This window comes from Bos indicus x Bos taurus, chromosome 19 (assembly GCF_003369695.1).
Source record: "Bos indicus x Bos taurus breed Angus x Brahman F1 hybrid chromosome 19, Bos_hybrid_MaternalHap_v2.0, whole genome shotgun sequence".
In the NCBI taxonomy this organism is placed as follows: Eukaryota; Metazoa; Chordata; class Mammalia; order Artiodactyla; family Bovidae; genus Bos; species Bos indicus x Bos taurus.
Window position 1 is genome coordinate 8,781,544 of NC_040094.1, and position 56,456 is coordinate 8,837,999.

The window sequence follows — 56,456 nt, forward strand, 5'->3', positions numbered from 1 at the left end:
GTCTTTATTTCTACCATATAACTCTTTTAATGTCAGTAGAATCTGTGGCGGAGAAGGCAATGGCACCCCACTCCAGTACTCCTGCCTGGAAAATCCCATGGACGGACAAGCCTGGAAGGCTGCAATCCATGGGGTCGCTGAGGATCGGACACGACTGAGTGCCTTCACTTTCACTTTTCACTTTCATGCATTGGAGAAGGAAATGGCAACCCACTCCAGTGTCCTGATATAAGTAATCTGTGTTTTCTTTCTTTTTTCTTGGTTACTCCATCTACTAGGTTATTAATTTATTAATTTTTTCAAAGAACCAGCTTTTGGCTTTAATTTTCTCTACTTGCTGTTTTTTTCATTGATTTCTTCTCATAGCTATTATTTCCTTCTATTTACTTTTGGTTTAGTTTGCTCTTCTTTTTCAAGTTTATGAAGTTGGAACATCAGATCATTATTGTTTAACTTTCTTTTCTAATATAAATGTTTATAAATCTCCCTCTATGCATTGTTTTAGTTCTATTCCACAAGTTTTGATATGTGTATTTTCATTGTTACTTCATTCAAAATATTTTCTAATTTCCTTTGTAATTTCTCCTTTGTTATTGTAATTTCTTTGTAATTACTTATAAGGATATGGCTTCATTTCCGAATATCTAGTGCTTTCCTGGATATCCTGTCATTAATTTCTAATTTAATCCCATTTTAGTCCGCTCTATTAAGATGTTTGTCTTTTGAAATATGTTGAGACTGACACGATGTTAATTTCGTCTATGTGATGATGAACTTGTCTATTTCTTACTTTGTATTTTCCCCTCCCCCCGTGTATTCTGAAACTTTGTTATTAGGTACTGTTATGCATTGAGTTGTGTCCTTACAAAATATATGTTGAAGTCCTAACCCTTGGTGTCTATACATATGACCTTATTTGGAAATAGGGTTTTGCAGCTGTAATCAATTAAGATGGGGTCATTAGGGTGGCCCTAATTTGGCATGATGTAGGAAAATGCCATGTGAAGACAAACTCAGATGACACTGAGGACAGAGACAACTGCTGTAGCCGAAAGCCAAGGGACACCAAAGATCGCTGGAAAATCATCATAAGCTGGGAGGAGGCAAGGAGGGAGCCTCTCTTACAGATGCCGGAGGAAGCATGGTCCTCTGATTCCTTGATTTCAGACGTTCAGCGTCCAGAACTGTGAGTGACTACATTTTTGTCCTAAGTCTCCTAGTTTGTGGTACGTTGTAATGGCAACCCTAGGAAATTAATACGAGTACATACACATTAAGGTTTTTATATGTTTCGTGGTATTTAACCCCTTGAAAGTCCACATTTATGTCTCATAATAATCTTTCTCTTAAAATCTACTTTATTGGGACTTCTCTGCTGGGGATGTGGGTTCAATTCCTGGTCGGGAAATTTAGATCCCACATACGGTAGAGCAACGAAGCCCAGGCACCACAACTCCAGTCCACACACCACCGCTGGAGCGTGTGTGCACCACAACAGAAGATCTGCGTGATGCAACCAAGATCTCACATGCCACAACTAAGACCCAGTGCAACCAAATAAATAAATAGATGATACATCATTTAAAAAACAAAAAAAAAATCCACTTTGTCCAATGTCAGCATAGGCAAATAGTTTTCTTATCTTCCTACCTGCGTGGTACAGATTTCTAACCTGTTAATTTCTGTTTCTCTCTGTCTTTATATTCAAAGTATGTCCTGTAGATTGAACATAGTTGGGTCTTCTTTTTACATCGAGTCTGACAATCTCAGCCTTTTAATTAGAGTGTTTAGTCCATTTGAATTTAACGTGTTTATTGACTGAAATGTACCAAAATGTTACTTGTATTTGGTTGTGTCTTTGGGTTTTCTCTGTTTTTCCTCTTTTCTAGTCTTCTTTTGGACTAATCAAAGATGCTGTACATTTCTTTTTCGTTTCTCTTTTGGCCTTTTGCTTATACTTTTTTTTTTTACTTTTTATTTTATATTCAAGTATAACTGGTTGACAGTGTTGTGTTACTTTCAGTGTACACCAAAGTGATTCACTTATACATGTATCTATCATTTTTCAAGTTATTTTCCCATTTAGGTTGTTGCATACCATTGACCAGACATAACATAGCACATTCCCTGTGCTATATACTGTAGGTCCTTCTTGGTTATCCATTTTAAATATAACAGTGTGTACATGTCAATCCCAGACTCCCTACCTATCCCTTCTTTTTATTATATTTCTCATGGTTATTCTAAGGATTTTAATATGCAGCCTTAATTTATCACAGTCTGTTTATAGTGAATATATTAAAATGAATAAATATATAAAATGTGACAGTCTTAGTACATTAAACTTTTATTTACCACTTCTTATGCTCTTGTTGTCGTGTAAGAGCCTGACGTGACTTATCGACCGAGTACACATGCACTTTACATATACATACCTAATACCTGCACAGTACTGTGAAAGTCATTAAACAAGGAAGTCATTAGACTAGGGTGACTCCCATGCTTTGGCAGCCAACGTAAGGAAGCCGCAACCTAAGCCAGAGTCAATTTCTGTAAATACCTCAAGGTTAAGAAATCAACACTTGAAAGCAACCAATCACAAACTCCACTAACTAGACTTTCCCGAATAATGCAACTGCCCAAACTAAAACCAGTTAAGCGACCCCCTTGCTTTGCTCCTGTGTCTGCCCTGTGGGAGCCTTTCCCTTCGTCCCTGCTGGTAGAGCGAGTGCCCTCTGACCACTTTCAGTTTGGCACTGCCTGATTTAAATTGTTTTCTCCAACGAACTCTTCACAAGTTTAATGTTCCTCAGTTAATCTTTTAACAGTATTATATTATTACATTTACTTTAAGCAATCACCTCTCAAAGGAAAATACAGTTATACGTAAAAGATAGATCTATTCTCCACAAATTCACTATTGCCATACTCTTCCTCCTTCCGATGGCAAGTTTACTTCTGCATATCCTGTAGTGCAGAACTGCTGGCAATTCTTTCATCTTTTATTGATCTGAAAGTGTCTTTTTTTCATCTTCATTTTTAATGGGTCGTTTCACAGAATATGTAATTGTTGGTTGACTTTCCTTTCAACGCTTTAAAGATGTCATCCTGTTCTCTTCGGCCTCTGTTGTTTCTGATGAGACATCAACGTTCATTTGTACTGGGGCTCCCATCCTGTTCTTGTTCAGTTGCTGACTTATGTCTGACTCTTTGTGACCCAATGGACTGCAGCACACCAGGCTTCCCTGTCCTTCACTATCTCCCGGAGTTTGCTTAGGCTCATGTCCATTGAGTCAGTGATGCCATCCAACCAACTCATTCTCTGTCACCCCCTTCTCCTCCCGCCTTAAGGTCTTTTCCAATGAGTCTGCTCTTTGCATCAGGTGGCCAAAGTATTGGAGTTTCAGCTTCAGCATCAGTCCTTCCAATGAACATCCATGACCGATCTCCTTTAGGATGGACTGGTTGGATCTCCTTGCAGTCCAAGGGACTCTCAAGAGTCTTCTCCAACACCACAGTTCACAAGCATCAATTCTTCGGCACTCAGCTTTCTTTATAGTCCAACTCTCACATCCATACATGACTACTGGAAAAACCATGGCTTTGACTAGACAGGCTTTTGTCATCAAAATGAAGTCTCTGCTTTTCAATATGCTCTCTAGGTTTGACATAGCTTTTCTTCCAAGGAGCAAGCGTCTTTCAATTTCATGGCTGCAGTCACTGTCCCCAGTGGTTTTGGAGCCCAAGAAAATTAAACTTGTCACTGTTTTCATTTTCTCCTCATCTGTTTGCCATGAAGTGATGAGACTGGATGCCATGATCTTATTTTTTTGAGTGTTGAATTTTAAGCCAACTTTTTCACTCTCCTCTTTCACTTTCATCAAGAGGCTTTTTAGTTCCTCTTCACTTTCTGCCATAAGGGTGGAGTCATCTGCATATCTGAGGTTATTGATATTTCTCCCAGCAATCTTGATTCCAGCTTGTGCTTCTTCCAGCCCAGCGTTTCTCATGATGTACTCTGCATAGAAGTTAAATAAGGAGGATGACAATATACAGCCTTGATGTACTCCTTTCCCAATTTGGAACCAGTCTGTTGTTCCATGTCCAGTTCTAACTGTTGCTTTTTGACCTGCATACAGGTTGCTCAGGAGGCAGATAAGGTGGTCTGGTATTCCAACCTCTTTAAGAATTTTCCACAGTTTGTTGAATGTTTTTACTTCCTCTGGTGAGTTTTGAGATTATCTCTTTGTGATTTTCAGCGTTTTAACTATGATGTGCCTAAGTGTCTTTTTTTAAAAATATCTTGCTTGGGGTTTGCTATTTATAGCTTCTGGTGAATGATGTCAGATTCGTCATCTCTGAAGTAGAGAATTTAGCTTTGGGACCAGAGACACAGCTTCAGGCACTCAGAACTTCGGAAAAAGTTTTATTACAGTGAAAAAGAGAGAAAGCTTCTGCCATAGAATTCAGAAGGGGCAGAGAGTGCCCCACTCACTAGTCTTATCAAGACCTTATATACTTTTTTCAGTTGGTTACTAACAAAAGAAAGGTCTTGCCAGACCTACTCCCACAACATACATTTTAAGATAATAGGATTAGTTAGAAGGTTCTTGTTAAGAAGGAGAAATATGTCCTTGAGCAAGATAAAATTGTTGTTTTATAATCATTAGTACAGAATTTAAGGAAAAACATGCCCTTGCACAAGATGAATTGTTTTGTTGTATAATCATTAGCTCTGGGCTTAAAGAAAGTTAGTCTTAGAAGAAATAGATTGTTGCAACTAATAACTCAGAGCTTAAAAAAAAAAGTCTTATGTAACTAAGACAAGGAATGTAGAAAAAAAGTTTATCCCTTTTCTCCTCGAGGGCCCAAGATCACTTTCTCCTCCTCCAGGGCCCTGGGCTCCTTATCAACCTATGTAAGCATTGACTCTCTCATTAGGCTTCTTGGATTTGTAACTTGTTTTTTTTTTTCCAAATTTGGGCAATTTTTTCAGTTTCTGTTTCTTCCAGTTTTTGGCCTCATTTCCTCTCTCCAGTTAAATACATGTTAGCTTGCTTGATATTGTCCCATAGGTTACTGAGGCTTTGTTACTCTTTGTAAGTCTCATTTTTTCCTCTTCTTTACCTAGTATTGTTTCTATTGACCTGATTTCAGGGTTTACTGATCCTTTCCTCTGAAGTCTTTGACTTGCTGTCCCAGGTGGTGTGGGTGGTAACAAATTTGCTTGCCAGTGCAGGAGACACATGGGATGTGGGTTCAATCCCCTGCAGTAGGAAATGGCACCCCACTCCAGTACTCTTGCCTGGAAAACTCCATGGACAGAGGAGCCTGGTGGGCTACAGTCAATGGGGCTGCAAAGAGTCAGACACCACTGCGTGACTAAGAGGAGGTGGGTGGGAGCCAGAGGTGGACATTTCTTATGTCTTTTTCAATAACAGATTCTTTCAGAACATTTCGTTTCTGATGTTTTTGATGCTGTTTTCTACGGGGGCCGTAAGCTTAGTCCTAGTCCACCACTTCGGTAATCCAGCACCACCCTGTCTCCTGTTTTTTTCCCACTCTATCTTCTAATCCTAAAAATGGATTAGGATCAAGAGAATAAGGAGACAAGCCACAGGATGTGAGAAAATACATGTACCTGATGAAAGACTATTTTTCAAAGTATACAAAGAACTCATAAAACTCAACAATAAGAAAACAAACAACCCAAATTAAAAAATGGACCAAAGACCTGAACAAGAACTTTATCAAAGAAGACATATAGATGGCAAATAAGTATATGAAAAGATGCTCCACGTGATCTGTCATCAAGGAAATGCAAATTAAAGCAACGAGATACTGGTTTACATCGATCAGAAAGGCCAAAATCTAAAACTTTGACAACACCCTCCAGGAACTCTCAGTCATTGTTGATGGGAATACAAAAATGGAACAGCTATTTTAGAAATCAGTTTGACAGTTTCTTACAGAAGTGACGTACTCAATACACAATTCAGCAATCATGCTCATTGGTATTTACCCAAAGGGGTTGAAAATCGGTGTCCACACAAAAACCTGGACGCAGATATTTATGGCAACTTTATTCATAATTGCCACAACTTGGAAACGGTCAAGACGTCCTTCAGTAGGTAAACGGGTAAATAAATGTTGGTGCATCCAGACTATGGAATAGTATTCAGTACAAAAAAGAAATGAGCTGTCAGTCAAGGCATGGAGGAAATGTAAACATACATTATTAAATGCAAGAAGTTAATCTGAAAATGCTAAATACTGTATGATTCCAACTGTATGACATTCTGAAAGTGAAAGTCACTCAGTCATATCTGACTCTTTGAGACCCTATGGACTACACAGTCCATGGAATTCTCTAGGCCAGAATACTGGAATTGTTAGCCATTCCCTTCTCCATGGGATCTTCCCAAGCCAGGGACCAAACTCAGGTCTCCCACATTGCAGGCGGATTCTTTACCAGCCGAGCCACCAGAGAAGTCCAAGAATACTGGAATGGGTAGCCTATCCATTCTTCAACAGATCTTCCTGCCCCAGGAATCGAACCAGGGTCTCCTGCATTGCAGGCAGATTCTTTACCAGCTGAGCTACCAAGGACATTCTGGATATGTCCCTGGTATGACATTCTGGATCAGGCAAACTATATGGAGACAGTAACAAGATGAGTGGTTTCCAGAAGATTTTTAAGGCAGTGAAATGGAAACCGTTCACCTCATATTGGGACTTAAACCCATGTGCCGGGACTCAAACCCAGCCAAAACCCAGCTTGGGACTCTTACGCATGTGGCTGGGACTTGAACCTGGCCAAAAGCCATAGTTTTCCAGTTGAGATCATACACCTGGTTTGAAGACCTAATGAAACTCAGGTTCTTCTTCCGTTTTGCTTGTGCAGGGTACCCAGTGCCGCGTGGAGCATTCTCTAGTTGCGCTGAGCAGGCTACTCTTTGATGCCGTGTGCAGGCTTCTGTGGCAGTGGACTTTCTTGGTGGTGGAGCACAGGCTCTGGGCTTCAGCAGTGGCCGCTCACAGTAGTGGCGGTCTGTGAGCTGGGCTTCAGTAGCTGTGGCTCCTGAGCGTGAGTTGCTCTGTGGCATGTAGAATCATCCCAGACCGGGGACTGGACTCATGTCCTCTGCATTGGCAGGCAGATTCCCGTCCACTGTACCACACAGGTAGTCCAAAGCTCAGGTTCTTGATGTCTCATCACAGAAAGAATCTAGTGAGAGACAAAGTGATCGGCAAGAAGTGGATGTATTTAGCAAGGAACACGCTCCAAACAATGTGGGCCATGTCAGAAGATCAGAGTGGCCTCGAAATGTGGTGTGGTTAGTTCTTATGGGTTGGGTAATTTCATAGGCTAATGAGTGGAAAAATTATTCCAACTATTTTGGGGAAAGGGCAGAGATTACCCGGAGAGGGCAATGGCACCCCACTCCAGTACTCTTGCCTGGAAAATCCCATGGATGGAGGAGCCTAGTAGGCTGCGGTCCATGGGGTCACTAAGAGTCGGACACGACTAAGCGACTTCACTTTCACTTTCATGCATTGGAGAAGGAAATGGCAACCCACTCCAGCGTTCTTGCCTGGAGAATCCCAGGGACGGGGGAGCCTGGTGGGCTGCCATCTATGGGGTCGCACAGAGTCAGACACGACTGAAGTGACTTAGCCTTAGCAGCAACAGAGATTACCAGGAATTGGGGCCCCACGTGCTTTTTTGATCTTTCACAGTCGGCCTTGGAGCTGTCACAGTACCTGTGGGTGTGTCCCGTAGCTCGCTGCTGTGTTACAGTGAGCATATACTGAAGATCCAGGGCTAGTCAAGTGGGCTTGTCTGCCATCTTGGACCCATTTGATTCTAATCAGTTTATGTTGTGTCCTAAGGCTATCTCATTCTTTCAAATGTTATGTCCTACCCTCTTCTCTCCTATTTCAAAACTAGTCTGTGATACCATTAATGGTCTATTTTGATAAATTGATTAGGAGTCAAAATGGTGCTGGATTAAGCAAATGCTAGAGGAGTACGTCAAGGCTGTATATTGTCACCCTCCTTATTTAACTTATATGCAGAGTACATCACGCGAAATGCTGGGTTAGATGAAGAACAAGCTGGAATCAAGATTGCTGGGAGAAATATCAATAACCTCAGATATGCAGATGACACCACCCTTATTGCAGAAAGTGAAGAAGAACTAAAGAGCCTCTTGATGAAAGTGAAAGAGGAGACTGAAAATGCTGGCTTAAAACTCAACATTCAAAATACTAAGATCATGGCATCTGGTCCCATCACTTCATGGCAAATAGATGGGGAAACAATGGAAACAGTGACAGATTTTATTTTCCTGGGCTCTAAAATCACTGCAGATGATGACTACAGACATAAAATTAAAAGACACTTGCTTCTTGGAAGAAAAGTGATGACCAGCCTAGACAGCTTATGAAAAAGCAGAGACATTACTTTGCCAACAAAGGTCCATGTAGTCAAAGCTACGGTTTTTCCAGTAGTCATGTATGGATGTGAGAGTTGGACCATAAAGAAAGCTGAGTGCCAAAGAATTGATGCTTTTGAACTATGGTGTTGGAAAAGACTCTTGAGAGTCCCTTGGACTGCAAGGAGATCAAATCAGTCAATCCTAAAGGAAATCATACCTGAATATTCATTGGAAGGACTGATGTTGAAACTGAAACTCCAGTACTTTGACCACCTGATGCAAAGAACTGACTCCTTGGAAAAGACCCTGATGCTGGGAAAGATTGAAGGCAGGAGAGAAGGGGACAACAGAGGATGAGATGGTTGGATGGCATCACAGAGTCGATGGACATGAGTTTGAGCAATGCTGGGAATTGGTGATAGACAGGGGAGCCTGGCATGTTGCAGGCCATGGGGTCGCAAAGAGTCGGACACGACTGAGTGACTGAACTGAACTGAACTGAGAGGGAAAGCCAACTAAAGGAATTGTAACAGGCTTAGGGGAACTTTCAGTAGAGTGTGCGGTTTGCATTGATTATCTAAAACTAGACAGCTTGTATATTCCTAGCACATAAGCGCATTCTCTTAATTGGACTCTCAGAGGAAGTAATGGTTCTAAGAATTCAAAACCTCAAATAATTGCTTAACAACAAACAAACACGATGGCCATTTTGGAGGCCAGGGGTTTATCATCCTCAGTAGTCTGCCTGAGACTACTTTTATAAATTAGTTGTATTTCACGAGCTGCAATGAGAGAACCCACCTTAATGCGAAGCCTGTGCACCGCATCTAGAGTAGCCCCCACCTTCCGCAGCTAGGGCAATCCTGCGTACAGCAACTCAGCCAGAAATAAATTAATTTTAAAAAAGAAAGAAAATGTAATCTAGGGCTGATCTTTTTGGTTTTAAGAAAATTGATTTAACCAGGACTTATGCCTGAGTGGAGGCTGGTTCACAGCTACAGAAAGGTGAGCTGGAGATCCTGAGCAGAGCGGAGTTTTCCTGAAAAACAGTTTCAGATAAAGGGGAAATCGAGTGCCTGGTGTTCTGTGTCCTAGTGCTGTGAGTCTTTAACCCTAGCTGTGCACCAGAATGACCTTGGAGCTTTGAACAACACAGAAGTCCAGTCTCCCAGGGGATTCTAATGTATCCCCAAAGATGGGGACCACTGCCCAGAGCATGAGGACGTTTCAGGTAGAAAAACCAAAGCAGTTTCTACCGATCACTGGCCACAGCCACAGTTATTAGTTAGCCGCACATACTGGACCTGACTGTGAATGATGGAAAATCCTGGTGAACATGGAGGAAAAATGCACTCACAGGCAGTGAAACCTGCTGCACCAGATTGTGGGAACTTAGCCAATGAGTCTTGGAGGACCCCTGCCCACAGGAATACCTGAGCCCTTGCATCCAGGGCGCCGTGGGCATTTGCCGTGACTTGGATTTATGGAGGCTGATTAGCCATCCTAGCTCACACAGGCTAGCCAGGTCACAGGGCTCTTGTTGCTAACACTGGAGAGGTCCCAGGCAAACGGTTGAGTTGGTCACCCCAGTGGTTTGGCCTCTTCTCTGTAGGATCCAAGAGGGAAGGGGTTGACTTGGCCAATGGAGTCAGGCCTGAGGCCGAGAGGGGGACATTTACTGGTGGCTTCCTCTCTAGCTGGGCTGTAAGAGGCAGCGTCCTCTCCTCCTACCTCTGTTCCAGTCTCCCTGAGACATTCCTGTATATGTTCTGGATTCCAGCCCGGGCCGTCAGAGCCTGGGAGCCTCTGGGGCCTGGAAGAAAATGGAATTTCCCCCAAACTCTAAAGATCTGCTCTGTTAACCTCTGTAGGACCATGACTTTCCTCCAGAGTCAGGACGTGGGGCTTTGAGACTCACTGCCTTTTGCCTGGAGCCTTTGTTCTTGAAAGTCAGGTGGATCGCCTCTGGGGGAGAAATGAGACAGGCTGGGACCTGGCAACCCTTTGCTGCAGTGCTTGTACCTGGGAAAAATCCCCTTCTTGAGCAACAGAATGCAAAGAAACTTTAAGAATAACAGAAAACAAAGAAACTCTGTAAGGGTTTCCCTGGTAACTCAGATGGTGAATAATCTGCCTGCAATGCAGGAGACCAGGGTTCGATCCCTGGGTTGGAAAGATCCCCTGGAGAAGGGAACGGCAACCCACTCTGGTGTTCTTTCCAGGAGAATTCCACAGCCTACAGTCCACAGAGTCACAAAGATTCGGACGTGACTGAGTGACTAACGCTTTCACTTTCATAAGGGACTAAAAATAACGGTGTGCGTGTGCAGTTGGAGGAAATTATGGACTACAAAACACAAAAAGGCCAAAGACGCAACTCCACTTCTGAAGAGCTGGGAGCAGAAGCACGGTGCCCGGAGTAAAAGCAGGGTACTGCTCTTGCCCTCTGCACACAACATGACCAGTCACCCCTTCAGCCTGGACACATCCCTGCCCTCACCCCATGCACGGAACCAGCTCACCCCTGCTTGGGGAGTGAGCAAGGGAACCTGTGACTTGTTCTCACTCTCTCCTGCTGCAGCAGGAGCCCCCGTGAAGCCTTGCCTGAAAAGAAATCAGTTGTATTTCTATGCATTTTACTTCCAAGGGTATTCATTGTGTCCTTGGAAACCATCTTAACATCTAGTTAGCCATTCATTGTGGACTTAGAAATAAAACGTCTATAGAGGACTGCTTAATTAAGTAAATTAATACATCCAAGTGATGTGATAGTTTACAGATCTTCATAAAGATGTAAAATATTTAAGGACATGGGAGAATAAGATTAATACTTTCAAAATAACATTTTTTGTTTGTTTTTGAGATGATTGTGTTTTATTATCGCTTTAATTCCTTTAGGAAAACAGTTTACTAAAATGTTTTATTAAAATTATAAAACATTTGGTGAAAACATATTTTTAACCTTGTTTCCCCATCTTTTTTTTTTTTTTTTTTTTCTGTTGAGGAACATCAAAGACACACCATTATTTTGTTTCTGTTATATTTTCTTATATTCTTTTTTGTGTTCTATCCATTGTTCTAGAAGTTTTTAGCCATTATATAGCTACATCATTTGGGAATATTGGTTAAACAGCTATTTGTACATAGTGATTTTATATTTCTAGATACTAATGTTTCCCTTTTTTGCAATACAGTTGATTTACAATGTGTTAATTTCTACTGTAAGCAGTGACTCAGTTATACATATATACATATATATACATATATATATGTATGTGTATATATATATATATATATATATATATATACACAGACAGAGGATGAGATGGCTGGATGGTATCACTGACTCGATGGACGTGAGTCTGAGTGAACTCCGGGAGTTGGTGATGGACAGGGAGGCCTGGCGTGCTGCGATTCATGGAGTCGAAAAGAGTCGGACACGACTGAGCGACTGATCTGATCTGATCTGATATATAGAGAGTCCCTTGGACTGCAAGAAGATCCAACCAGTCCATCCTAAAGGAGATCAGTCCTGAGTGTTCATTGGAGGGACTGATGTTGAAGCTGAAACTCCAGTACTTTGGCCACCTGATGAGAAGAGCTGACTCATTTGAAAAGACCCTGATGCTGGGAAAGATTGAAGGCAGGAGGAGAAGGGGATGAGAAAGAATGAGATGGCTGGATGGCATCACCGACTCAATGGACATGAGTTTGGGTAAACTCTGGGAGTTGGTGATGGACAAGGAGGCCGGGCATGCTGCGGTTCATGGGGTCACAAAGAGTCGGACATGACTGAGTGACTAAACTGAACTGAATATACACACACACACACACATACATATACATTCCTTTTTAATATTCTTTTCCATTGTGGTTTATCAGTTATTGAATATAGTTCCCTGTGCTATATATAACAACAGTAGGACCTTGTTGTTCATCCTTCCTATACGTAATAGCTTACACCATGATAACATTTTTAAGACAAAGCAGCTTGCAAAAAGTATATACAGTTTGATGCTGCTGCTGCTGCTAAGACACTTCAGTCGTGTCCGACTCTGTGTGACCCCATAGACGGCAGCCCACCAGGCTCCCCCGTCCCTGGGATTCTCCAGGCAAGAACACAGGAGTGGGTTGCCATTTCCTTCTCCAATGCATGAAAGTAAAAAGTGAAAGTGAAGTCGCTCAGTCGTGTCCGACTCTTCGAGAACCCATGGACTGCAGCCTACCAGGCTCCTCTGTCCATGGGATTTTCCAGGCAAGAGTACTGGAGTGGGGTGCCATTGCCTTCTCCGCAATTTGATGCTAGTTTTATTTAAGTGTATTTGTGTGTAGAAAGAGGTTACACATCAAAATGTTGAGTTATTTGTGGGTAAGTGTATTATGGGCATTTTTTTCCTTATCATTTATGTGTTTCTATATTATTACAAACAACACATATATTGTTTTTAAGTAGAAAAAGGTATAGTTTTAAAAATGAGTTGAGTCATATGAACAAAATGGAGTTAATGTTAAAAATAGGATAGATTGTTCATGATATTAAGCAAAATTTTATTATATGAAAGTGGAATCATAATAATCTTCTCGTAATGTGCCCGCCACCCTGTAAAAAGTAACTAGTAAGTGGACATTTTCTATAGTTGACCCTTCTTCTATAGGAAGTGGCCAGCATGCCTCTTAAATACCAGAAGCTTTGTATCCATTTTTTTAGGGAATCCTTATAGCTTTGAGTCTGTGTTCTCCCTATTTCTTCAGATGACAAAGGGAGGCTTGGAGCAGTTAAGTGACGTGTCCACGTTCCTCTGACTTTTCTAATTACTTTTATTTCTTTATTTGGCTGTGCCGGGACTTAGTTGCGGCATGCAGGATCTTCGATCTTCCTTGCAGTGAGCCAGATCTTTTTAGTTGTGGCACACGAACCCTTGGTCGCAGCGGGTGGGATCTGGTTTCTGGGCCTGGGCTCGAAGCTGGGCCCCGTGCCTTGGGAGTGCAGAGTCTTAGCCACTGGACCAACGGGGAAGTCCCAAGTTCCTATGACTTTTACATGAGACATCTGCTAAAACAAACAAAACTCCTACATTATAAGATTCTGAAATACACACTTAAGTGGCTTAAGATCCTTGTCAGTATAGCATGGTGGTTAAAGACACCAACACTGGCTCTGGAGCTCAGCATAGCTGATTTCAAGTCCCAGCTCGGCCGCTTATTCTGTGACTTCTGGGCAAATTACTTGGCTTTCTGGTGCCCTCGCATGTCTGCTATAAAAGGGAGGCAACACGATTTAGGGTTTCTGTGAGGATTAAATGAATAAAGCACTTAAAACAATAAGAACGCAATAACTGACACATGTCAGCTGGAGTGCAATGTCACGTCCATCCTCTTCCACGCTAGGAGCCAGATCACTGCTCGGCTGCAGTACTGTGACTGGAAAGAAGGAGCTCCTGTCTGCAGGGAGCCCTCAATAGTTTAAATCGCCATGGCCTCTGAGGGTGTGCATGCATGTGTGTGTGTGTGCATGTTTGTGTGTGTGTGTGTGTGTGTTCAGTTGCTTGGTCATGTCTGACTCTTTGTGACCCCATGGACTATAGTCTGCCAGGCTCCTCTGTCCATGGAATTTTCCAGGCAAGAATACTGGGGTGGGTTGCCATTTTCTTCCCCAGGGGATCTTCCCAACCCAGAGATCAAAACAGAGTCTCCTGTATCTAGCCACCTGATGGCTGGAGCGTTAATAGATCCCTTAGTTAAATGAGTCAAAGGAAATTCTCGAAAGTTGGAGTTTTTCTTCTGAGGTCCTTGGATCCCCACCGTTAACAAGTAACACAGTAACATCAGGGACATTACCTTATAGTTGTACCTCATTTGAAAACAGAGATGGTATCTCCACTTTATCCACCAAACTTGTCTGTCGCCAGAAATTAAATCTGGAATTAAAAATAGTAGATTAGCTATATTTTTATTACTGTCATTACTGTAATTACTTCAGTGGCATTCTCAAGACTGCTGCCCAAAGGAGATTCTAAGAGAGTTGGCTACAGCAGCTTTAATGCAGTAAATGTTTGGAAATCCAGGGCTTTTGTAAGACAACATTTGTTTAAAAAAAAATGGGACGGGGGGATGATGTTACCTATATTTCTTCTATTTCTGTATTATTGTTAAAAAATTTAATATGACCAGGTATGACACAATAAGACATTTGAATTTATACTGAAGGGGAAAAAAAAATATTGCACTGATCATTATCATAAAGAAGTTAAAAAAAAAAAAGCACCAAAACCCTTATTCATGTTGCACACAGAGCAGCTCATTCTAATTATCTGTTAATAGGCCCAAAACACATTGTTGTATTCAATTATGCTTGGCTTTTTTTACTTACTGATTTTATAAGAGCATATTCTTAACCGAAAGGGATTCCACTCCAAACCTTTTCAGTTCAGTTCAGTTCAGTCGCTCAGTTGTGCCTGACTCTTTGCGACCCCATGAACCTCAGCACGCCAGGCCTCCCTGTCCATCACCAACTGCCAGAATCTACCCAAATCCATGTCCATTGAGTCAGTGATGCCATCCAACCATCTCATCCTCTGTCATCCCCTTCTCCTCTCACCCTCAATCTTTCTCAGCATCGGGGTCTTTTCAAAAGAGTCAGCTCTTTGCATCAGGTGGCCAAAGTAATAGAGTTTCAGCTTCAATACCAGTCCTTCCAATGAACACCTAGGACTGATCTCCTTTAGGATGGACTGGTTGGATCTCCTTGCAGCCCAAGGGACTCTCAAGAGTCTTCTCCAACACCACAGTTCAAAAGCATCAATTCTTCAGCGCTCAGCTTTCTTTATAGTCCAACTCTCACATCCATACATGACTACTGGAAAAACCATAGCTTTGACTAGACGGACCTTTGTTGGCAAAGTAGTGTCTTATCAAGCATTTACTATGTGCCAGGGCCTGTGCTAAATACTTTACGTGCATTATTATCCCATTCAATCCTCACCATACTCCTTCTTTTTTTTTTTTTCCAAGGTGGTAAGAAAAACTTTATTCAAGGTAAGAGTACTACAGTGGGGTCTTATAATCGGGGAGAGAGATTGAGCTTAAGTCTGACCCCAGCAGGGACACAGCTGGGATTTACAGCTAAGAACAGGGTGGGTCCACGGGGTTGCAAAGAGACACTGGGAGACTGAAAAGCAATGAACAGCAACAGGGTGGGTGTCAGTGGGTGGAAACTTACTCAGAGGACCATAAGGGTGAGGGTGGGTTCTGGCTCAACTGAGAGTGATAAGATACTGAGGCCTCACCATACTCCTACTGGTGGTTACTGTGATGAGGAAATTGAGGTTCAGCAAAGTTAGATAACTTGTCTTATGGGGAAATGACAACAAAGAGAAGAAGACAGAGCTGTACCTGGTTCATCAGACTCTAGTGCCCGTGTTCTAACCACAAGTATCTCTGTTATTTCACCACCTCTGAACCTGCTGTTTTAGGGTAAAATGGAGTTTGGGCTTTGTCATTCCAAAGGTGGCTTCTAGCTTTAACATTTTATGACCCTACAATGATCAAAGATTGGGTGCTTAGATTCTAGTAAAGACTCACAGTTCAGACCAGAGCTTTATTTCTCCCTTGAGTCCACTGGGACATGAAGGAGATGATGTTCTCCTGGCTGATCCATTCCCAGCTTGGTGCCTAGACTGTTTAAAGAGCTGGGTGTTAGCTACAACCCCACTCTGATTCAGGCAGTGAATCTTTAGAATGAACATTTTAAAGAAGGATACATAAATATAACTTGAAAAGTGAAATGAATCTATCAACCATGAAGAATGTTGTTCAGTCATGTCCAACTCTCTGCGACCCCATGAACTGCAGCATGCCAGGCTTCCCTGTCCATCAACATCTCCCAAAGCTTCCTCAAACTCATGTCCATTGAGTTGCTTTTCCTCTATTTCTTTGCATTGATCACTGAGGAAACCTTTCTTAGCTCTCCTTGCTATTCTATGGAACTCTGCATTCAAATGGGTGTATCTTTCCTTTTCTCCTTTGCCTTTAGCTTCTTTTCTTTTCTCAGCTATTTGTAAGGCCTCCTCAGACAACCATTTTGCCTTTTTGCATTTTTTTTTTTCCTGGGGATGGTCTTGATCACTGCCTCCTGTACAATGTCATGAATCTCCGTCCATAGTTCTTCAGGCACTCTGTCAGATCTAATCCCTTGAATATATTTGTCAATCCACTGTATAATTGTAAGGGATTTGATTTAGGTCATATCTGAATAGTGGTTTTCCCTACTTCAATTTAAGTCTAAATTTTGCAATAATGAGTTCATTATCCGAGCCACAGTCAGCTCCCGGTCTTGTTTTTGCTGAGTGTATAGGGCTTCTCCATCTTGGGCTGCAAAGAATATAATCAATCTGATTTCAGCATTGACCATCTGGTGGTGTCCATATGTAGAGTGTTCTCTTGTATTGTTGGAAGAGGGTGTTTGTTATGACCAGTGCGTTCTCTTGGCAAAACTCTGTTAGCCTTTGCCCTGCTTCATTTTGTACTCCAAGGTCAAATTTGGCTGTTACTCCAGCTATCTCTTGACTTCCTACTTTTGCATTCCAGTCCCCTCCAATGAAAAAGACATCGCTTTTGGGTGTTAGTTCTAGAAGGTCTTGTAAGTCTGCATAGAACCGTTCAACTTCAGCTGCTTCAGCATTACTAGTTGGGGCATAGACTTGGATTAAATGATATTGAATGGCTTGTCTTGGAAACAGAGAGAGATTGCACCCAAGTATTACATTTTGGACTCTTTTGTTGACTATGAGGGCTACTCCGTTTCTTCTAAGGGATTCTTGCCCACAATAGTAGATATAATGGTCATCTGAATTAAATTCACCTATTCCAGTCCATTTTAGTTCACTGATTCCTAATGTGTCAATGTTCACTCTTGCCATCTCCTGTTTGACCACTTCTAATTTACCTTGATTGATGGACCTAACAAACAATAGAGTGGGAAAGACTAGAGATCTCTTCAAGAAAATTAGAGATACCAAAGGAACATTCCATGCAAAGATGGGTACAATAAAGGACAGAAATGGTACGGACCTAACAGAAGCATAACATATTAAGAAGAGATGGCAAAAATACACAGAAGAACTATACAAAAAAATATCTTCATGACCCAGATAACCATGATGGTGTGGTCACTCACCTAGAGCCAGACATCCTGGAAGGTGAAGTCAAGTGGGCCCTCAGAAGCATCACTATGAACAAAGCTAGTGGAGGTGATGGAATTCCAAATGCACAGAACTATTGAGCTATTTCAAATCCTAAAAGATGATGCTGTTAAAGTGCTGCACTCAATATGCCAGTAAATTTGGAAAACTCAGCAGTGGCCACAGGACTGGAAAAGGTCCATTTTCATTCCAATCCCAAAGAAAGGCAATGCCAAAGAATGCTCCAAGTACTGCACAATTGCGCTCATCTCACTTGCTAGCAAAGTAATGCTCAAAATTCTCCAAACTAGGCTTCAACAATACATGAATCATGAATTTCCAGATGTTCAAGCTGGATTCGGAAAAGGCGGAGGAATCAGAGGTCAAATTGCCAACATCCATTGGATCATAGAAAAAGCAAGAAAATATCAGAGAAACATCTACTTCTGCTTTATTGATTATGCCAAAGCCTTTGACTATGTGGATCACAAGAAACTGGAAAATTCTTCCAGAGATGGGAATACCAGACTGCCTTACCTGCCTCCTGAGAAATCTGTATGCAGCTCAAGAAACAACATTTAGAACTGGACACAGAACAAAGGACCGATTCCAAATTGGGAAAGGAGTATGTCAAGTCTGTATGTTGTCACTCTGCTTATTTAACTTATATACAGAGTACATCATGTGAAATGCCAGGCTGGATGAAGCACAAGCTGGAATCAAGATTGCCGGGAGAAATATCAATAACCTCAGATATGCAGATGACACCACCCTTATGGCAGAAAGCGAAGAGGAACTAAAGAGCCTCTTGATGAAAGTGAAAGAGGAGAGTGAAAAAGCTGGTTTAAAAATCAACATCCAAAAAACAAAGATCATGGCATCCGGTCCCATCACTTCATGGCAAATAGATGGGGAAACAATGGAAACAGTGACAGACTTTATTTCAGGGGGCTCCAAAATCACTGCAGATGGTGACTGCAGCTATAAAATTAAAAGACGCTTACTCCTTGGACAAAAAGCTATGACCAACCTAGGCAGCATATTAAAAAGCAGAGATGTTATTTTGCCAACAAAGGTCCGTCTAGTCAAGGCTATGGTTTTTCCAGTAGTCAGGTATGGATGTGAGAGTTGTACTGTGAAGAAAGCTGAGTGCCAAAGAATTGATGCTTTTGAACTGTGGTGTTGGATAAGACTCTTGAGAGTCCCTTGGACTACAAGGAGATCCAACCAGTCCATCCTAAAGGAAATGAGTCCTGAATATTCATTGGAAGGACTGATGCTGAAGCTGAAACTCCAATACTTTGGCCACCTGATGCAAAGAACTGACTCATTGGAAAAGACCCTGATGCTGGGAAAGATTGAAGGTGGGAGGAGAAGGGGATGACAGAGATGAGATGGTTGGATGGCATCACCCACTCAATGGACACGAGTTAGAGCAAGCTCCGGGAAATGGTGAAGGCCAGGGAAGCCTGGCGTGCTTCAGTCCATGGGGTCGCAAAGAGTCGGACACGACTGAGCGACTGAACCGACTGAGTCAGTGGCCCCATCCAACCATCTCATCCTCTGTCATCCCCTTCTTCTCCCACCTTCAATCTTTCCCAGCATCAGGGTCTTTTCTAATGAGTCAGTTCTTCCCATCAGGCAGCCAAAGTATTGGAGCCTCACCTTCAGCATCAGTCCTTCTAATGGAATTTCAGGGCTGATTTCCTTTAGGATTGACTGGTTGGATCTCCTTGCAGTCCAAGGGACTCTCAAGAGTCTTCTCCAACACCACAGTTGAAAAATATCCAATGCTAATACTCATTAGTGACTTTTCTTTCTGAAGGTTGAGTTGGAGTTTTTTATGTATTTATTTTTAGGGGACCTGCATGGAGGATCTTAGTTTCCCCAACCAGAGATTGAATCCATGACCTCTGCTGTGGAAGCATGAAGTCTTAACCACTGGACCCTCAAAGAAGTTGGAATTTATTATTATTATTGGCCACTCTATGTGCCTTGTGGGATTTAAGTTCTCTGACCACGGATCAACCTAAGCCACGGGTCCTGGACACTCAGGGAACCGAGCCCTAAACACTGGACCACCAGGGATTTTCCCAGAGTTTATTTGATCAATCCGTTTCTGTAGACTCATACTAAAGTCTTAAGGATAGACCAATACTTTCTGAATGTCACATTTTACAAGCATTATTTTGACCTTTCACTATCAATCTAAAGGTGGGTTGGTCTCATTCTACAAATGAAGGCACTCACCCTTTGTCACCTAGCTCAGACTTCAAAGCCCATTTTCTTTCCTCTATAACTTTGCTTAGCAGTTCTTCAAGTGCAGCCTGTGAACTCCCTGCAGGTAGGTCCTTTAGACACTTTCAGGGGTTCTGTGAGGTCAAAACTCCTAAGACATCACTTGTCCTTTCACATGTTGATGTTTGCTATGATGGTGCAAAAGCAACCAACTGCTGCCCTTGAGCACCAACCTAGCTAGTGGGGTCCTCAGTTTCCTGCTCACAGTGGGGGGCAGGGGGAGGGGAGGGAGACAGTTGCACTTAAGAATGGCCTTGATGCAGCAGAGACAATTGTTATTAAATCGTGACCCTTAAAGGCTTCATACCATAGTATAGCGGGGTTGTCCCAAGGAAAACCACGTGTGCAACTGGTTGCACTGTGAGCTGGACTACCCCATTTTTCATGGAACACCATTATTACTTGAAATAACTACTGACAGAAAACCAGTGGTCATGCAGACATGGGTATTGCCAGACATTGTCTTGACAATGAATGAAGTGACCTTCTCCTTCAAGAAGAATAATTGTATGTATGTGTGTGTGTGTGTTAATTGCCAATGAAAAAATTTGAGCTTTCAAGCAAAAATTACAATTTTGGAAAACTTCCCAGTACTAAAAGACCTTTCTGGTGAGATCAGATATTTGGCAGTATTAATAAATGTAATTTTAAAATTCTGCATAATTAAATGTGTCAAGATTTGAAAGATGGTGGATTTCCAGCAACCCTCCCAGCAAGGTCTGATCACAAACCCCAGGGGTGGGGGTGTTGGGGGCTCTATCTCAGCCCCAGGGGTTGTGGCCGCCCTTCGTAACTGCTATTACCATATTTTTAAGAGTTCTATTTCCTAATAGCCAGTCCCTCATGACTCCAGCTCTTGCTATAGTTAGTAATTCTCTGGTTGAATTACCGTGTGTTCTCTGTCTCCTGATTGGATTGAGACTAGTACAGTTGGCCTTGCAAGCAAAAGCTGAGAACAGTCACCAGGGAAGAAAACCAAACCTTAACAGTCACTGCTGAGAAGCGAAGGGAGCAAGGAGAGGGGCACGATCCACCGTCCTCCTAATCTTTGTCAACAGCAAGAGCCCCCAAAGGGAGGGGGTGCAGTTTGAAGAAGAAAGTTTGGAATCGCTGCTTTTAGATATAAATAAGAATTGAAAATTAAACCAAATAGTACCCACATCTCCAGCAAGCTATTTTTTTCACCTGTGAAGAGTGTGATGTCGTCCCTTCAAAACAGTTAAACGAGTAGGAAGTGAATGACCCAACCAATTGAGGTTTGAAAGTAACTAAATAAGAAGTCATCAGGTGATGAATTGACCATCGCAGTGTCCATGATGAGGACAGCAGAGAGGAGATCAATCTTATCAGTGACGGGGGTGGAACTGGAGAGCTTGAAGCTTTCACAAGTAGAGGGGAAAGATCCAGCGTGAAATGGGGCCAAGTCGGGGTCTTTTTATACAGAGCTGGACACCTGAGGGCTCAGGCAGTTTAGAACTTAACAGCGGGGACTTCCCTTGTGGTCCAGTGGGTGAGAATCTGCCTCCCAAGGCAGGGAACATGGGTTCAATCCCTGGTCGGGGAACTAAGATCCCACACGCTGCAACTAAAGAGGCCTGTGCACCACAACTAGAGAAGCTCCCACACACAGCACAACCAGAGAAGGTCCCTCACAGCACAACCAGAGAAAGCCCGCACGCGCCACACGTAGAGAAGCTCCCACACACAACCAGAGAAAGCCCGCACACACACCTAGAGAGGCTCCCACACACAGCCAGAGAAGGCCCGCACACACACCGAGAGAGGCTCCCACACACAGCCAGAGAAGGCCACACACAAGACCCAGCAGGGCAGCACAGCCAGAAAAAAAAAAAGTTTCCATGTTTTTATTATTTACAGTAGCCAAGAAGTGGAACAACCTGTGTCCATCCATGAATGAATGGATAAAAGAAATGTGGTAGTACATAGAATGGAGTATTCTTCAGCCTTGAAAAAAGATGGGAATTCTGCCTTATGTGACAACACAGATGTACCAAAGGGCATTCGTTATACTAAGTGAAGTAAACCAGTCACAGAGGGACAAATACTGCATGACTCCACTTACACACTGCATCTAGAATAATCACACAGAAGCAAACGGTGGTTCCCAGAGACGGGTGGTATGGGAAACAGGGAGGTGTTGCTCAACGGGTGTGAAGTTTGTTATGTGAGATGAATGCATTCTAGAGATCTGTTGTACAACAAAGTTAACAATATTATATTGTGCACTTAAAAATCATGTTAAGAGGATAGGCCTTATGCTGTTCTCACTACAAGAACAAAACCAAAAAAAGGGGTATAGGAAACTTTTGGCAGTGATATTTTTTAACATTTATTTTTAATTGGAGGATTAATTGCTTTACAATGTTGTGTTGGTTTCTGCCATACGACGACATGAATCAGTGGTGATAGAAACACTTATTACCTTGATTATAGTGATGGTTTCAGAACTGTGTGCATGTCTAAACTCATCAAATTGAACACATTAAAGATGTGCAGTTTTGGTATATAAGTTATATCTCAATAAAGCTGTTTTCTTTTAAAATTTTTTAATCCAAACCAAAAATATATATTAAAATTTGATTTTTTAAAAAGAGAACTTAATGAACTTAATAGTGAGTGGACAGCCTGAAGATGGACGAAACTGGGTCGTGGGGCCAGAAAGGCAATTAGCCAGATTCATATGAGCTCCCAAGGACAAAGGCAGCAGGGGGGCGAGCACTCAGGCCAAGACGGAGCCGCTTCAGGGACGGCCGTCATCCTGCTCTGAAACGACACTAGGCTCTCCCTCTTCTGTTGGGTGGTCTTTGGCAACTTATTCGATACTGAGTTGAGAAGAGTTAGCAGAGTCCCTATTTTGAGCCCAGACAATAATCCTAGAATAATACTGACTGGCATCAAGAACTGTGCTTCTGGGACTCCCCCGGTAGAGCAGTGGTAGAGAGTCTACTTTGCAATGCAGAGGATGTGGGTTCGATCCCTGGTCAGGGAACTAAGATCCCGCGTGCTGTGGAGCAACTGAGCCCCAACGCCACAAGTACTGAGCCTGTGTACTCCGGAGCCCACGTGCTGCAACTAGAGTCCAAATACTGCGAGGAAGACCCCTCATGATGCAACTAAGCCAAATAAATAAATACTAAAAACAAAACTGTTTCTGGACCACGAGTCAAGGCGCAGTGAGGCGGATTCGGTCCTAAGCATGGACTTTTTGCCTACATTCTCACCTCTCCTCTTCCCTCTCACTCCCGGGATAATTCTGTACATGATGATCCAGGGCACACATGGGTATATGTAAATTGTTTCTTTCATAAAGCAAACTGAAATTTATTTTTCTATCCTATTTCATTTTTCAAAATGCAGGTAATGACCCCCTACATTGATACCAAGACTGGAGGCCTGCTATTCACTTTGACCACCACCACCACAGAGGAAAAGGTGACTCATGAACTGATTATAATCCAAAGAAAAGATATCCTGAGGTCTTTTTTATTTTTAAACTGAGGTCTAGTTGACACATAACATTAGTTTCATGAGTATAACATATTCAATACTTACATACATTGCAAAATGACCACCACAAAAAGTCTAGTCACCACAGTAACATTTTTTTCTTGTGATGAGAACCTGTAAGATCTACTCTCTGAACAACTTTCAAATGCAGTATGCAATACAGTATTATTATCGATACCATACTGTATATTGTACCCCAGCACTTATAACTCCAAGTTTATACTTCTGACCTTCTTTACCATTTTGCCTACCTTCAGCCCATGCCACTGACAACCACCCATCTGTTCTTTATATCTTTGTTTTGAAATTCGATAGGTGAGATCATGTAGTATTTGTCTTTGTCTGATTTAATTCATTTAGCATTATGCCCTCAAGATCCATCCATATTATCACAAATGGCAAGACTTCATTCTTTCTTATGGCTGAATAATGTATGTATACACACACACCACTTCATCCATTCTTCATCCATCCGTGGGTATCACTGACTCTGTGTCTTGACTATTGTAGATAATGCTGCAATGAATATGGGGATACAGCAATCTTCTTAAGTCAGTGTTTTTGTTTTCTTCGGATAAATACCCAGAAGTGAAACTCCTGGATCATATGATAGTTTTATTGTTAATTAAAAAAAAAAATCAGGGGGCGCCTCCATACTGTTCTGCATAGTGAATCTACATTCCCACCAATGGCGCACAGGGGTTTCCTTTTCCCCACGCCCTCTCCAACAGTGATTATCTCTTGTGTTTTTGGCGGGAGCCACCCCAACAGGTGCGAGGTGGCGTCTCGCTGTGGTTTTGACTTCCCTGATGACCAGTGGTGCTGAGCACTGTTTTCACGCACCCGTTGGCCTTTACCATTTGTCTTGTTTTCTAAACCCTGGAAAGAAAGCATGTTTACACCAGGACCCCAGAACCAGGATTCCATCATTCACGTTAATCTCACTCTTTCTGGAGTCATACTTCTCGTTTAAAAATCAGTAAATACCAACTTTGATGCACATCAATGTCATGCAACTTAAAAGTAGACAACATTTCCTTTGATCCAGTTGCTCCCAGATCTAGTGAACTCCACAGAACTAGACCTTGCGACATCAGAGTCTCTAGTCAAGGCAAACCTTGTTACAGAAAATTTTAATCTTCTGCATTATTATAAAACAAGGTAACAATCTGCAAAACCCAAACAAGATGACTCAGCAGGAAAGTTGAGTTCAATATGATTTTATTTAAAAATCTGCAAAGCCAAAGGAGGGATCTGATGTTTTGTTAAAACAATTTTCACAGTATATATTTCAGCCTTTTTTAGCTTTGTGTTGAATAATAACAGAAAAGGAAGTTTCTGTTCAAGACCCTCACTCCAGCACAGCACACTTAGCCAGGCGCCCGGGATCGAGTGGCTGGGCGGGTCACCCTGGCCTGAGCTCACAGTGAATCCACCCCCTCGAGTAGGGCCCCAGTTCTTCCCCAGGCACACAGACTTATTTTCACTGCTCTCCACAGGCCCTGAGAATCCTTCATCTTAAAGGTGAGAAAAGTGTGAAAGGATTCCTTAACTCATTGCCTGTAACAAACCCAGCTACTGGTTAACTCCTGACAATCACAAGTATAAAACACTTGAAATGTATAAGATGTTCCACGTTGAATGGAACAACTTAAATTTTAAAAAATTAAGTCAAGTAACATGCTTTCATGTTTTAAAACGTTACTTAATAAAACTTACTGAGACAAGATATACAGCACTTTCTGTATTTGGTATTACAAACTCCTACTGACGATAAGCTACTTGATGGTTGAAAAAAATAAAAAGGAGAAGAAACCGTACGTATTGTTTTTATAAATGATGCCTGAAGGAATGTCTTGTTGTAAATTTTGTTACTAAGATTAAGCCTGGAAAAAAAAAGATCTACAAAAGCAACACCCATGTTCTTTTAAATGATGAGGTAGATTTTTTCCTATGCAGCAAATGGAAGATAACCGAAAATGCATACAACTCACAAATCTTCTTTTAAAAAAAAAACAGTTCAGGTTATAGTCACTTTCACAAATAAGACATTTATAAACCACGAGGTGGAGAGGTCATACTCAGGGAAGCTCCACACTTTATGTGTTACTCGGAGATTCAATAATCAGTCTTGGATCAATTAACTCTCTCCAAAGAACGGTTATCTGAGGAAAAACAGAAAATATTCAGTTTAGAGACGTCATTTTGAGGTCATATGAATTTTAGTCAGTTAAAAACTTCAATTTCCATTTGCAAAGAATGCTTGAGGACTGGAAGTAATTTGAGTCCCAGTAAATTCAGTTCAACTAAGGTAGAAGGCCTTGTTTACCTAGAACACAGCTAAATTTTATATTAAACATATTTCCTCTTTCTTTGATTTAGAGCATGGGCTGGGGCCGGGTGGTACCAGCTGGTTACCAAGGAGTCAGAAGGATTTGCCCAACCAGTCTCTATGGACAGGCAGTCTGCAGACTTCTTGGGAGGCAGATACGGCCCAGAGGGTTATCACTAGGCTGCTGATGCCCTTTCATTCAGCTCTATGGTTCTTTTCCTGTGCTGCCTAAAAACAGAGGAGTTATTTCACATTTTACCAAGAGAAAGCAAAGCTAATGAAGGCCATCTGGATGAATAATGAGAGCCATCTAGTGTCCAAAAACGTAATTACAGGCCCTACTTCAGGCCTCCAAGAGGAAAGCCTCCAACATTTAATTTTCCAGTGTAGTTTCCAAGAATACATTTCAACAAAAAAGTGGGGCTGCATATATTGCAAATAAAGAAGTACGGGATACGGGGCCAAATCTGCAGGGCCTACCACAGACCCTAAAAATGTGCTTTTGGAGTAAATCCCTGAGTGTCATCTATCCTAAAGACAAAGCAAAACATACAGTCTGGTTAGGGTTTCCACAAGTTTATATTTCAGATAAAACGTGACTTTGCAATACTAAAACTTCAGAATAATATCATAACATTTCAAATATAAACACCTTAAGAAGCGGTTTCTTAAATATAAATTCTATTCACTTCAATGCTACCATACTCTAATGAGGCAGCCATTCCAGCATCTCTGGAAGTCTGGCTGCCAACAAAGCTCTAAACCATATACTTCCTAAAATGGCAATTTAAGGACTTAAACAAAATCAGAAGACAGATTCATCATTGCATGTCATTCTTCAAAATTATCTGCACTGTTCTAAGTCAGAATCATGGTAACTCTTGGGAGGTAGTAGTGACTGTAAGGAGACGTGGTGGAGACGTCTGGAGACCCCCCTCCAAGGCTGGGACCCTCTCTGATTTTATGCAGGCAATGCAGGAAGCTGCAGTGTCACCTTCCAGCCCACCAGCAGCCAGTCAAGTGAAAGGATAGCCCAGCAATCCCGAAAAGAGAAGCACGCCTACCCTCTTCTCCTGCGTCACCGCGTACTCCACTACCTCAGCTCCATTTTCGTTGTGATAAACCAAATCAAATTTCCCAGGTTCTTTCATGGCTGAAACCAGACGGTAGGAAGGAGAGACAATAAGTCATTTCCCAGTAGTGAAAAAGTTCCTCTACAGGGAGTTCATATCATTAGAAAAACCACCACAAACGAAGTGTCCCTTGACGTGGAGGCTGGTGCACACAGGAAAGCATGGAGTGCTCAGTGACAGGAGATGCTGTGAAGCCTGTGTCAGCAGACGGGCTTCTCAGGCACTCGTCAGTGACCATCCTCCCTTCACAGAAAAGAAGGGAGCTGATACACTAGCACTAGCAATCCCAGAAAAGCATGTGTGACCACAAGATAATCCCCACCCCCCCCAGAACTGGTTTGTTTCAACAAGAGAAGGTAATGTGAATTCTGCAAAATTCTTGTATCTTGCTATGTCTGCAGAAATTATACATGCTTCCTTGGTAACACAGCAGTCTTCATTTTATATGGTAGGGTGGGGCTATAAAAATGACCACACAAGCTGAAATCATGCAAAACAATCTTAACCAATGGGGAAACTTATGACTGTCTCATGATCTTCAAAATTTGTCAGAACATTCAAACCTTTACTGTATAGGGAAATGAAAACACAGTAAAACTGCTATTTATGTAGGATACTGACCTAATTTAAAACAGAAAAAATGAGAATTAGAGAATGCTCTGTGTCCACACATATCCCAGGTGGTTTGATCAGCGCTCGCCCCCTTGCCGTCTGACCACAGTGCAGAGCGAGGATCTTTTCCATGCCTGGCACAGCTGTCACACTCCCTTCTGTTTGGGTCCACTTCCAGCAAGTTATCCTTTGAGTTTTGAATGTTATGAGATAGATCTGAGAGTTTCTTTTTCACAGTTTTGTTCATTTTTTTGCTGATGTAATTTCTAGGACATCCTTATTCCTTTCATCATGACCACTTTCCTCACTGATGTCAAGAAGTTCACAGAAAGCTCAAAGTCAGCATTTCCACAGTGAGCTATTTCTTCTATGATTTCACTTAAATTCAATTTGGATGTTACTTTTAGCATCATCACTTTTTGTTTCTTTGTCATGCTTTCATTTTTGTTGGCCAAGTCCCTATTTCAATTCCCACTTTGTAAAGTGACACGTGGGTTTATCACTGAGACCAGGAGGCACCACAACACACACTGGGCTATGGTGTGGGGACTGGGTAACACGCGCCGCGACCCACTGCCAAACAGTGAAAGAGGTAAGGCGACGGGTCACTGATCGCAATGGGCACCGTGACTGGGCAGTGATCCGTGGGCTGGGGAGCTGGTGGTACTTCACACATTCACTCACAGCTAACAGGGGCTTCCCTGGGGGTCCAGTGGCTAAGACGCCACACTCGCAATGCAGGGAGCCCAGGTGTGACCCCTGGTCAGCTAACTAGACCCCACACGCTACAACTGAAGATCCTGCAACTCAGATCTACAACTAAGACCTAGCGCAGTCAAAGAAATAAACAAATATTTTTAAAAAGAAGAGTTAATATACCAGTGTCACTGGAGACTGTTCTATGTAACAAAACCATGGAAACTGAAATTCATTAGAACTATGCAAAGTGAGGACTACCTGTATTTCTGCTACAAAACAGATCAAGTGTTCCCTGATGCTCCCCAAAACAAAAGTTCTAATTGGATATCATCACTGTCAATCACCTGACAAGAAGTGATCAGGCTGTGTCCACAGAATTTGACCACGGACAAACCTCTGTCCAACATTCCTAAGGAGGATTTCTTCAAATGAAATCTAACCAGAAGAGAGCTGGAAAACCAGTGTAAGGTTTTTTGTTTGTGTTTTTTCTGGGTGCCCTCACACCTTGCAGGATCTTAGTTCCCCAACCAGGGATTGAGCCCCAGCAGAGAAAGCGTCAGACCCTAACCACTGGACCACCAGGGAATCCCCTGAAAAATCTTTTTGAATGATTCTTACATACTACTGTCTTGACTCTTTTACTATCTTATTTAAACATGAACAGAAAATAATTAATTCCTTGCAGTCTGCTAAAGAAAAAGGGATCGCCTCTAATCTCTGGCCAGGGACCCCTGCAAACACAACCCAAGTTAAGCCATACACAACAAAAGCCCTGTTATTCCAGGGTTTCAGAACTAAAAATGGGTGGGGTGATTCAGGCATAACGCAGGGAACCATTTAAAATAATGCATGAGAGTGTGACTACACTTATATTTCTGACATTTTATTTTGATTTAACACAGAGAAGTACATTCATTTGCCAACCTTTTCAAACAGAGCTAGTAGGTCTTATGAGTCACTGACTGGAGCTGTCTTTCTTTTATAAACTTTATCCCTAATGCATATATGCAATTTCCAGTTTTTGAGTTTTGAGGGGTTTTGTTTGGTTTTCTGGTCATGCCGCACAGCATGGAGGATCTTAGTTCTCCCACCAGGGATCAAACCCACACGCTCTGCACTGGGAGCATGGAGGCTTAACCACCCAACTGCCAGGAAAAGTCACGAGGTTTTTTGTTTTTGTTTTTTAAGTGGACGCAAGAATATAAAATTAGCAACACAATTTAAGTGCAGAATCTTCTCAGATTTTTATCAAATTCCTCCCAAACTCTTATAGCTAACCCATCACATGTAATTCAAAAGCAAAATTTTCAGCAACAATCCTGAGTCACCATTCAATTTGTTTCATAGACAATTTTTTTTGCCATCAATTTTCATTAATTTATGTAATTTTATGAAATTACATGGTTACAATAATAAGAACAACGTGCCTAACAGTTTGGGGAACAAACCCAACAACTCTCAGCAGACACGAAACCCCACTAGCCGAAGCGCCGCACGGCCCACCCCCAGGCCCTCTGCGCTGACGGAGGCAGCAGAGGGCACCATAACCAGGGCGGCCAAGGAAGACAGCGGCTCCTGCGCATAGAAGCTATTCAGAAACCAGTGCGGAGGTGAAGAGCCTACGCTTTCAAATATCTTTCTAGAAGACTCACCAGGTAAGGATGAAAGAATTTCTATGTCTACTTGCTGGGTCTCCGGGTTATGGCTTAATATTCTTCCTTCCTTTCAAAAATAAAAGTCCAAGTCAAAAACCAACATGTGAAATATGACGAATGTGCTAAAACCTCTTAAAAATAGTTAAGATGGTGAGTTTTATGAGAATTTTATTTCAACAAAAAATTTTTAAATAAGTCAACATGTATTTGAAACTTAACTCCCACAGCAGGCCACATTTCTCTGGTCTAAATCATCCCTGGTGCAGGCGCTACACAGCTAGGAACAGCCCTAGAGCCCACAGCCTCTAGTTATCCAAACCAGCCTGCCCTCCAACCCCAAGGAGGCCCGGATGGAAGCATCTCACTCCTGCCCCCGCCTCCCGGGCACAGCCAGCTGTTGGCACCTGGAGTCCTGCCTGGCGTGGCCTTCTCCTTTCTCTTGGGAAATGTAAATAATAAATTCCTCTCTTCAGTAGCACTGACTCTGCTGTGTTATCACTCAGTCACCTCCATAAATTAAAATCCCATGGATACATATTAGACAGGGTCGGGGGGGTTGGGGAGACTACATTCTTTGAAGATAGCTTTGACTTTTATTTTATTTTATTTTATTTTTATTTTTTAGCTTTGACTTTTAAAGACAAGCTTAATGAATAAAGCTAATGATCTAGCTGGATAACAGCATTTGACATCAAAGCAAAAAAGTAACACTGATTTTCACTCTTGAAATGGTTTGGAAAGCAACTTCAAAAAAGTCCTAAAAATACTGGAAACAAAGTGGCAAACAGCTTTCCAAAATAACTGTAATGACCAACATCTATTTAATACGCATTTTAAAAATCTGTATCATCTAGAATCAATGACTGATACAGGTTGTGGGACATATAAATTCCAGGTTTATTTCCATTTCCTCACATACTGCAGAATTAAATTAATCATCTGTAGTAGGGTGAAAAAACATCCTCGTCTGCCCAAGACAGGTCCATTTATGTTTCCCTTCAATATAAATTATCAATACAATAGTAATCCTTTTCATTTGCAAGTGTTCTGATGTAGATGATAAGTTATGTGGTCACCTATATTAAGGAACTAAGATGAAAAGATGGAAATACACCAATTACCCAGAACTAACCAACCAAATCTCTCCGTGAACTGATTCTTCTTCTAGCCTGCTTTTGAACAAAGATTCTTAACACGATTTTAAAAGACTTCCAAGGTATCAGTTCAGATTGATTCACCGTTGTACCTTATCTATATTACTATGTTAACATTATCGATTATTTCCTTTAAAAATGGACTTACATTCTGAATCGCACATCAAAATAAGAAAGTATGCATTTTAACAAGATTTTAACAAAATTTTGAATGGGTAAGAAAGGGAAGAAAACATGTAATTCTATAATCCCACTGAGTCACACTTTTGCTGAACTGTGATGAAGTTCATATGCCAGTATGAAGTCCCACACAAATATTAAATGAGGAAATTCCAAGGATAATATGTGTGAATTACCTGTGGTTAACTGGTAAGGCAAAAGAAACCATATTAGATCATAGGAACCAATAGGAATGCTGGGCTGGATGAAGCACAAGCTGGAATCAAGACTGCCAGGAGAAATATCAATAACCTCATATACGCAGATGACACCACCCTTATGGCAGAAAGAAAAGAGGAACTAAAGAGCCTCCTGATGAAAGTGAAAGAGGAGAGTGAAAAAGTTGGCTTAAACTCAACATTCAGAAAACGAAGATCATGGCATCCGGTCTCATCACTTCATGGCAAATAGATGGGGAAACAATGGCCAATAGATAGGGAAACAATGTTTTCTTGAGCTCCAAAATCACTGTAGATGGTGACTGCAGCCATGAAATTAAAAGACACTTGCTCCTTGGAAGAAAAGCTATGACCAACCTAGACAGCATATTAAAAAGCAGAGACATTACTTTGTCGTCAAAGGTCCGTCTAGTCAAAGCTGTGGTTTTTCCAGTAGTCACGTATGGATGTGAGAGTTAGACTATAAAGAAAGCTGAGCACCAAAGAATTGATGCTTTTGAACTGTGGTGTTGGAGAAGACTCTTTCTTGAGAGTCCCTTGGACTGCAAGATCCAACCACTCCATCCTAAAGGAAATCAGTCCTAAATATTTATTGCAACTCCAATACTTTGGCCACTTGATGTGAAGAATTGACTCACTGGAAAAGACCCTGATGCTGGGAAAGACTGAAGGCAGAAGAAGGGGACGAGAGAGGATGAAATGGTTGGATGGCATCACCGACTCAAGGGACATGAGTTTGAGCAAGATCCAGGAGCTGATGATGGACAGGGAAGCCTGGCATGCTGCAGTCCATGCATGGGATTGCAGAGTCGGACACGACTGAGGCATTGAACTGACTGAACCAATAGGAATTCATAAATATACGAAATAGATCCCCATGCCGAAAATAATCAAATTTTCTGGCTGAGTCTGTGCGTGCGTGCTCACCCGGCAGGCTCCGCTGTCCACGGGATTCTCCAGGCAAGAACACCGGAGTGGACTTCCATTTCCTACTCCAGGGGATCTTCCCGACCCAGGGACTGAACCCATATCACCCGCATCTCCTACACTGGCAGATAGATTCTTTACCACTGAGCCATCTGGGAAGCCCTTTCTGACTAAGAGCTATTTTATTTCCTTTCAAAGATGAGGATCATGGGGAGGGATACTCAAATAACTTTGTGTATCTAAGCTGATTAGAAAAAACTGAGTAAAAAAAAATTTGTTATTCTCATTCTATATTCCTCCTAGGTATTAAGAAAAGTAACACTGGGAGACTTCAAAGTGATATTATTAAAAAGTTTACATTTTGATAATATTTTTATTTTCTACTTTATGGCACTGTTTACTCCGTAAAAATCTGTTATCTGTAATTAGCAGTATCAAACATGATTTTAGCTTCTTTAATGTACTGACATTTGGTTATTTGTAAATAAAGACCCTTACCTTGTAGTCAGAGACATCAGGAGAATAATTGGATGTTAGTTCCAAAAGCTAAAAAAGAAGAAAAAAACTCACAAATACAGATACCCCGTGTTTCCTTTTCCTTACTCCTGAGAAAACAAAGCATGCCATGTTTGGGTGCTTACTCCACCACTCAGGAAGCCCTACCAAGGGCCTGTAGCAAAGCAGGGGTTCAAGTAGGAAAGGTTCTTTGGGGGGTTTTGGGAGGTTTGGAGGTGACATGTAGAGCCTTTTTTTTATTGAGCACTTGCTGTGTTCCAGACATCAGGCTGAGCCATTTTTATTCACTCGGAAAATAATTACTGGGCACCTACTACATGCTTGGCAAGAGAACATGAAAGATAATGATTCAGGAAGAGTTTTTAATAAATATAAATTAGTTTAATAATTCATTAAATTTTATTAACATAAATTATATTAATTTATAAATACAAATGTAACCTAATGTGCTAATGAATAAGTTTATTGGGAAGAGGAACAAACTCTTTTGTTGTTAACTGTTGTTGTTTTTTAAATATATACCTTAAATGCAATCTTTTCTCCGACTTGAGGGGCAGCTGCTAACAGTGGTAAGAGACTGTAGTCCTTCTTTTGTGTCTCTATGGGATTCTGAAAAACAGTATTAGTCATGAGATTTCGTTACTGGTGAGAAAACGTGAACCCCGACATCAACTCCAGACACACAACACGAGGAAAGGGGAAGACATGAGCTCACAGTAATACTTACCTGGATGATGGTAGATGAGTTTGTCACCATTTCATTCAACTGCTGTTGCTTCTGATAGTCGGCGTTTCTATTTAAAACATAGGGAACAGCATGCCCTCGTCCTCGACCTCTCCCCCGCATACCCCGGCCCCTCGCTCCCTTCCAGGAAAGAAGGTCCTCTCCTCTACCCCAACCTCTTCCCAAACTGGCGGGGAGAGTCACGTTGGGAGGAGGACAGAGGACTGTTTGGGTCCGACTGCCACTGTTTGGGTCCGACTGCTTCCATCCAGCGGTGTTTGGAGCCTGTGATGATGGCCCTGGACAATTTCTTCCCACAAAGAGGCCTACAGTTTTTAAGAACTCTGCAGTACACTCTGGGGTGCTTTTTGGCATCACGCATTGATCGTCTGACTCTGAACTAGAGTCTGAACTAGATGATGATGTTCTGGAGGTCTTGCCCTTGACAGGGACAGAAGTAAAACCAGTTTTTGGAGCCACTTTGTTTGCAGCTGTGGTTTTCACAGAGGATCCCTCCTTTGACACGTCAGTCGAGATTTTCTCTGAGGAATGTCTGACCTCCAAGATGACGTTGCTGAGACCATCACTGGTTGATTCGTGGTAAGACTCAGACTCTGAGGAGGAATCAGGACTGTCTTTTGTACGGACGACCATGCCACCTTTCCTTTTGGCTTTCACAAGGCTGTTTCTAGCAGGAAGAGCTTTAGGGCTGCACTTCTGGATGGTCCACTCTTTCACAGACTGTGCTTTAGAAGACTTGGGAGTCTTGGCATGTTTTTTATATTCACGTTTCTCCTTTTTCTTTGGCAGTTTTTTTTCAGTCTCTCCATCATCAACCTCCACTGCATCACACATGGCTTTGTTTTTCCTCTTGTTTTTTTTACTCACACTCTGGTCTGTGGTGGCTTTCGGTTCTAAATCCAAGGTCTTCTCACTGTTATTGTTCTCATGCCTCTTCCAATGCTTCTTTGAATTTCTGTAATCTAGTTCAGTTTCTTCATCTTCGTCCAACTTAAATGCCCGCTTCTTTGCTTTTCTAGGTGATAAACGAATACTATCCCCATTACTAACTGTTACAGGACTCTCAGCAATTCCTCTCTCTTCTAATTTAACTCTGTTAAAAGAACAAGAGAGAAAGCTTTAGTAATTCATAAGCATGTCTCCAGGACATAGTTATACTCTAACATGAGTACATCAGGCAATGAAATAAAGGTCAAATCACTTCAAGATAAAAGGCTCTTTTTAACAAAATGATCTATGGCGTCACTTATGGTCAACTTTCAAATAACTAGTTTTATTTACTGATCATCTACTGCATCCTAACATTAGATTTTCTTTCATCTAAACACCATCATGAAGTAGGTTTCTTTTCATTTTAAAACTGATCACCAAATTACAGTTCATACAAGTAACTGCCCAGGATCCACAGCCAGTAAGTCACAGAAATGTAACTCAAGCTTGTTTGTCTAATCCCAAAGTTCACAACCTTTCCACTATGTTATGTGCCTACCCTAAATGGTGACAATGCTGATTACCCGTTTTGTTTTTAGTTGTAAGCTATTTTTTTAAATCAGATTTCATTTTTATTTTGTTTGAATTTAGGGAAACACTGAACATGTTTTAAACTGTACTGACAGCCATTATAAAATTCTATAACATTTGGTGATTATTAATTTCATGTATCAACCTGGCTTCCCTGGATAGCTCAGTCAGTAAAGAATCTGCCTGCAATGCAGGAGACCCCGATTCAATTCCTGGGTCAGGAAGATCCCCTAGAGAAGGGATAGGCTATCCACTCCAGTATTCCTGGGGTTCCCTCTTGGCTCAGCTGGTAAAGTATCCACCTGCAATGTGGGAGAACTGGGTTCAATCCCTGGGTTGGAAAGATGTGCTGGAGAAGGGAACAGGTATCCACTTCAGTATTCTGGCCTAGAGAATTACATGAACTATATATAGTCCATGGGGTTGCAAAGAGTCAGACATGACTGACTTTCACTTTCAATCTGACCCTATTGACCCCAGATTGGTCAATAGGCCCTGGGGTACCCAGATATTTGGTTAAACACTGTTCTGGGTGTGTGTGGAGGGGTGTTTCAGAATGAGATTAACATCTGAATTTGTATACTAAATAGACTGACTGCCTTTGTGAGCATGTGTGTGTGCTAAGTCGCTTCAGTTGTGCCCAACCCTTCGTGACCCTATGCCCTGTAGCCCACCAGGCTGCTATGTCCATGGGATTCTCCAGGCAAGAATACTGGAATGGGTTGCTGTGCCCTCCTCCAGGGGATCTTCCCAGCCTAGGGATCGAACTCCCATCTCTTAGTCTCCTGCATTGGGAGGCGGATTCTTCACCACCAGTGCCACTGGGAAGCCCGCCTTTGTGAGCAGACGGTCCCAATATGAATGGGACTCAGAATAAAAGGCTGAGCAAGAGGAATTGCCACCCCCTGCCTATCTTTCAGCTGGGACACCAGAAGAATGTCTCTTCGTTTAGACTAGGAATCAGACTGAAATATACCATCAGCTTTCCTGGTTCTCAGGCCTTTGCACTTGGGCTGGAACTTTATCATCAGCTTTCCCCGGTCTCCAGATTGCCAACTGCAGATCTTGGGACTTCTCAGTTTCCATAATCTCATGAGCCAAGTCCTTACTGAAAACCTCTTTTCTACATCTACAGCTCATGTCTGTGTCAGCTCATATTGTTTCTGTTTCTCTGGAGAACTCTAATACACAGTTCACCCAACAGCACTTTACTGTAGTAAAGGAATTCTGTTCCTCCATGGACTGGCGACAGTTAATTCTAATATGCACAGCCAGAGTGACAGAAACCTCAGTGAGCGTCACCAATGTCAAGCACACAGTGGGTGTTTAAAAATGCCTGCTAAAAACAAACATTATTCTTTCAATATATTTACATACAGCTGTACCTTTCATCAAGTACTTTTAGTGACCAGGGAACAATGCAGACAATCATATTTGAAAATAAAGTACAACCAGTGAGTAATAAAATAGATTATAAGCATTCTTTATATTTTTGAAGGTACATTAATCCTATGGATTTATCTCAATGTGGTAGTTGAAAAAAATCCTCCGTTATTCTTCAGAATACACAAATATACAGACACATACACATAAAGATAAAATAAAAGCTACTGACACCAGAAGGAGGACACAGAGAGAAATAAAACTCTGAAATAGCAGGGACTTACATAATAAAAACTCATTGCCTGCTGTTCTCAGCTGTGGACGTCAGCACCTAGCAGCAAGGAAGTAACCCTTAAACTGGCAAAAGCTAGTCTGGCATACTGTGAATCTAAGAACAACTGAGGAACTTGACGGATACGGAACTTTCCATCACATCTTTGATCGATTTGTTTTCACTTGTAGCAATGCAATGATTCAGGTTTGAATTCTGAGATGATAATTAGTACCAAACTTTTCATCACACTTTGAAAATAGATGCAGGAAATCCACGCACCTATGGACACCTTATCTTTGACAAAGGAGGCAAAAAAACATATCATGGAGAAAAGACAATCTCGTCAACAAGTGGTGCTGGGAAAAGTGGTCAACTACATGTAAAAGAGTGAAACGAGAACACTTTCTGACACCACACACAAAAATAAGCTCAAAATGGATTAAGGACCTAAATGTAAGACCAGAAACTATAAAACTCTTACAGGAAAACATAGGCAGAACGCTCTATGACATAAATCACAGCAAGATGCTTCATGACCCACCTCCTGGAGTAATGGAAAGAAAAACAAAAATGAACACATGGGACCCAGTTGAACTTAAAAGCTTTTGCCCAACGAAGGAAACTATAAGCAAGGTGAAAAGACAGACCTCAGAGTGGGAGAAAATAACAGCAAACGAAACAACTGACGAAGAATTAATCTCCAAAATATACACACAGCTCATGCAGCTCAATACCAGAAAAAGAAACAACCCAGTCAAAAAGTGGGCAGAAGACCTAAACAGACATCTCTCCAAAGAAGCCACACAGATGGCCAACGGACACGTGAAAAGATGCTCAACATCGCTCATTATCAGAGAAATGCGAATCAAAACCACAGTGAGGTATCATCTCAGACCGGTCAGAATGGCCATCATCACAAAGTCCACAAACAATAAATGCTGGAGAGGCTATAGAGAAAAGGGAATGCTCTTACATCATTGGTGGGAATGCAAACTGGTACAGCCACTATGGAGAACAGTGTGGAGATTCCTTAAAAAAAAAAAAAAAAACTGGGAATACAACTGCCATACGACCCAGTAATCCCACTGCTGAGGATACAACCCGGGAAAACCAGAAGTGAAAGAGACACGTGTATCCCAGTGTTCATAGCAGCACCGTTTACAATAGCCAGGACATGGAAAAACCTAGGTGTCCACTGGCAGATGAGTGGATAAGGAAGCTGTCATACATACTGCAGTGGAATATCACTCAGCTATAAAAAGGAACACATCTGAGTCAGTTCAAATGAGGTGGATGAACTTGGAGCCTATTATACAGAGTGAAGTAAGTCAGAAAGAGAAAGACAAATACCGTATATTAACGTATATATATGGAATTTAGAAAGACGCTACCAACGATCCTACATGCAGGGCAGCAAAAGAGACACAGATGTAAAGAACAGACTTTTGGACTCAGTGGGAGAAGGAGAGGGTGGGATATTTGAGAGAACAGCACTGAAACATATACATTACCGTATGTAAAATAGATGCCCAGTGCACGTTCGATGCGTGAAGCAGGGCACGCAAAGCCGGTGCTCTGGGACAACCCAGAGGGTAGGGTGGGGAGAGAGGTGGGAGGGGGGTTCAAGGTGGAGGGGGACACATGTATGGGACACATGTATACCTGTGGCCAATTCAAACTGATGTATGGCAAAAACCGTCATAATACTGTAACTATCCTCCAATTAAAATAAATAAGTAAATAAAAAGAAAACAGATGTAAGACTTTCTGTTCAGTCACTGCGGCTCATTAATTCACTGAAACTCCACACGTGCTGTATCCACAGCAGGCAGGACCCCTGGCTTTCAGAGGAGCCTTCCAGAGCAGCTTGAGCGTCCCCTCACCCATTCCCAAGACCAAGGATCTGTGGGTACTCAACCTGTGACTGCTGCAGACTTGCTATCTGCTGCTATTGAAGATAATTTCAGTTTGGAACAAAGACTGAGAAACTAAATGCCAGCCAGGGAACGAGAAACGGCTCACTTGCCCGCTACCCTTCTTATTAGGGTGGGCACTTTTCTGGCAATGCTCTTCATTTCTCCACTTGGATCACAGACAACAAATGTAACTGTCTGCTTACAAACAGAAGTGAATGAAGCTGTCCTTTTACAAAGAAAAGTGAACGACCTGTATAATTACCAGTGAAAACAGACTACCTGTATAGTTACCTGTCTTTGATTCCAAGAAATTTTTAAGACAGACTCCCTGTTCACTAAACTCTTTGCCAGGCAAACTGGGTAAAATTAAAATGTAAGGGATTCCCTTTAAATCTGCAAGTTCACTCTGAGGATTCTATCATATATAAATAAAGACACGACCATGTGTACTGCCCGACACCTCCCCACTCCCCCCAGTCATTGCCTGCCAAGGCCAAAGGGACTGAATTCAAATCTTCTTCTGCCTTCGGTTAAGTTTAAAATATCATTATTTCAACTTTTCTCATCTGTGAAAATGAGGGTAATAATTATAGTACTCAATGAGCTACCATATATGTTTACAGCAGTGCTGGGCTAAGAGCAAGAGCTATCTAAATGTCAGCTCTAATTTTTGTTAATACAATGAATGTATTAATAAAATGAATGTCTTCTGAGGACAGGAGTTGGTGGGTTTTTAATGAACTTGTCCCATCAAATGGAGGTGAATTCAAAAAAGTGGGTGTACGCAGGAATCTGCAATCTCTTGGGGTCCCATCTGTCCCCGGCATCACCACCTACAGAGAAGTCAGTCATCTGAGCAAGGGCACACAGTTAATGAGTCGTAGAGCCAAAATTCGAATCCAGAGCTCTGAATCCAGACCCTGATCTCTTAATCACTCTCCTGTCTTATCTTTCACACAATATTGAACAGAGGTAATCCACATATTCTTGGCATAAATACAGACCTGTACAACTTTTTTGGAGGCCAACCTGACAGTACTCATCAAATTTTAACATTTGACCAAATAGCACCCCTTCTAGGAATGATCTTACTGAGTCATTGCTCACGTACACAAAGATACAGAAGAACATCCACCACAGCAGTATGTCCAGGGAAAACCCGAGGGCATTAGACAAGCACGCGCAGGGTGACAGACAAGAGCACCCGGTGTTCTATACTCCTCAAACCATCAGCATGCCACAAAATGAGATTTGGCATCAAGAGACCCAGAGCTGCACAAGGAGCAGCAGCCTTAATGGCAAGGGCCTTCTCTGGCATCCAAGATTTCCAGAAACCAGACTGCTCTCAGTCTGGCTCAAACACTGTCTTCTTCACGCTCACTGCCAGCCTCACAGACATGTCAGAGGGGCTTGGCTGGCCATCCAAGGAGCTACTGATCACAGCAATATGAAATGAGAACTCGTCTCTAACGTTCTGTATTTTAATAATAAGCATCAAATGTCACAGGGTCAAAGAGTGACAGAGGAGAGAAGGCACTTTGTTTCCTCACAGAATGACTCTTCAACAGAGAGAGCCTGTGAAGCTCTCTTCAGGGAGTGTTATAGGCTAAATCGTGTCCCCTTAAAATTCTTCTGTGAAGCCCTAACCCAGAGTACTCTAAAGTGACTGTATTTAGAGACAGAGCCTTTGAAGAGGTAATAAAATTAAGGTAAGGCCATTAGAGTGGGCCCTAGTCCACTGTGACTGGTGTCCTGATGAGAGAGAAAATTTGGACACATAAGGAGACATCAGGTCATGTGCCTTTTTGTGACAACAGAGAAAAGGTCATGTGAAGACACAGCAAGAGAAATACCCACGAGCCAAGGACAGGGGCCTCAGTAAAAACCAAAACTTGCCAACAGCTTAATCTTTTCAGGCTCCAGAATAGTGAGAGAGAACTTTCGGTTGCTTAAGCCTGTGGTATTTCATCAGAGCGGCCCTCGCAGACTAACGGGGCTCCAGGCCAACGGGAGTGCATCCTCTTCCCAGGGGAGATGGAGACCGCCTTCAGGAGGCCACTGTCAGCAGCCTGGGGGCAGAGGAGTCAGCTTCTGGGGGTTCAAAAGAAAGGGCTGTGAGGAAGTGACCGCAGCAGACAAGTGTGGAGATGCTCTTGAGCCTCCAGGCTTATTTCTCATGATTCCCACAACCAGGCCCCATGTTCCCTCATGAGAATTCTCTAAGCACTCCTGGCAATCCCAACAAAGCCCTTCTGCTGGTCAAATTCACCAAGTTAATATTGCTTCCGTCTCCACAACTATACAGGGCCATCCAACATTTCCCCACCTACCCTTCAGTTACTGCTGAATTCCCTGATCATTCGTGTTCCATAATGATCTCTCCTTTCTCAACCATCTGCACTTAGCAGCAAAACGTGGAATAATTATCCAGTCCACATGACACAAGATAATATACAGAAACACAAAACTAGTTCGCTCTACTCCAAAAATATTAGGTACCGTTGAGAAAAGAGATTGTTTTCTTCTGTAGCTCTGAAGAAAAGTGAGTCTGTCTGAGGAAGACAAGCAAATGACTGGGGACATGAAACCACAAAAACATACAGGACTTTTCCAAATTCAACTTTTTCCTAAGGTCTGCCCCATTTACCTCTGAAGCCAGCTGCAGAGATATTTCTTGACACATGCAACTGTGCATTTGGTGTTTAGGAAGAATTCTGCCTGCCATTGGTGCTGTACTTATTTCCTACAGGAGCTTTCATAGTTTGCTTTTGACATTGCTAACTTCATTATAAAGAGTTTAATTTTCAGATGCTTCATTAAATGAAGTACAACCGCAATTAGCTATCAGCAAGTTATTAATTCATGAAGCAGGAGAGAGATCAGAAAGTAAACGTAACAGGAGAGGATGCATTATTTATAATAAACAGTCCCTGAATTGCAAAGAGAATAGAATTAATAAAAAAGAAAAACACTTTTTTGAAACCTGGACTATTTCAAATTGTCATTGGAAATAAACATTATTAGTAAATCATAGTATTCCTGCTTTTATAAGAAAGACAGAAAGATACAAACATGCACTCAAAGATACAGCAACTGTTCCAAATTACATTCCCTGATGCTATGAAAAAATCCTATGAATCTGACATAGTCTGGTAAAACGAATATTCAACATTCAACAAAGAGCAAGCACAAGGAAGTAGCCTGGTTCACAACTCTAATTTTTTTCACTGTAAATGAAGCTTTTAATAAGAAGCCTTGATTTTGTACATACAAAATTAATACACAGAAATCACTTGCATTCCTATATACTAACAATGAAAAATCAGAAAGAGAAATTAAGGAATCAATTCCATTTACTACTGCAACAAAAATAATGAAATACCTAGGAATATACCTGCCTAAGGAGATAAAAGAAAACTGCAAGACACCGATGAAGAAATCAAAGATGACACAGACAGATGGCGAGACGCTCCGTGCCCCTAGACTGGGGGGTGAGCATCGCGAAAGCGCCTGCACTACAAATGCAACCTACAGGCGCAGTGTGGGCCCTAGTAAACTACAAATGGCATTCTCCACAGAACTAGAACAAAAGTCTCACAATTCACACGGAAACACAGACGATCCCAGGGAACCAAACAATCTTGAGAAGAAGAATGGAGCTGGAGGAATCAACCTTCCCGACTTCAGACTATCCTACAAATTTACAGTCATCAAGACAGTTTGGAACTGGCACAAAAACAGGAATATAGACCAATGGAACAACATAGAAAGCCCAGAAACAAACCCAGGCACCTATGGGTACCTTGTTTTTGACAAAAGAGGCAAGAATATACAATGGGGCAAAGACAGTCTTTTCAATAAGTGCTGCTGGGAAAACTGGACAGCTACATGTAAAAGAGTGAAACTACAACACCATACACAAAGATAAACTCAAAACAGATTAAAAACCTAAATGTAAGACCAGAAACTATAAAACCCTTAGAGGAAAACATAGGCAGAATACTCTATGACATATATCACAGCAAGATCCTATATGACCAACCTCTTGGAGTAATGGAAAGAAAAACAAAAATAAACAAATGGGACCTAATTAAACTTAAAAGTTTTTTCACAGCAAAGGAAACTATAAACAGGGTGAAAACTCAATGCTCAGAATGGGAGAAAATAATAGCAAATGAAACAACAAAGGATTAATTTCTAAAATATACAAGCAACTCATAAATCAATACCAGAAAAACAAACAACCCAATCAAAAAGTGGGCAAAAGACCTAAACAGACATCTCTCCAAAGAAGCCACACAGATGGCTAATAAACACATGAAAAGATGCTCAGCAACGCTCATTATTAGAGAAATGCAAATCAAAACTACAAAGAGGTATCATCTCACACTGGTCAGAATGGCCATCATCAAAAAATCTACAAACAATAAATGCTGGAGAGGGTGTGGAGAAGAGAGAAACCTCTTGAACTGTTGGTGGGAATATAAACTGATACAGCCACTATGGAAGATGGTATGGAGAGTCCTTTAAAAACTAGGAATAAAACCACCATATGACCCAGCAATCCCATCACTAGGCATATACCCTGAGGAAACCAAAACTGAAAAAGACCCATGTATCCCGATATTCACTGCAGCAGTATTTACAACAGCTAGGACACGGACGCTCCCTAGATGTTCATCTGCATACACACAATGGACTATTACTCAGCCATAGAAAGGAACGCATTTGAGTCAGTTCTAAAGAGGTGGATGAACAAGAGCCTATTATACAGAGTGAAGTAAGTCAGAAAGAGAAAAACAAATATATATGAACGCAAATATATGGAATCTAGAAAGATGCTACTGATGAACCTATCTGCAGGGCAGCAGTGAAGATGCAGATATAAAGAGCAGACTTACGGACACGTCGGGTTGGGGAAGAAGGAGAGGGTGGGAGGCACGAAGAGAGGAGGATGGAAACATACACTCTACCATATGTAACACACCCAGCCAGGGGGAATTTGCTGTATGACAGGGAACTCAAACTGGGGCTCTGTAACAACCTAGAGGGGTGAGATGGGAGAGTGAGGTGGAGGGGGATTCAAGAGGGAGGGGACATAGGTATACCTATTGCCGATTCATGTTGATGTTTGGCAGAAAGCAACATAATATTGTAAAGCAATCATCCTTCAAAATAAATAAATCTAACATTAAAAAAAAAGAAGCCCTAAATAAATCATTCCAATATATGAATCCAAACTGAAACTGTTAGGGGAAGAACACTGATTGAAACCGCCCACCCTGGCCAGGCACCATAGTAACTATTTGCATGAGTTGTTTTAGGACAGGAGGTCCTGGTAAGGAACATGGAACTAATAAGCCTCCTGATGAAAGTGAAAGAGGAGAGTGGAAAAGTTAGCTTAAAGCTCAACATTCAGAAAACTAAGATCATGGCTTCTGGTCCCATCACTTAATGGGAAATAGATGGGTAAACAGTGGAAATAGTGTCAGACTTTATTTTGGGGGCTCCAAAATCACTGCAGATGGTGACTGCAGCCATGAAATTAAAAGACGCTTACTCCTTGGAAGGAAAGTTATGACCAACCTAGACAGCATATTCAAAAGCAGAGATATTACTTTGCCAACAAAGGTCCATTTAGTCAAGGCTATGGTTTTTCCAGTGGTCATGTATGGATGTGAGTGTTGGACTGTGAAGAAAGCTGAGTGCCGAAGAATTGATGCTCTTGAACTGTGGTGTTGGAGAAGACTCTTGAGAGTCCCTTAGACTGCAAGGAGATCCAACCAGTCCATCCTAAGGGAGATCAGTCCTGGGTGTTCGTTAGAAGGACTGATGCTGAAGCTGAAACTCCAATACTTTGGCCACCTCATGCGAAGAGTTGACTCAATGGAAAAGACCCTGATGCTGGGAGGGATTGTGGGCAGGAGGAGAAGGGGACAACAGAGGATGAGATGGCTGGATGGCATCACCAACTCGATGGACATGAGTTTAAGTGAACTCCGGGAGTTGATGATGGACAGGGAGGCCTGGTGTGCTGTGATTCATGGGGTCGCAAAGAGTTAGACACGACTGAGCAACTAAACTGAACCAGAAGAGTTTGGGAAAGGTCAAAAGGAGACACTACCTGTCCGCCCACCTCCCAGAATCCTCTCTGGCACCCTTCTTGGCTGAACAAGCCTGCACCACCAGGAAGGACTCTGAATGATTGGCTAAGGACAACCCAGAAACTAATCCCATCACCATAGAACTGCAAGCCCTGAGACAGAAATGTTCTCCTGGGTTCCCTTACCCTACTGCTCTCCACCGGGTGCCCTTTCCCAATAAAATCTCTTGCTTTGTCAGCACACGTGTCTCCTTGGACAATTCATTTCCTACTGTTAGACAAGAGCCCAGTTTTGGGCCCTGGAAGGGGGTCCCTCTTCCTGTAACAAAACGACTGAATTACCATTTTACTGAGACATATGAGCCACAAGTGAGCAATTTACACAACTGCACCTTCACACTCATCTCAGTGCCATTTTTTTTTTTAAAATTTCCAAAAGAATATTTAAAACTTTGGTTTCCCAATTCAAAGCCAAAAGATCCCAAACACCTATTTAACTGAACCCAAATGAGACAGAGAACTAGGCCCGCAGGCGGTATGGCAGGCGCTCCGAGACCGGAGAAACCGCACCTGGGGAAGAAGACACGCCTGTTGGTGTCTGCTCGGGGCCGCGAGCCGCCAGGGCAAGGCCGAGTCCGAGGCAGGCCCGCGCCGCGCACCTAACAACGGTGCCCGGCGGAGCAAGCGCTCGGCAAACCGAGGCTGGAAGAGACGCGGGCCCTGCCCAGACAGCAGGCCGGGGCTTTTCCACGTTCGGTCCCCCACCCTGACTAGACCGGCCAGAGGCCCCCGGGTTCACAGAAGAGCCGCTCTCAGCCCCCCGCCAGCCGGCCCCTCAGCCCCGCGGCCTCCGGAGCCGGCGGCGCCCCGGCGTGCGCAGGCGCGCGCCCGGCCCCGCCGCGCCGCCCCGCCCGCGCACCTGAGGCAGTCGTTGTCTCGTACCAGGCGCGCGCTCTCGGCGGGGGGCAAGAGCGCCCCCTCCAAGTAGAGGCCCAGGAGGGCCCCGGAACTGAAGCCGAAGCGCTGGCGGATCAGACTGATGAGGTCTGTGACGACTCGGCATCCGTTCAGGTCGATGAGAAGCCAGAAAGACGTGCAGTGCGGGGCGCCGGGCGGCGGGTAATCGAATTGAAGCCGTAGCCTAACCGTCTCGGAGGCTGCCATCTTGCTCGATGCGCAACGGAAGCCGAGAGACTCGACCGGGCGACCGAGAGGCGTGCTCGGGGCCCGCCCCCGGGAGCCTATGAACGAGTGCCCCCTATTGGTGGGAGTGGCTGCGACAGAACTCTGAAGGGCAACGCGGAGCGGAGTAGATTCCATTCAGTTCAGGGCAGGACGGCGGAAGAGGATAACAGGCGTTTATTCCTTTTCTCCTGAGCACTAGGTAGGGTCCGAATTTAGTCAACTGTCTAGACAAACACTGCTGAGCAGTGCTGTTTTTCTAAGATATTTGCTCATATACGTAAAATAACACAATCTGTTCTGGATTGAGTTGTTATTATTTCTAGTGGGACATCGTTGATCAAAATAGCATGAAACACCACACATTTTGTCACATAATCATTAAACAGGAAAAATAAAATGGACATGGCAATATAGCTATTAATAAATGCAGCCATGTGTGTTTTTTTTTTAATATGAATCTTTGTGAATGAATATTACTAAATAAGACAGGGCTCGCCATCAATTTTGGACCTATGTTTTTGGTTTGTTTTTATAGATGTCAATCCCTGAGAAAACTTGCTGACTTATGTAAGTAGATAAGTATGGAGGGACTTATGTTACTGGCAGTATCAGTCAATTCCTTAAACTCCTTCCAAGGTACATGCTGAACTCAACTACAAATCATTCTTTAAAAACTATTTCCAGTATTCCATTAGCCCATCAACAGAAAGTTGGATTAAAGATTTACTGAGCATGGCCCTGCCCATCAGAACAATACCCAGGTTTCCCCTCAGTCAGCCTTTCCCATCAGGAAGCTTCCAATAAGCTCTCCATCAGAGGTAAGACAGAATGACAACCACAATCACAGAAAACTAATCAAACTGATCACATGGATCACAGCCTTGTCTAACTCAATGAAAGTATGAGCCATGGTGTGCAGGGCCACCCAAGACAGATGGGTCATGGTGGAGAATTCTGACAAAACGTGGCCCACTGGAGAAGGGAATAGAAAAACACTTCAGTATTCTTGCTTGGAGAACTCCATGAACAGTATGAAAAGGCAAAAAGATAGGACACTGAAAGATGAACAACCCAGGCCGGTAGGTGCCCAATATGCTACTGGAGATCAGTGGAGAAATAACTCCAGAAAGAGTGAAGAGACAGAGCCAAAGCAAAAACAACACCCAGTGGTGGATGTGACTGGTGATGGAAGTAAAGTCCAATGCTGTAAAGAGCAATATTGCACAGGAACCTGGAATTTTAGGTCCATGAATCAAGACAAATTCAATCAGTTCAGTCACTCAGTCATGTCCGACTCTTTGCCACCCCATGAATTGCAGCACGCCAGGCCTTCCTGTCCATCACCATCTCCCGGAGTTCACTCAGACTCACGTCCATCGAGTCGGTGATGTCATCCAGCCCTCTCGTCCTCTGTCGTCCCCTTTTCCTCCTGTCCCCAATCCCTCCCAGCATCAGAGTCTTTTCCAATGAGTCAACTCTTTGCATGAGGTGGTCAAAGTACTGGAGTTTCAGCTTCAGCACCAGTCCTTCCAATGAACAGCCAGGACTGATCTCCCTTAGGATGGACTGACTGGATCTCCTTGCAGTCCAAGGGACTCTCAAGAGTTCTCCAACACCACAGTTCAAAAGCATCAATTCTTGGGCACTCAGGTTTCTTCACCGTCCAACTCTCACATCCATACATGACCACTGGAAAAACCATAGCCTTGACTAAATGGACCTTTGTTGGCAAAGTAATGTCTCTGCTTTTCAATATCCTATCTAGGTTGGACATAACTTTTCTTCCAAGGAGTAAGCGTCTTTTAATTTCATGGCTGCGATCACCATCTGCAGTGATTTTGGAGCCCAAAAAGATAAAGTCTGACACTGTTTCCACTGTTTCCCCATCTATTTCCCATGAAGTGATGGGACCGGATGCCATGATATTCATTTTCTGAATGTTGAGCTTTAAGGCAAATTTTTCACTCTCCTCTTTCACTTTCATCAAGAGGCTTTTAAGTTCCTCTTCACTTTCTGCCATAAGGGTGGTGTCATCTGTATATCTGAGGTTATTGATATTTCTCCTGGCAATCTTGATTCCAGCTTGTGCTTCTTCCAGCCCAGCATTTCTCATGATGTACTCTGCATAGAAGTTAAATAAGCAGGGTGACAATACACAACCTTGACGTACTCCTTTTCCTATTTGGAACCAGTCTGTTGTTCCATGTCCAGTTCTAACTGTTGCTTCCTGACCTGCATACAGGTTTCTCAAGAGGCAGGTCAGGTGGTCTGGTATTCCCATCTCTTTCAGAATTGTCCACAGTTTATTGTGATCCACACAGTCAAAGGCTTTGGCATAGTCAATAAAGCAGAAATAGATGTTTTTCTGGAACTCTCTTGCTTTTTCCATGATCCAGCGGATGTTGGCAATTTGGTCTCTGGTTCCTCTGCCTTTTCTAAAACCAGCTTGAACATCTGGAAGTTCACGGTTCATGTATTGCTGAAGCCTGGCTTGGAGAATTTTGAGCATTACTTTACTACTATGTGAGATGAGTGCAATTGTGCGGTAGTTTGAGCATTCTTTGGCATTGCCTTTCTTTGGGATTGGAATGAAAACTGACCTTTTCCAGTTCTGTGGCCATTGCTGAGTTTTCCAAATTTGCTGGCATATTAAGTGCAGCACTTTCACAGCATCATCTTTCAGGATTTGAAATAGCTCAACTGGAATTCCATCACCTCCATTAGCTTTGTTCCTAGTGATACTTTCTAAGGCCTACTTGACTTCACATTCCAGGATGTCTGGCTCTAGGTGAGTGATCATACCATCGTGATTATCTTACTCATGAAGAACTTCTGTGTATTCTTGCCACCTCTTCTTAACATCTTCTGCTCCTGTTAGGTCCATACCATTTTTGTCCTTCACTGTGCCATCTTTGCATGAAATGTTCCCTTGGTATCTCTAATTTTCTTGAAGAGATCTCTAGTCTTTCCCATTCTGTTGTTTTCCTCTATTTCTTTGCATTGATCACTGAGGAAGGCTTTCTTATCTCTTCTTGCTATTCTTTGGAACTCTGCATTCAGATGCTTATATCTTTCCTTTTCTCCTTTCCTTTTCGCTTCTCTTCTTTTCATAGCTATTTGTAAAGCCTCCCCATACAGCCATACAGCCATTTTGCTTTTTTGCATTTCTTTCCATGGGGATGGTCTTGATCCCTGTCTCCTGTACAATGTCACGAACCTCAGTCCATAATTCATCAGGCACTCTATCTATCAGACCTAGTCCCTTAAATCTGTTTCTCACTTCCACTGTATAATCATAAGTGATTTGATTTAGGTCATACCTGAGTGGTCTAGTGGTTTTCCCTACTTTCTTCAATTTAAGTCTGAATTTGGCAATAAGGAGCTCATGATCTGAGCCACAGTCAGCTCCCGGTCTTGTTTTTGCTGACTGTATAGAGCTTCTCCATCTTTGGCTGCAAAGAATATAATCAATCTGATTTTGGTGTTGACCGTCTGGTGATGTCCATGTGTAGAGTCTTCTCTTGTGTTGTTGGAAGAGGGTGTTTGCTATGACCAGTATGTTCTCTTGGCAAAACTCTATTAGCCTTTGCCCTGCTTCATTCCATATTCCAAGGCCAAATTTGCCTGTTACTCCAGGTGTTTCTTGACTTCCTACTTTTGCATTCCAGTCCCCTATAATGAAAAGGACATCTTTTTTGGGCGTTAGTTCTAAAAGTCTTGTAGGTCTTCATAGAACCGTTCAACTTCAGCTTCTTCAGCGTTACTGGTTGGGGCATAGACTTGGATTACTATGATATTGAATGGTTTGCCTTGGAAACGAACAGAGATCATTCTGTCGTTTTTTATATTGCATCCAAGTACTGCATTTGACTCTTTTGTTGACCATGAAGGCTACTCCATTTCTTCTGAGGGATCCCTGCCCGCAGTAGTAGATATAATGGTCATCTGAGTTAAATTCACCCATTCCAGTCCATTTTAGTTCACTGATTCCTAGAATGTCGACATTCACTCTTGCCATCTCTTATTTGGCCACTTCCAATTTGCCTTGATTCATGGACCTGGCATTCCAGGTTCCTATGTAATATTGCTCTTTACAGCATTGGACCTTGCTTCTATCACCAGTCACATCCACAACTGGGTATTGTTTTTGCTTTGGCTCCATCCCTTCATTCTTTCTGGAGTTATTTCTCCACTGATCTCCAGTAGCATATTGGGCACCTACTGACCTGGGGAGTTTCTCTTTCAGTATCCTATCATTTTGCCTTTTCATACTGTTCATGGGATTCTCAATGCAAGAATACTGAAGTGGTTTGCCATTCCCTTCTCCAGTGGACCACATTCTGTCGGATCTCTCCACCAAGACCTGCCCATCTTGGGTTGCCCCACGGGCATGGCTTAGTTTCACTGAGTCAGACAAGGCTGTGGTCCTAGTGTGATTAGATTGACTAGTTTTCTGTGAGTATGGTTTCAGTGTGTCTGCCCTCTGATGCCGTCTTGCAACACCTACCGTCTTACTTGGGTTTCTCTTACCCTGGACGTGGGTTATCTCTTCACAGCTGCTCCAGCAAAGCGCAGCCGCTGCTCCTTACCTTGGACGAGGGGTATCTCCTCACCGCTGCCCCTCCTGACCTTGAATGTGGAGTAGCTCCTCTCGGCCCTCCTGCACCCACACAGCCACCGCTCTTTGGACGTGGAGTAGCTCCTCTCGGCCGCTGCCCTGACTTCAGGCGGGAGGTAGCTCCCCTTGGCCACCGCCCCTTGGGGCTGGGGTCCTCCTGGCTTCTGCCCCTGACCTCGGACGTGGGGTAGCTACTCTCGGCCGCACTTGTGCGCCGTCGCAGCTGCCCGCGCCCAAGGCAAATTAGAAGTGGTCAAACAGGAGATGGCAAGAGCAAACATTGACATTTTAGGAATCAGTGGACTAAAATAGACTGGAATAGGCAAATTTAATTCAGATGACCATTATATTCAGGTATAACTTAAGTCAAATCCCTTATGACTATGTTAGGTAGTTAGAATAGGAAACGGGAGTCCAAAATGGCGGTGGCTAAAAGACAAGGAAGAGAAAAGCCTGAGAAAATAGAGCAAAGGAAGGTCAAAGGAAGGTCTGAGGATCGGAGTGAGGACATCAGGTAGAACAAACAGGACTCCTGGCTAGCCCAATTTACATAGGGCAGGCCCAGGAGGGGAGAAAAGAAACACAAAAAGAGGAGCCCTTGCACTCTTCAGGGTGTGGGCCATTGCTGAGGGCAAGGGCTCCGGCCAAGGAATGCAGCCTGGCTAGGTTTTGCCTTCGAGGTGAATTCCTATGCTGATGAGGGGGAGGCTCATCCCAACCACTGGGGAACCACCCACTCCTCCATCTTTTGACAGTGCCTGATGAACTATAGAATGAGGTTCGTGACATTGTACAGGAGACAGGGATCAAGACCATCCCCATGGAAAAGAAATGCAAAAAAGCAAAATGGCTGTCTGGGGAGGCCTTACAAATAGCTGTGAAAAGAAGAGAAGCAAAAAGCAAAGGAGAAAAAGAAAGATATAAACATCTGAATGCAGAGTTCCAAACAACAGACTGGTTCCAAATAGGAAAAGGAGTATGTCAAGGCTGTATATTGTCACCCTGCTTATTTAACTTATACGCAGAGTACATCATGAGAAACATTGGACTGGAAGAAACACAAGCTGGAATCAAGATTGCCGGGAGAAATATCAACAACCTCAGATATGCAGATGACACCACCCTTATGGCAGAAAGTGAAGAGGAACTAAAAAGCCTCTTGATGAAAGTGAAAGAGGAGAGTGAAAAATTTGCCTTAAAGCTCAACATTTAGAAAACGAATGGCATCCGGTCCCATCACTTCATGGGAAATAGATGGGGAACCAGTGAAACAGTGTCAGACTTTATTTTGGGGGGCTCCAAAATCACTGCAGATCGTGACTGCAGCCATGAAATTAAAAGATGCTTACTCCTTGGAAGGAAAGTTATGACCAACCTAGATAGCATATTGAAAAGCAGAGACATTACTTTGCCAACAAAGGTCCGTCTAGTCAAGACTATGGTTTTTCCTGTGGTCATGTATGGATGTGAGAGTTGGACTGTGAAGAAGGCTGAGCGCCGAAGAATTGATGCTTTTGAACTGTGGTGTTGGAGAAGACTCTTGAGAGTCCCTTGGACTGCAAGGAGATCCAACCAGTCCATTCTGAAGGAGATCAGCCCTGGGATTTCTTTGGAGGGAATGATGCTGAAGCTGAAGCTCCAGTAATTTGGCCACCTCATGCGAAGAGATGACTCATTGGAAAAGACTCTGATGCTGGGAGGGATTGCGGGCAGGAGGAGAAGGGGACGAAAGAGGATGAGATGGCTGGATGGCATCACTGACTCGATGGACGTGAATCTGAGTGAACTCTGGGAGTTGGTGATGGACAGGGAGGCCTGGCGTGCTGCGATTCATGGGGTGGCAAAGAGTCAGATACGACTGAGCGATTGAACTGACCTCAACTGAACTAGAGCTGTCCTGCCACTTCTGGGTGTGTCTTTTGGCTTATAGATTGGGGATTAAGGTTTACTTGAATTTGACTTGTCATCCTGGACCCAATTGATTTTAATCGGTTTATGTTATGCCCTTATGCTATGTCATTCTGTCAAAGGTTGTGCTCTGCCCCCTTCCCTCCTGTTTCATGTCCCATTCGGGCCCATAATGTTGCCTCTACAATTTTCTTAAGGGACAACCAGAAAATAGATGGCCCTTGGGAGGGAAATACTGTATAATATCCAATCCCTCTAGATAGTCAGGCCTTCATCTTCTATGTTTCCTACAACATGTACAGCATCTCCCATCTCCCAGTGAACCCACTAGGGCGGGCGACAGGCATACAATGCCGGCTAGAAGTCCATCAGTTGGGCTTCAAGGGATAATGTTTGCCACTTTGGGAGTTAGCCCTGCAGGCTGTTTGGGCCCAAACCCTTACCACCCTTCTCCTAAAGTTACATACCCCTGGATCAAATCTCCACTCCACTTTTATGGAACATTTGGTCTGTTGCCTCTTAACAATTTGTTCTTAAGCCAATTACTAATTCCTACAATCAGGACCCTGGGCCCTTTTAGGCTCCACGGAGACTATTATTAACATACCTTAATGCCAGATAACCCACTCCTTGGTCATTACTTCTGTTATTACCTAAAGTCGGTCTATGACAACGAAACGTTTACCAGTGGAGACACCCTAACCTGCTCTTATGAAGGACTAGGGGAAGAAATCAATGACTTGCAATCCCTTAGAGCAGTAAGAGGACAAGGCTTATGACTGTTTCACTGTTTCCCAGCCTCAGGGCACAAGCTTGGATTGCTTTACATCATGATATCTATTCCCATCCACAGTGGACAAACGAGCAATGACTTAAGATTACAACCTCTTAATCCTACCCAGCACTGGTCATGCTGGAGACCTTGGGGATGCCCAACTCCAGTCCGGGGGTCCCAGGAGGTCAACCTGCCTTGACCTGCCTAGGGATCTGGTCTTCAAAAGGTTGTCACGCCTCAACCTGCTCGGGGATCCGCCAGTCCAGGGGTCCCAGGAGGCTGCCACGCATCGACCTGCCTGGGGATTCGATCTCTAGGAGGCTGTCACGCCTCAGCCTGCCTGGGGATCTGCACCCTGACCGGGGGACGCCTGGCTCTCAGGTTGCAACAGTACTGGGTAAGATAAGCTTCAGAAAGACTCACCCCTAAGGAAGTCCACCCATGGAAATAGAAGGAAGCCTATTACTTATGGGACTGTGCCTAGTCTCAGCAATAACTCAGGAGCCCAACGAGAACCCCATTGCCTTTCTGGAAAGGCTAAAAGAGGCCCTCCTAAAGTTTACCAATCTGGACTTAGACTCTTACAAGGGACAGGTGATTTTAAAGGACAAATTCCTGTCCCAATGTGCATCAGATATCAGAATTAAGTTACAACAGCTACAGCAGCCGGACCCTGCTTCCTCTTTAGATGAGATGGTCCAGACAGCCACCAAAACCTTTTATAACAGAGAACAGGAGAAGGAGGCCAAGGCCCAGGAAAGAGAGAAAAGGAAAGAGACAAGGCATGCCCAGATGCTGGCCACCCTCCAGGGGAGCCCTATGGCAAACCCCGAGTCCTTAAAGGACAAGGCACAAGGCAAATGCCTAATCTGTAGACAGGGAGGGCATTGAGCCAAAGAGTGTCCAAACCATGACAAGTCTCCTAAAACAGCTTGCTACAAATGCCATCAACTGGGACATTGGGTAGCACTCTGCCCTTGGGACCCAAGAGCCTCAAGGTCAAGCGCCAAGCCTTCCCTCACGATGGTTCAACAGGACTGCAGCAGCCTGCTCCAGCCAGCCCGCCTGTCACAGATAACCATCATGGGGCTGGAACCAAGGGTGCAACTGGATGTGGCAGGTAGGTCCGAATTTCTTGGTTGACACGGGGGCTACCTACTTTGTCTTGATCTCCTACTCCGGAGCCTTCTCCTCCCACACCTGTACCATTTTGGGTGCTACAGGAAAAATAACAACTAAAAGATTGACCCAAGCACTTCTTTGTTGCTGGGATGGACAAATATTTTCCCACCAGCTTCTGGTGGTCCCTGAGTGTCCCTACTCCCTTACTGGGAAGAGACATACTTACTAAACTGGGGACCACCCTTGTGATGGGAAGCTTTTCAGCCCCAGAGCCCTATAGCTTCTGGTTACTACTGAAGAACCCATTACACCTTCTCCAATAGAGAGGGACCAAAAACTGTAGGAGGACAAAATTAACCCCCAGGTGCGGGACCAGGGAATTCCTGGATGAGCCCACCAAGCTGAACCGGTCACCACTGTCCTCCAAGATCCCACTCGGTTTCCTAACGGGAAACAGTATCTCAGAAGAGAGGCTCAGGAGGGACTACAGCCTTTAATAAATAAATTCCTTGCTTGTAGGCTATTGGTCCCCACCAATTCACCATGTAACACCCCAATCCTCTCAGTAAAGAAAAAGTAAAGAAAAATTATTAATGGTTAATGGTTCAAGATTTCCAGATCATAAACAAAGCTGTAGTTCCCCTCCATCCCACAGTACCCAATCCCTATGTAATCTTGGGAGAAACTCCACCCAGTACCAAGTGGTTTACAGTCTTGAACCTCAAAGATGCTTTTTTTTTTTTTGCATGCCACTGGCTAAAGAATCCCAATATCTTTTTGCCTTTGAGTGGGAGGCCCCAGGAGAAAAACACAAACAGATGACAGTATTACCTCAGGGGTTCAGAGATAGCCCCCACCTGTTTGGACAGGCCCTTAGCCGGGATCTCCTATATCTGGACGTAGATAACCTACTAATTTGCTCTCCAGATGAGAAAAATGCCCAACAACATGCAATTCAGGTTCTAAACCTTTTGGCAAAAAGGGGATATAAAGTCTCCCGTGCTAAGGCACAGATGGTTGAGACAAAGGTCACTCTCACCTGGGAGTTCAGATTACACATGGGTCTAGGAGGCTGTCCTCTGATCGGGTACCAGGAATCCTCCAGGTGCCCTCCCCCACGACTCAAAAACAATTGCAAGCTTTCCTGGGGCTAACTGGGTATTGTAGAATCTGGATACCCAATTGCCCAGCCCTGATATGAAAGCTTAAAGGGACGGGATGATTTGATCCCACTGATGTGGAGAACTCCTCAAAAGAAGGCAGAGACTACACTAAAACAGGCCTGAAATCAGGCACCTGCCTTGAGGTTGCCAGACCCAGAAAAAGCATTCCAACTTTACATCCATGAAAGAGAGGGAAAATAGCCTTGGGAGTGTTAACTCAAAGGTGGGGTCTGGGCCCAGCCTGTAGTTTACTTATCTAAGAGGCTCGATCCAATGAACCGAGGCTGGCCCCACTGCCTTCGAAATCTTGCGGCTACTGCAATCATGGTAAAAGATGCTTTAAAACTCTCCTTTGGGGGCAAACTAACTATTTTTACCAGCCACCAAGTGAAACAATGCCTAAATGGGAGAAGCCATTTATGGATGTCTGATCAAAGAATCCTCAGATATCAAGTAGTACTGATGGAAAATCCAGGCCTCACTATATTCCCTTGTGAGGTTCTTAACCCAGCCACCCTCCTACCTACCCCCAAGGGCTCTGTCCCCTTTCACTCTTGCCTAGAAACCTTGGACCACTGGACAAAACCCTGAGAGGGATTGTCAGAAGATCCTCTGAACAATCCTGAGGAAATCTGGTACACTGATGGAAGCAGCTTTGTCTTAGATGGGAAAAGAAGAGCTGGGTATGCAGTAGTCTCCAATTTTGAGACCATAGAGGCTAAGCCTCTGCCACCAGGCACTTCAGCCCAATTAGCTGAGCTCATAGCCCTGACTTGAGCTTTAGAGCTGGGAAAAGGAAAAAGAATAGCCATTTACACTGACTCCAAGTATGCCTTTCTGGTGCTACATGCACATGCGGCTATCTGAAAAG

General features: G+C 43.0%; 1 protein-coding gene across 2 annotated transcripts; it reads right to left on the reverse strand.

Moving 5' to 3' along the window:
• Positions 1–24,650: 24,650 nt before the first annotated feature.
• Positions 24,651–46,012, reverse strand: COIL (coilin). Of its 2 annotated transcripts, XM_027517316.1 has the most exons (7): positions 45,734–46,012; positions 33,600–34,710; positions 33,395–33,481; positions 32,855–32,902; positions 29,875–29,944; positions 26,843–26,931; positions 24,651–25,611 (listed from the first exon to the last, which is right to left on the reverse strand). In XM_027517316.1, exons 1-7 carry the CDS (start codon positions 45,976–45,978, stop codon positions 25,546–25,548), a joined length of 1,716 nt encoding a protein of 571 aa, XP_027373117.1. In that variant the 5' UTR covers positions 45,979–46,012; the 3' UTR covers positions 24,651–25,545. The 2 variants fall into 2 exon arrangements, with proteins under 2 accessions (XP_027373117.1, XP_027373118.1); XM_027517317.1 differs by lacking the exons at positions 24,651–25,611; positions 29,875–29,944.
• Between the last annotated feature and the right edge of the window lie 10,444 nt (positions 46,013–56,456).

What these genes read in the sequence shown, in the direction of transcription:
- COIL (XM_027517316.1), bottom strand. Translation starts at nt 45,978, where the DNA reads ATGGCAGCCTCCGAGACGGTTAGGCTACGGCTTCAATTCGATTACCCG. An exon ending in ACTCATCTACCATCATCCAG is followed by an intron (nt 33,482 to 33,599) that starts GTAAGTATTACT and finishes ACTGTTTTTCAG; the next exon opens with AATCCCATAGAGACACAAAA. An exon ending in AATTCTTTCATCCTTACCTG is followed by an intron (nt 26,932 to 29,874) that starts GTGAGTCTTCTA and finishes GTCTGGTTTCAG; the next exon opens with CCATGAAAGAACCTGGGAAA.